At 36.1% G+C, this 71734-nt stretch overlaps 5 protein-coding genes across 6 annotated transcripts in view; 4 read left to right on the forward strand and 1 right to left on the reverse strand.

Moving 5' to 3' along the window:
- The window catches only part of LOC132064026 (uncharacterized), a 5987-nt gene extending 3771 nt beyond the window's left edge, over positions 1-2216 (forward strand). Inside the window, exons 4-7 of the mRNA XM_059456882.1 lie at positions 1-406; positions 904-981; positions 1376-1486; positions 1644-2216. The exon at positions 1-406 is cut by the window's left edge and continues 260 nt beyond it. Of these exons, the coding sequence (XP_059312865.1) occupies positions 1-406; positions 904-981; positions 1376-1486; positions 1644-1898 (850 nt within the window). The 3' untranslated portion in view covers positions 1899-2216. The remainder of the gene's footprint in view (positions 407-903; positions 982-1375; positions 1487-1643) is intronic.
- A 2490-nt stretch (positions 2217-4706) lies between these two features.
- On the forward strand, positions 4707-16372 carry LOC132064027 (uncharacterized). Of its 2 annotated transcripts, none has more exons than XM_059456883.1 (13): positions 4707-5022; positions 6328-6512; positions 6588-6691; positions 7333-7413; positions 8870-8973; positions 9091-9177; positions 10072-10274; positions 12418-12619; positions 12825-12875; positions 12946-13044; positions 13132-13191; positions 13506-13630; positions 14703-16372. In XM_059456883.1, exons 1-13 carry the CDS (start codon positions 4729-4731, stop codon positions 15889-15891), a joined length of 2784 nt encoding a protein of 927 aa, XP_059312866.1. In that variant the 5' UTR covers positions 4707-4728; the 3' UTR covers positions 15892-16372. The 2 variants fall into 2 exon arrangements, with proteins under 2 accessions (XP_059312866.1, XP_059312867.1); XM_059456884.1 differs by having other exon boundaries at positions 13509-13630.
- A 15517-nt stretch (positions 16373-31889) lies between these two features.
- Positions 31890-33189, forward strand: LOC132064029 (protein LITTLE ZIPPER 2-like). The gene is made up of 2 exons (XM_059456885.1): positions 31890-32343; positions 32756-33189. The coding sequence occupies exons 1-2, from the start codon at positions 32234-32236 to the stop codon at positions 32961-32963; spliced, it is 318 nt and encodes a 105-aa protein (XP_059312868.1). The 5' UTR covers positions 31890-32233; the 3' UTR covers positions 32964-33189.
- A 2856-nt stretch (positions 33190-36045) lies between these two features.
- On the forward strand, positions 36046-47522 carry LOC132064030 (kinesin-like protein KIN-UB). Its single transcript, XM_059456886.1, has 19 exons — positions 36046-36274; positions 37732-37832; positions 37933-38055; positions 38712-38897; positions 39046-39267; positions 39510-39666; positions 41071-41220; positions 41534-41622; positions 41707-41910; positions 43321-43443; positions 44203-44313; positions 44409-44543; positions 44773-44908; positions 44997-45089; positions 45471-45596; positions 45729-45854; positions 46348-46491; positions 46821-46949; positions 47045-47522. The coding sequence occupies exons 1-19, from the start codon at positions 36148-36150 to the stop codon at positions 47203-47205; spliced, it is 2643 nt and encodes an 880-aa protein (XP_059312869.1). The 5' UTR covers positions 36046-36147; the 3' UTR covers positions 47206-47522.
- A 9030-nt stretch (positions 47523-56552) lies between these two features.
- LOC132064031 (AT-hook motif nuclear-localized protein 22-like) lies at positions 56553-57959 on the reverse strand. Its single transcript, XM_059456888.1, has 2 exons — positions 57409-57959; positions 56553-57323 (listed from the first exon to the last, which is right to left on the reverse strand). Exons 1-2 carry the CDS (start codon positions 57879-57881, stop codon positions 56870-56872), a joined length of 927 nt encoding a protein of 308 aa, XP_059312871.1. The 5' UTR covers positions 57882-57959; the 3' UTR covers positions 56553-56869.
- Between the last annotated feature and the right edge of the window lie 13775 nt (positions 57960-71734).

The raw sequence follows: 71734 nt of genomic DNA on the forward strand, positions 1-71734 counted from the left end.
TGCAAGTGGTTTGAGCAGCAAGTGTGATATGTCCATGGAGGTTTTGAAGGAAAATTTGGAGACTAAGGAAATTACCAAAGAATGTTCTATTGTTATGCCATCTCCCAATGCGATCATATCAAGTGAGAGTGAGAGTGATAATGACACCGTTGGTACATCCACTCCTTTACATGAAGCAGCAAAGTGTGGGGATTGTGAAAAGGTTTTTGAACTTCTAGAACAGGGTATGGATCCTTGTCTCAAGGACGAGAGAGGAAAAACTCCATATATGCTTGCAAGTGAAAAAGAAGTGAGAAACACTTTTAGGCGCTTCATGGCATCAAACCTTGACAAGTGGGATTGGCATGCTGCTAAGGTTCCTAGCGCATTGACTAAAGAAATGGAGGAAACACAAGCTGCCAAACAGGTAACTTCTTTATTATTTTAGGGGTGTGATATTGACAGTGTAGTTTACTGCCGAGGTTCGTATATTTTGGATCTGGTCAAAAGATTCTAAGAGTTTCTTCATATCAGGCATATCGCAAATGCAGATGAATCCAAGTATACTTGATTGTTCTAAATATTTTCCCATTCACTGTCATTGTTCTAGTGTAAATCTTCTTCTTGTAATATGCCTGTACTTTACAAGTATGAGCAGTGTGAATGTGGGAGTTACATTAAATCCTTCCTAGGAGAATATATTTTATCCATGATCCAAGACAAATTGATTGCCGTATTCTGTCTGCTAGCTATTACATCATAAGGTACTGGACAAGTATGCTAATTGAATTAATTTACCTTTGGCATGTGTTATTTCTCAATTTCAGCGGTTAAATATGTTTTTTTGATAAGCCAATCAGTGAAAATGTGTTTTATGCTGCATTCTATAGCTAGCTGATATGACAATTGTATTTCCGTCCCCAGGCTGAAAAAGACGCAAAGAAGAAAGCTAGGGCAAAAGAGTTGAAGAAATTGCGGAAAGCAAGGCAAAAAAAGGCTGAGGTGCATGCTAATCTATTTTTTATGCTGATTTTTTCCATATCCTGTCTTAGCACTCTCTTGCAAAAATAATTGTTGACTCATCTTCTTGCATGGCATGGATTAAGGAGCAAAGGTTCTAGAGTTTTACTTCTTTTTTTTTTTTTTGGTTGTACTTGTCCTTCAATCAATCACCAACTTTGCATTTTCCTTGTCTTTTCTCCCTCTGACAAGAAGAAGAGTTTTGGACTATTGATAGGCAGCTTACCTATCCCCAAAAGAAAAAAAAAAAAAAAAAAAGTTTTGGACTATTGGTAGGCAGCTTAGAAGCTCATTTGCCTCTTGAACACCCACACATGGGCTAATTTGTTCATCCTCCTATTATCTCTCTCTCGGCGTTGTGACATCATTTTTGCAGGCTGAGGCTGCTCAAGTCCAGACTGCTCCATCTAAATCTGAGAGAGGAACGGGTGCTTCAGCTCTTAAAGGAAAATCTCAGTCTACTCTTTCAGCAAAAATATCTAAAGAGGTCTCGGAACATATTACTGCTGTATCTCTTTTATGCACTTGTACCTATCACTGCTCGAATTGGAATATTTAGGAAGTGCTGCTCAATGTTGCGGACAAAGCTTTGTAGTTTCTAATCTCTTTTATGGTGTCTGATATGTTTTCTCTTTGCCAATCAGGAGGAACTGAATAGGGCTCATGATGCTGAAAGGGAAAAAAGAGCAGCTGCGGCTGAGAGAAGATTAGCTGCTGCCGCAGCCCTCAAAGCTCAAGGTACCGGCTCAGTTTCCGCTCCGGGTGGCTCAGGAACTGACATTCTATGTTCTTGCTGTAACGGGTCATTGGCTGGCAAGGTTCCCTTTCACAGATATAATTACAAGTATTGCAGCAGTGCATGCATGCACGTGCATAAAGAGGTCCTTGAGGACGGATAAGGGAAATTTCCATGTTGAAGTTGTTCATAACTCGAGCTCCATCTATACCGTCCACTTTGCTTTCTAACCATATGACAGGGTGCGGAGGGGGGTGGGAGGTGGTGAGAGAATGGTCTTTTGGTATGATCCTTCGGAGGAAACACACGGCTATCACCTCAGAGAAAACAACTGCAACATCCATGTTATTATTATTACTAGTATTATTTATTATTTTTTTGGGGAAGAGGTCCTGAATGAGAAATGAAGGATTTGGTGAGAATTTTGCAACTGTGTAATATTAGGGAGGAGATCAATAACTGAGTCACTACTTCCAAATAATCATTTTGAGTTCTTAATGTATAAGACAAATTGGGTATTGGAATAAAAACTATAACTCTCAAATTACAGCAGGAGTATGTTACAAATAAAATTTGTTTTGTTGACTTGCGGATAATTATACATGACATAGAAATAGGGCTAGAGCTTGTTTGGATGGGCTTAAAAAAAGCAGCTTATAAGCTGCATTTTTTAAGCTAAGCTTATATATAGCTTTTCTTGAAAATATCATAATAGTTCATAAACTCGCATGTAAGAACCCATGGAATGTAAAGTATTGGTTTTCATGGATTAATGAACAGATTCTCAATAATTATAATGATGTATCAAGAACACAATGAAGAATTTATAACAATTTTCATACATATTATAATCGTGGGACATGGGCTCAGGGTTATCATGATCATGGTTAAAAATCTTAGTTTTTATAAAGCTTCATACTTTATGGAATAAGAAGCGTGGGAAAGAACAATGATGTTTCCACACGTAGATAGAAACTCCACATACCTTAATCGCTCCAAAACTTGAATTAAAGACTCGACCTTTGAAGAAGAACTCCAAAAGCTAGAATCTTGATCTTTATGTGGGTTTTCTTGAAATTCTTGATTAGTAATCATGGGTACATGTTAGAATTAATTTGGAATGACTTAGGATGGCTTACTTTAGAGTATCTTGAGTTTGGGAGAGAAGAATTTCGTCCTTAGGGTTTGGGAGAATGAAAAATAGGAACAAAATAAGATCATACCCATTTTAAACCAGTTTTTTGCCAAAAACGGGCAATGTACGTCTTATTAGATATACGGTCCGTGCTTGAAAGTACGTCCAACACTCCTTGGGCGTACATTAGGTGAAATTTTCAGTAAAGATTCAGCTCTGTCACCCTTCAGTAAAATGACCATAACTCTTTGTACGGATGTCCGTTTGACCTCCATAATATACCTTTGGAAAGGTATTTCAAATATCTACAACTTCCAAGAAGGAAGTTTTCTCAAATTGCTAACTCAAATGCTCGAAAACTGGCCATAAATGAAGATTCAGCTCTGCCACCCTTCAGTAAAATGGCCATAACTCTTTGTACGGATGTCCGTTTGACCTCCATAATATACCATTGGAAAGGTATTTCAAATATCTAAAACTTATAAGAGGAGGTTTTCTCAAATTACTAACGTAAATGCTCAAAAACTGGCCATGAACGAAGACTGTCTCAGATTTAGACGGATTTAGAAGGCCTTAAGGACTTCACTTTTTGGTTTGACTTCAAAACAACTATCTATCGCCCGAAATCATCCCAAAGGGATTCATATAACTAACATGTCATTTTAATACCCTTATTACCCATTAGGACCTAACTTGAACTTACGGGATGTTACCGATATGGTTTAGTATGAGGGTACGAGGTGTTACAGTTCAGGTACCCAACCAACTGAGCTACTAGATCCCTACGTTGAATCTTATATGGATACGGATGATGTGAAGTTTTTCACTTCCACAAAACATAAGGGCTCAAATAAGAACATTTTGCAAATTAAGTGCCCAATTAATTAAAGGGAAAAGGACACTACCTAGCCATTAGGAATTTGTTAGGCCCATGTTTGGGCTTAATGCCGCGATTTGAACTTTCGGACCAAACTATTCTCAGGCGCTAGCCTAGTAGCCCATTCACTAAAAAAAAAAAAAACATAAGACTTTTTGTGGCGACTAGATCAAAAAGTCGCCATTAAAGGTTCACTACAAAAAGTCGCCATTACAGGTAAAAAAAAAAAAATTCATATTGAACCTTCAAAAAATAACCCAAAACATGTATAATATATGCATAATTATTGAGTATACGTTGATTAAGCCTTCAAGAAATATCCCAAAACACGAGTAATGTGTGTATAATTAGTAAGTATACATTGATTATACGTTCATTAAACCAAAAATATACAACAATGATACATTCTCTAAGCACATATGGTAGGGATACATATTCTATACAAAGAATGATACAGTTTTTATACATATGATCGATTTTCTATACAATAATGATACAATTTCTATACGTATGTTGAAATCAGTTGAAAAAGGCTAAAAGTAGAATTATTATAAAAAGGCTAAAAAATGTCCTTTAAGCTTGTTGAGCCATTTAGTTGTTAATAGTTTGGGTCGGATTTCTCATGAGTCAATTTGAAATGCATATGAGCCCAATTTTTTGTGGACCGAATGAATTCAGCTAATAAATGGGCGGGTCAATGATCGCGCTAAACTTGAAGAGGTTGGGCGGGTCAATGGTCGCACTAAACTTGAAGAGGTTAGGCGGGTTATGTTTTCATGAGCTAATTTTGCCACCGAAATAAGAAGTAGTACAAAATAACAGAAGACAAAAAGTTTGGGGGGCCTAAATAAGAAAAGAAACAAAAAGCTCAGTCAGCTTCTCGTGGAAGCTAGAGGAGCAATAAAAGCCAATACAATTAGGGTTTTCAAAATCCCCGCCTTTTTTTTTTTTTTCACATTCACGAAAATCAGTGAATGAATAATGGGGAAAGAAGACGATAATCCGTCAACTCCATTGGCTTCAAAACCAAACTCAAACCCTAGTAGTAATAAAGACCAGTCTCCAGCCTCAGAGTCATGTTCTTCACTTCCACAACACTGTAACGGCAATGCTAATAACAACAACAATTCTACATTGGTGAGAAATCCGCAAAGCCCTGAAGAATTTATACTATCAGTGGCTTCAAAAATAGCGTCTCAGGCATTGCAGTACTCTGATCCTGATGTTTGGGGCGTCTTAACTGCTATTTCCGATAAAGCCCGCAAGCGTCTTCAGGTCTATTATCTTTTCCCCCAGTTATCAATTTTGCTTCTTTCTTCTTCTTCTTTTTGTACTCCTGTACGTTTTGCTTCCCAAGATTCAAACTCTGACCAATGTTCTTAGATGTAGCTTTCTTTAGATTAAAAGTTTAGTCAAATTGACTCTCGAAAAAGCGAAAAGTATCACATTAATTGGGACAAAGGGACGAGGAGTTTTTTGGTCTGTTGAGATATTTGCATGTCATTTACTCCCTAGTTTCACTTTTACTTGTTTCATTTTGGTTATCGAGAGTCAAACTTTATGGACTTTTGACCAACATTTTAAGATGTACTAATATTATTTCATCATATTAATATGGGAGGAATTACAACTTAGAGTATTTTTTTGTACGGTTTTCGAACATCTAAATTTATAATTAAAAGTATTGAATTAGTTTAATTCAATTTAGCGCCAAAGATTAGTCAAATTGACTCTCGTGAAGCGAAACGTGACAAGTAAAAGTGAATGGAGGGAGTAGAAAATATTGAGAATATACAGTGTTAAGGTATCCCAAATTAGTGATTTGTGGGACAAAGCTGGTTCCTGATGGAAATGGTTCGTTCAGCCGACCAGAATCTGTTGGTTATGGAGGCTGATTTTTGATTTTTTTTTTTTTTCCTTCCTGAATTGTTTGATAGGGAAAGTTGCTGTTCACACGGTAACATCACCTGGTTGTTGATAGGGAAAGTAAAATTTTGTTTTGATCAAGCTAGGGAAAGTAAATTTACTGCGACTTGTGATCTTTGTATTCTGTGAAGGTTTGTACGTTGTAAAAATTGTTGACTTGATGTAGAGCACGAAAATACTGCTCGAGAGATTGGTTTTTATTTTTTTTGATAGGTAAAGTGTAACTTTTATAATACTACCAGCATAAAGGGAATGCTGAGCAAAGGTACAGCCAAAAAGTTGAAGAATTACGAATTGTGTAATGAGCTAATAAAGTCAACAATGGCAGTACAAAAGATCAAATTGAATTGCATTTGACTTCTTCTGTTTCTGGTGCAAACAGTTATACCTAGATAATGTTTCTATCGTAGATATCCTAGGATCTTGTTAGGATGTTGGATCAGTTTTACACTTTCTCTATGATGGAAATATGGTTTTCACTACAACCTATGTACTGATTTAGTCAATACTCACAACTGTTACGGGTTACCTTCTCCAAAAAAAAAAAAAAAAAAACTTGGTCACTTTTAAGTATGGATTTAGCATACGATTCTTTACATTATTGAAGTATTCCTCGTAAACAATTTTATATACTGACTCGTTTCCGTAAAACAGGGAATGAACATGCTTCTCACATCTGAAGAACACCGCATTGGTCGGTTGGTAGATGATGCCCGTTTCCAGATTTTGTCTCCTGCTGTTAGTGCTCATCATTGCAAGATCTACAGGAAGAAGGTTATCAGCGAAGATGTGGAGTGTTCCGCCAACAGTTGCACTGCAGTCTTTCTGAAAGATACAAGGTTGGACATCTTTTGTGGAACTTTTGTGATGCAACTTGACACATGAGTTTACTGATCTATTTTGGTTCTTTTCAGCACAAATGGGACATATCTAAATTGGGAAAAGTTGAACAAAAGTAGCCCAGAAGCCAGATTACGTCATGGTGACATTATCTCAATTGCGTTTGCTCCACAACACGGTAGAGTATCTATTTTTTTTAAGCTCCTTCTTGCTTGCTTCATATGTGTATCATTTTCAAGCAAAAGATGATTAAGAAATTTAGTTTGTTTGGTTTACATTCATCTTCTCCTTTTACATTTGTGTATTCAAATGCTTGGGAGTTTTAATTTCAATTTTAAACATTTATGCAAGGCTTTGATGGATAGAGAAAAGGCTCAGAGGCTTAAATATGCAGCCTGTCAATTGGATACCTCAGATGATCCCTAAACTGAAAAGATTTCTAGAGTCAAAATTCTTCTTCAGTAAGTCTGTAGGTAAAGCAACCACATGAAAAACAAAACTATTGTTTGAGACACACTAAAATTCTCACCCTCCCTCTTGTTGATGTTGGATCTTCAGGTTAAAATGGTCTACTAGGATAACATAATAACCCCCAACCCCACCACTCCCAGGAAATGAATGGGCCAAAGAAAGATTATCTCTTGCTATGTATTTAAGATAGAACTTCGATTTTTTTTAAAAATAAAATATTATTTTTAAGGAATAGAAATATGTCTGTTATGATCAGCTGATGAAGTTTTGTTATATTTTTACAGCATGATATTCTCTAACATGAATATGGGACTTTGTATAATATCATTTTCCTTGTAATGTTTGCAGAACTTTCGTATGCCTTTGTGTTCCGAGAAGTTCTCGTATCTGTTTCTTCAGCTGATGCAGCTGTTCTAAAAAGAAAAGCAGGTAGATTTGCTCTGCCTTCATCAGTGTCGTCGTTTTGGAACATTTAACCTTTCTGGTTCATTATTTCATCTGGTTCGTGATTTCGTTTTAATTGTTTGGTCCTGAAATGGACGTGTGAGAAATGTTGTTAAAGCTCACACTTGAGGCTTTTAAGCCTTGAATCTAGGTATAGCGCAGATTATGCCTTACCTCGCTTAGGCAATGCCTCAGTTCAGGCAACAACACGCTATGATGTACCCCAAGGCGCACATGAGCTCCCCATCAAGTAGGACGGTAGTAAACAATAAACAAATCTGGTATATGGGCATGTTATGATAATTGGTGAGGAAAGTTATGGATGAATATGTTACTCCATCCGTCTCAATTTAAGTGTCTTAGTTTCCTTCTTGGTCTCTCCCAAAAAAGAGTGCCTCTTTCTATATTTAGTAACTTTTCCGATTCCAACATTCTACATGGCAAGTTTAAGACTACAAGATTTAAATGACTACACACATCTTTAATATAAGACCATAAGATTCAAATGTCTCGCTTTGTTTCTTAAATTCCGTGCCCAGTCAAACTAAGACACTTAAAATGGGATGGAGGGATTATGTGATTAGAAGTATGAAATTAGAAATATTGCCTAAGAAAACTAATCACTAAATTGCAAATGAAAAATTTATAAATGCATCTTTGCATCTGAATCAGAAACGTTTATTTTTTGAACTTGACTGACATGGTATATACTTTATATATATTTCATTTACTTGCTCTTTTTAATAATTCCTTATTTTTTATATAATCTTGTTTTCTTTATTAAGAACTTTCATATAATCTTGTTTGTAAGAGCAGCTGTTTTAACTTGCATTGCATGCATTGTATATATATATAGTTAAAGTTTTTCTTCATCTGCACCTTTCTGATCTGAAGTGCGTGCTTCAATTGTTCTTTGCGATTAAAGCCCTAGCATACCGTAGTGCGTTTCTTCGCTTTTCCTTCGCCTTTGGCAACGTCTTTTTGGACTCAATGTATGTTGATCTAGTCATAGGACAAAGAATGTTTATGCACCTATTAGAAAACTGAAGGATGCACATTTATCTAGGTTCAAACTTGTTTAATTTATTTTGAATATGATTCATATTCGTGCCAGTTGCTTATCACCCAGTATTTTTGGAAATATGATCTCTTGACATCTTCCTGAAGATGTCGTGGTTCTTTCATTGAGGCATCGCAAAGGATGCAGAAATAGATGAACAGTCTTTTTCTGAAGTTTTTGTGCAACATCTTTCTAAATTTTCTTGGCTGAATTGTAATGATCAATCATCACATTTGGTGATTTTTTTTTTTTTTTAATAATAAATTCTTTTCTTCTATTATATAAGTATCAACGGGCTGATACCCATCATTATTTGTTTCCAACCTAATGACTGTTACTATGTTTTGCTTACTAACTTGCTTTTTGTCTTTTCTGCTTAAGATGAGTTCGGTTCAGAAAGCAAGAGACTCAAGGGAATTGGAATTGGCACTTCTGAAGGTCCCATTTCTCTGGATGACTTCCGTAGCCTGCAGCGGTCAAACACGGTAGTTTTCCATTCTCATTTATCAAAGAAATTAGCTTTCTTTTGCAGTCTGTCAAGGTCACTTTGTTTCACTCCTATACAACCTTTCTCTGATTTCGGTTGTTCTGTACTCTTGTAGGAACTGCGGAAGCAACTGGAAAGTCATGTTGCAACTATCGATTCCTTGCGCAATGAGAATCGTGCTGGTTTGGACCGTCGTGAGATGGTATTCTTACTCATGCAATTTCAGAGTACATTACCACTTTGAATTGCTTAATTCTGAGCATAGTCAGTGTTACTACTAAACAGCTTGAGATACAGTAGGCGTGTTAACTCAACACCTTCCAACTGTGTAAACACTTTAGATTAAAAAGCTTCTGAAATTTTGTTTCCATGCCAATGTCAATAGCATCATAAGATGTAAAACTAGGATCATTTTTCACATGCCATGACTCTTTTCTTTTTAGAAAAGAGTATGCAATATGCCTAAGAAAAGTCTGACACACCGTGAAGAAAATAATCGCTCAAGATAGAAGCATATACTACGAAATATGTTACAACGTGAAAACATTCTCTCTTCTTAAAAATCTTCTGGCTTTTGTTGCGGCTTCAAACGCATCTTTCATTGTATAACATTTTTGTTTCTAAAGCCTTGCACGTTTTGATTGAAATAACATTTTCGTTTCCAAATACTTTCATCATTTATTAAGTGTTCTTTGATAGGGTAAATTGGTCCGCAGCACCAGAGATTAGAAGTAGGACCAGACAAAATACTGTCTTCTTTTAGACTCTCTCTGTTTTTGAAAGTATAGTCTAACCTACAGAAAAGCTGTATATTCTCTGCTGCAAACTGTTCATTCTGGAGAGCAGTGTGGTGTCTGAAACTTCTGATACTTTCAATACTCCTATTATCTTTCCAAAAATCTGACGGGGTCCTGTACAAGCCAATTCTGATGATTTAAGATGCTAGGTATGATCTGTTTGTGTGAGTGAACAGGAAAATGATCTTTCTTGATTGATTCCTGTTCCTTGTATGGTCATATGGTTTTTTTCCCCCATCACTTATTGGTTGAGATCTTGTTTCTCCACCTGTCTTGATGAGCTTTCCTTTGTCTTGCAGGAAATGAAAGAATTGAGGGAATCTGTTTCTACTTCATACCTTGAACAACTCAAAGATTTGCAGCAGTCTTTGGAAACCAAAGGAAAAGAGTTAGTTGAATCAAATAGAATATGTACAGAGCAGACTCATGCTTTGGAAGACCTTAATGAAAGACTTAGCGCATCTGAGCAATCATGTGTCGAAGCCAATGAAATAATAAGCAGGTAATGGCTCTACTATGCCACTGATAGAATTAAGAGGAATCACGAATGACATTCTGATTTCTCTTTATCTTGTCCACGTCCTGTAGCTTGTTTCCTTATTAAAGAAGGTCAAAAATGGGAGAATACATAAGGAACCCCCTCAAACTAGTCCCTGATTTTCAAAAAGACACTTCAAGTTTGCAGGGGTCCTAACCCCCGCCCCCCCCCGCGAACATCTTTGAACTGGTATTAATGTATTATTACCTCCTTTCTCGGCCAACCCCAGTTGTAACAAAGAATGTGCTTGTCGAGTACCAATCCTGGCTTGCCACGTGTCTATTTCATGTTTTTAATTTATATTTTTTCCTTGTTATTTTTTTATTTCTTTATTTTTTCTCTTTCTGTTTCTTCTAAACCATTTTCCTCCCTGGTGAAACACCATAGCCCATCTTCTGTGAAAATCAAAAGATCTCGCACACCTCTTTTCTTTCTCTTTCTTCTTCATCATTCTCTCAACTCTCCACCCTCTCTCTTATGCCCTTTAACACAGGGAGCTACCATCTCTGCCACCTTCTACTCTCCAATATAAACAACCATCACTGACCACAAGATTACCAATTCGTAACCTCAAAAACCACCAGGGAATCACTGTCTCAATTTCAGCATCATCCTTCATCTTCCACCTTCTCGCTGCCACCGCTCACGCTGCCATACTGCGCCTCTCCTCCATCGTTCACAACCCTCCATTTTCTACCATGCTTGCTGGAAAACGACGAAACAACCAGAAAATAAAAACAAAAAATCAAAGCAGAACAAAATTTTAACAAAAAAGAATGCATACAAAGATAAGAAACGTGGAGATCAGACCTCTTGGTCGAAATGGAATCCCCTCCCATTGTTGTGTGTCAGTGATGGGATCTACGGTGGGTCAGTGAGCACTCATGGCGAGAAGAGAGAGAGTATATACTGATGTTGAAGAAGAAGATGGGTGGTGGCGGGAAAATCGAAGGTAAAGAGAAATGTTATCCATTTTGGAGGGGGAGAGGAATATTCTTAAGGATCTGTGTTTTTGTAGGTGGGAGCAAATTTATTTCCTTGTGTTATCACTAAGACACTCCTTGTGAGATCCGGATCACTGTGGAAATGGTGGTGATGAAGTGGTGGAGGAATTGGAGGAGAAACGTTAATGGAGAAGAAGAAAGGAAAAAGAAAAAAGTAAAATATAAAAAGACTAAAGTGGAAGAATACACATAATAAAAATCTCGTTAAAAAAATAAAAATAAAAAAAATTTAACTTTCTTCGTTCCTCCTCTTAAAAAGAGTGATATGCACTTGCACCCAAGGGTGTGGCCTAGTGGTCAATAAAGTGGGTTGAGAATTCCAGCAGAGACAAAAAACACTAGGTGATTTCTTTCCATCTGTCCTAGCCTTAGTAGACAGAGTTACCTGATACCTGTTGCTGGTGGGAGGTGGCAGGCATCCGGTGGAATTAGTCAAGGTGCGCGCAAGCTGGCCCGGACACCGCGATTATCAAAGAAAAAACGAGTGATGCACTCTCTATGCCATGCGGGCATACTAGGACTCCTGCAATTTCTTTTATTTCTTTGAAAAACAGGGAACTACTTCAGGGGGTAATTATGTATTCTCCCTCAAAAGTCCCAAGCTCATTATTGTTTACCCCCTTGTCCTTGGAGCTCAAAGCAGAAACTAGACCTTAATATCTCTTGTTGGTTCAACTCATCAAAAGCTATAACGAAACAGTCCAGAGGAGACAAAAAAAGAAGCCAAGGAGTCCCTATGTAGTATCACTGAGGACCTCGTTTTTAAAAAAAAATTATGCTGCCTGGGGGATGTACCAGGACTAACTAATAAAAAGCCTAGGACCAAAAGTGATAAATAGGTATCTGTACTCGTAAGAATTGGAAAGCCAGATTCAATCCTGATGGTCAATCAAGCCTTTGGAACCTGTGAAATAAATCGTCACATTTTGAGTTCCTGCTTTCAACGAAAGAGGACATGACGTTTTATGACTATTGCTCATTTTGAGCACAAAGCGGTTTATTCCTATCCTTATGTGGCTTAAATTAAGCCGCTTAATATGGGAACGCTGATGATTATTTTAGGAAAGGTTAGTTAAGGATTTGAAATGATGGTTGCTTTTCAGCCAGAAAGCATCAATTTCGGAACTGAAAGCTTTGCTAGATGAGGAGCGTGAACAGAGGAAAGAAGAACGTGAAAAGGCTGCTTTGGATCTGAAAACCTCTATACAGAGAGTGCAGGCTGAAGCCCAGGAGGAAATGAAACGGCTCTCAGAATCTGCTATTAGACGAGAAAAAGAACAGCAAGAAATTATTAATAAGCTTCAGGTATAAATTAACCTCGACTATGAATTTTGAAACATTTCGTTGCTCTCTCTCTTTCAGTCTCCTTGAGCCGGAGGTCTATCAGAAACAACCTCTCTACCCATCAAAGGGTAGGGGTAAGGTCTGCGTACACTTTACCCTCCCCCAACCCCAGTTGGTGGGATTATACTGGGTATGTTGTTGTTTCTCATTCAGCTCATAATGGCAGGACTCAGAGAAGGAAAGATGTTCGCTGGTGGAAACCTTGAGATCTAAGTTGGTAATATTGCCTAACCTACCTTTTACTTACTGTAAGCCATTCCAGCTCCTAATTCGTTAGCTTGTAACAGGAAGACGCCAGGCAGAAATTGGTTATTTCTGATAACAAAGTTCGTCAGCTTGAAGCTCAAATTCGTGAGGAGCAATTATCTTCTACCAGTCGGAAAAAAGTAAATATTATTGTCAAGATATCAATTCCTCCTTTTTCAGTTCCTTGCTTCAGATGCTGATGTCTTGCATCTTCTAATTATTTGTAGAGAATAGAGGAACTTGAGCATGAGAGGAAAATGTTGAAGGAAGAGCTTGAGAGTGAAAAGGTACGATGACCCAAATGAATTTCTGGCACTAGTTACTGATATCGATCTTGAGATATGTTCCTTCATACCCCACTTGATTGAGCCTCCATTGGCTGTTAGCCTACTTCTCTTTTTATTTTTATTTTTTATGTCTTTTTGTTTGATAATGTGAAGAAACAAAAGTTCACTTGTGCCTTGCTAGAACTGGATCACTATTTGCTTATTAAATTATTAGTACATGTTTGTGTCTATACGTGCAGGAAAGAATGTCAAATATGAACTCTGATCTTTTCTTTCTTTCGCTTTTCTCTGTACCAATTCTTTGCTGTCGGTAGCAGGCAGCTCGGGAAGAGGCGTGGGCCAAGGTTTCTGCCCTTGAACTAGAGATCAGTGCCGCAATGCGTGATCTTGATTTTGAGAGGCGCAGACTGAAAGGTGCTAGAGAAAGAATTATGCTACGGTAAGAACTAAACGTGTATGACTGGTACCTATGTTTGGAAGTTAGGTGAACTGGCATGAATAAATGTGAATATTCTTGCTCCTGGATGTGACATAATTTCTCTTTTCCCTTACCCAGCTTTTGGTTAGTATATGGGTTGAATAGATGCTAAAATAATAAGTTTGACCAATTGATCCGAATTTTATGTGATGCTTTCTCATCATAATTAGACAAGCCTCACTTGATTTTTGAGATTTGGTTATGTCAGTCTCACAATTATCTGTTGATATATGTTTTATTGTCGGATATTTCTATTTTTTTCTTCTGTTGTATTCAAGTACTACTTTTAAGATGTTGAGTATCTAAAGATGATGTTGCTTTGACTGAAGAGAACCAAACCGAATTATGTATACCATAAAAGATCCAGCAAACAAGCTGTAAATACATTCAGTTATTTGACTACCATAAAAGAAACAAAATAATATACAGGATTTGTGTTAGATTATTTTGTTTGACATATTAAAGTCATAAAAGTTAAGCAAGCATAATTCAGGTTGTATTACTGTGAAAGTAAATTAAGGATGTGAAATCACATACATTGCTAAAGGAAACAAAATAAGAAAAATAGGAAATTTGTTTTTCTTATAAATAAGAAATTTTAGTTTTGCTTGAAGGGAAATAAGGAGAATCATGATTTTAACTACTTTATAAAATAACTTGCTGATGGTGTACCCTTTTATTTAATCAATGAAAACATTAGGTCATGATTATGACATATTTAATCAAATAGTTCTTTTCCTGAATGATTATCGGAGGCACTTTTGCGTAGTATGTGAATGCTTGTGATAAATCACTATCTATCAAAAGAAGCTGATATATTGTTAGGGGCGTGGAATATGGTATGTCAGTGATATTGCATGCATCATTTCACCGAGAGCACATGTATCATTTATGCAGGAACAACTGAGCTTTTATAATCCTCTTTATACACTGTTAGAGACGCTCGTGCATGCTTACTACCCTTAGTATTCTGGCATTTGCTTTTCTCCATTTACCTTAAAATGGTGGTTTGTACAATATGATTGTGATGCAGAGAAACACAACTTCGGGCTTTCTATTCCACTACCGAGGAAATCTCAGTTTTGTTTGCAAAGCAACAGGAGCAATTAAAGGCAATGCAAAGGACATTAGAGGATGAAGAGAACACCTCTGTGGATATTGACCTTAATCCATACGATGGGAATGTGAATGGATCCCTAGCAAGAGAGAGAGTAGGCGATGGAAGCCACAATGTTGCTAAGGCGGGCTGCAGTACTTCCAACACGAGGCGCGTCAGGGAATTATTTGAGTTATCAAGTGATGAGGCAAGTGCCACAGAGAAGCATGATTGCAATAACAGAAGTGAAGGAGGGCAAGACACACAAGAGGTGGAATTTGCTGGTGCTGAATGTACAGTGAAGGGTGGATTTGGCTCTGAAGTCGATGGCGTTGAGACAGCACCCTTGGAGGGAGATGCTGTGGGAACTGAGCTAGTACCCGAAAGTGATACTGCTGGTGTAGCAGCCAATATGGAGGGTGACCTAGTTGGAACAGAACACGTGCAAGAGACTGAGAGCTTGGGAATCAATGGTGAAAGGAATATAGATTTAAACTTCTGTGCTTTAGCTGGGAACACAATGCAGCTGGATGATGGAACTACTGGGAAAGAAGCTCAGGAGCAGAACCCTGCAATTGCTCATGAGAGTATGCCTCCTTCCCCAGCAAATAATCTCGCTGATGGTGAAAATGTGATTGAAGATACTGAAGCTGAGGGAACCATTAGGACAGCTGATCTTTTAGCCTCAGAGGTTGCTGGCAGCTGGGCGTGCAGTACCGCTCCTTCTGTCCATGGTGAGAATGATACTCCTATGAGTAAAGACAACGATGCATGCCCTGCAGCTTTACACGATTCAGGCGCTCAAGTGGGTGAAAGTCAATGTGCTACATCTACTTCCAAAGCTTCTTCTAGATGGGATCATGATCGTAAAGCACTAAGTGAGATGATTGGAATTGTTGCTCCTGATTTGAAGGAGCAATTCAGTCATGCAGTTGGTAGTGACTGTGATCAAGGAGGAAATGAGGGAGACGCTTCTGATTCTGCTACAGAAAGTTGCACCGATGATGAGGATAACATAATGAATACTGAAGCTACATCTGATGCAGAGGCAGTTGACAGTGAGAAAGTGAATGAGGATGTGATGGACGAAGATGATGAAGCCACCCAAGAAGATTCTGTTGGATAGCAGGCACACTTATGGATTGAATTGGGTGTTATCTTTGATTTTTTTTAAGGATAAGTTCGGGATTTACAAGTGCAAATGTGACTATGGGTCATGAAGCCACACTCCAAGCTTTCGTAAACAGGAGGGAGGGAGGCTCGTGCTTTGATGTCTGATTTAAACTTGGCATTTCGGACAGCTTGGGTCATGTACAGAAGGTAGCCCGGCAGTGTATGTCTAATTTTTCTGTAAGTTTCAATTCACTTTAGCAGTTTGTAACCAGTTTCACATTTGTATATTTTTAGAAAACTGCCCTAGAACTATAAATCTTGGTTAGGCTTAGGTCAATGTGCATTAGGTGCTGATTGTCTGCTTGGCATCTCTCAAGTAAATTATCAAGAATGTAGACCGTCTTATTCTTTTTCTTCATAGTTTTTTGTATTTATGTTTTATCCAAAGTACACAAGGACTTGCTGGTAATTTATTCACACTTCGGTAACAAGCCTTCAAAGGCGCTGATCTTTAATTTTTTCCCTTCGCTTAAAAAAAGTGGCCGAAAATGTCTCGAGATTCTGGGTTCAAACCCTCACTCAGTAAATTAAAAAAAAAAAAAATTGCAAGACAAGACTTCACGAAAATTTTGCATTAAGGCAAAAGGTTGCAAGACAATTTTTTTGGGGTAATTTGCAAGATTGCCCTTCGTTGGAGGTGGTCTTTAATTTTTGCCCCTCAAATTGGTGGTCTTTAACTTTTGCCTTTTTCTATAAAAAAAATTTGCAAGGCAGAATTTTGCCTTGTGATTTTTTTTTTCTAAGCTGGAGTTTTAACCCGTAATTTTGGGGTATTAGGCGAACGGCAAAAATTAAAGACCACCCCAAATGAAGGGCAATCCGCACAAAAAAAAAAGATTTCTTTTTTTCACTTTGCTGGAATTTTACAAAAGATAGGCCTAACTTTTGCCCAAATAAGCTTAATTTTGCTACGAAATTTTGCCTTTTTCAATTGAGCCGGGGTCGAAACTGTTAGTGTCAAGTTTTTATGATGACAATTTTACTTGTGCAGGTATAATAATCGAATCACACAAGGAATATAAGAGCTCACAAAACAGCCCCAACGAGATGGGCCTACTCAAGTGAAGACCTCCCAACCCTACAATTGGATACTACTATCGTGGTGGCTAACAAGATATTCTCCAGCAGTACTAAATCGTTTCAAGGAAGGAAATGATATCTGCAACATTAAAGAAGGAATATCCCACTGAGTGTAACAATCTTAATCCAGCAGTACTAAATCGTTTCAAGGATGGAAAGGATATCTGTAACATTAAAGAAGGAACGCGGCCTCAACGCACAAGGAAAGTAGCAACAGCTCCAGCTTTATTCTTGGAAATAGGATCACTAATTCCTCTTTCCAAGGATCAAATCCCTTGGGTTGATCTCACTGCGTGAAGAGCCTAAACAGCTATAAACGGGCTGCTTCACAAACACAAAAAACATGCTTAGTCTCATTCTCTCAGTACTCTGCTTTACTTTTCATGAACATTGTATGTCTAGTGATTTATAGTGTAAGAAAAAAAGAAAGGAGATTTATAATATAGCTTGTGAGGCTTTGTATCAAAAAGATTAAGAGTGATTTGAGTGTAGACGTAGGAGCTCCATTCAAACCTCTCTTGTACCAAACCTTTAACAAAAAGCTGCAGAGCTCACCCTTGCAACCCAAGGGGACTGGACTAGGATTCACATTGAATCTGAACCAGTATAAAATACTTTGTGTCATTTATCTTCTGCACCTTACTTTAGCATTCTCTGAGCAAACAGTCGACTACTGATCTAACCTAGTCGACTAACAGATCGAAAAATTTATAATTCACCCCCCTCTTGCACTTTCAATTGGTATCAGAGCAAGGTCTCACTTTCAGTTGCTTAGCCGCACGTGAGAAAAGATCAAATGGTCGGATATCAAATTCACGGAGCAAGATTACAAGATGGGCACTCCACAACAAGACCACCATACTTCAATGGTGAACATTATTGCCATTGGAAGGAAAGGTTCAAAATATTTGTGCAGTCAATAGATTATCAAGCCTGGATTGTGATTAAGAAAGGGCCTAAACCTATTCCAAAAACCAAAGACTGAAAACAAGGAAGACATAGATACTTCGACAATTGATCTGGAATCACATGACATTACCAAAGAACAACAAAAGACACTGCAAATAAATGCCAGGGCAATAGCCTTGCTCTACTGTGCAGTAAGTAGAGAAAAGTATGCAAAAATTTCAAATTGTGACACTGCCAAAGAAATGTGGGATAAACTTGAGGTCACCTATGAAGGAACATCAAAGGTAAGGGAAACAAAAATTGATGCTCTAAGACATGATTATGAAGCCTTTATGATGAAGGACGATGAGAACATTGAATCAATGTTCACAAGAATTCAAGAAGATCATTGGAAAACTTAAATCCCTTGGAGTAACTTACACCAACTCTCAACAAGTTAGAAAGCTTGTTAGAAGTCTACCAAAAACTTGGGAAACCAAAGCAATTGTCCTGGAAGATGGAAATCTGGATAAGTTCACTTATGATGAATTAAGAGGAAATCTGATAGCATTTGAAAAGAATCACATTCAAAGATATCAGAAGGATGAAAAGAAGAAAGTGGTTGCTTTCAAGGCTCAAGTTGAAGAATCTGATGACGACTTTAAAGAAGAAGAAGTTGCCATGATTTCTAGGCATGTGATAGAAGCCATGAGAAGATTAAGAAATAATAGAAAAGGAAGCTCAAACTTTAGAAAAGGTTAGGATTTCACTGGGCAGTCAAAGAATGATGGGAAGTGTTATGAATGTCGAAAATATGGCCATATCGTATCTGAATGTCCTGAGACAAGAAAGAAATCAACTAGAAGTTATCAAAAACAAAGAGCCTTCAGCAGTTGGAGTGAAGATGAAATTTCAGATGAAGAATCTGAAGAAATTGAAAATGTGTGTTTCATGGCTCTCGAAGGAAGCAGTAAAGTAAGTTCCCATCCCTGCTTTAAATGTGCAGAAACACAAGAATTATTAGATCAAACTCTTGTAGACCTGAATAATGTCTTTGATGAATATAGGAAATTAAAGAGAGAAAAAAGAATGGGAATCAAAATTAGAAATCTGCGAAAAAGAAAAAAATTCTTTTCAAAATGAAGTTTACAATGTACAATCTAAAATAGATATTTTACTGAAACCTTCCGGTCACAGTTATGCCAAGTCAAACCAGTCAACTTATATAAATAAGTCTACTGGGAAAAAGGTCTTACCATGACTGATAATTTTAAAGGGAAGACAACTGTTTTTTTAAAGACTGATCAATCAACTAGAACCTCTAAGTCGACTGGAAGGAAGTCTGGAATGCATAGGTCAAACAATCCTTGTAAAGGTGAAGGAAAACTCCTTCAAACATGTTTTTGTTGTGGAAAACTTGGCCATGACTATCATAACTGTAGATTTCATTTTTCAACTGCACCTGGATGGGTATGGATGTCACACCCTAATTTCCGATAGGGTATGATGGGCACCCGACCCTTACCTAGGGCCGAGCGAACCCGCTGACTATCGTAATACTCATAACCATACTGGGCCCACAAAACATAACATACGCACGTAATGAAAAATTTTCAGAAAACAAACATGCCTTTCGTTTTTTTTTTTTCAAATCAAATAAAATCTGCAATCGTATGAAAACTGTAATATAAGGCACAACAAAACTTCGGCTTATATAGCCGCTTGCACAAACACATCGGTGGCGTAATGCATACAAACACCGGCTTAGCCGCTTACAAAATTTTGACAATTCATACACTCGACATCATCCGTTAAAGTCTCTACTAACATCTCAGATACCATACAAGCACTCGGACGCGGCAGCATTCCGGAAGAAATGGAACTCGCCAATCCAATACTAACATCTTCTGCTAGCATCACCTACTCATCGGTGGATTTCACACGTAAAGACATGAAATCTGCGACCCGAAGAAAGGGGTTATACGAAATATGTATACATGTATGTAAAGCATAGCATACATCAAACGAGGTCAACCGAAGTAAGAAATACAAGAAAGTAAGCACAATAACCGAATACTAAAGGCTTATAAAACACAAATCGTATCCGGAATAACGGACCGAGTTCGACATCGCAAATAATCATCATACTCATACCATACACGTCATAACTCGTCATACGAGATAACATTAACCGATGTGGGATTTGCCTAAACCAATGTGGGATTTGCCTAAAACCAACAGGGGATTTGCCTAACACCAATGTGGAATTTTGCCTCATCAGATTTGCCCACCCTTTAAGGTTTGCCCCCACCATCGGCAAATGATCTATCATATCATCACATCATCACATATCATATGCGGTCCATAGTGGGACCCGGCGTCGTAACGTGGTCGCCACCCTATCTCGGCGCCACAACACAGCATAACACCGAAGTTTCAAATCTCCGTATCCCCATCACACATCATAACGCCAAACACGGATAACACCAAATGTACGGAACCCATCACCACTAGCGAGGGCTCGGTGAACCGTAACACAAACAACACACCAGTATATCATAGTGCGCACGATCACATACTCTTCCCGGGATCCGGTGAAAGAGGTAACAACGAACGCACGTAGCAGATCGTAAGTAACCATCGCATATCGACATCATCGCGGACTCTTGTAACGATCAAAACGAACCCTCATTTTGAAACCAAAACCATAATCAAATCAAGTTTTCTTCCAAATCTCACTCGGGATTTTCAAATGAAATTTTGGAAATCATATGCATAAAAATCCTCAGTACAGACTCACAGATAAATAAGTAATCATACTCGGGGGTCGGAAAGATAGTCGTATTAAGCTTTTTTTTCAAAATAAGTCGTCAAAACTATACAAAAGAAAGTCGCGGGACCTACGAACGAGCGTCAACCCAATCCGGGCCCGCCTATGAAAGTTAAGGTCATTACTCGTCATGAAATCATTTGCGAAAATATCAAAGCGATCCGAGCCTTTTCTTGAAAGTTACGGTCATTCGTAGTTTTGGAATCGTTTAGGAACAAAACTCTTTGAAAACAAAACTTTTTTTTTTTACCATGAAAACATGACTCTTTTGCAACCTTAAAAATTTAATCATACAAAAGACATAAGGATCATAATTCGACCATATTAGGCATACGAATATCAAGAAACAAATAAGAATCGTTTGCGAACTCATCAAAGCAATCCGGCTCCGTCCATGAAAGTCAGTGGACATTTTTAGACATAAAATCCTCTCGGAACAAAACCGTTTACACAACATTTCAAACTCACCCATATCAAAGACATACGGACCATATCCTGACCATACAAGGATGTCAACATCAAAAGCAAATATGAATCATAAACATACTCGAAACTTAAGAATGGAGTTTCCCCGAGACACAAACCATGTCATACCTTAATCCCTTCTAAGACATGCCAAAAGAAAAGAAGGGTAAGCTTCACATACCTCACTTGCTTCCTAAGCTAATCCAAACGTAAGTCTCGTCTTCTCAAAATCTACAACAACATCAATAGGCATCGAACATTAGCCATAAGCGTCGGAGAATTCAATTCCAAGCCATTACTTTATTTACGTAAATTTTGGCAACTTATTAAACTAAATTCAACAACCCCGAGATTTCAACCGGGCCAAATTCATCAACAACAATACCAACAAACATTCTAACAACATCAACCATTCAAACATGATTCAATAACATTTCCAACAATCCACAAAAATATTCAAACAATCCAAATAATATGCCATAGAACCCAAAACCTTCCCAACTCAACATGAACAACCATAACATATTTCTTCCTTCCAAATTCATAATTTACACCAACAACAATTCCAACAATACCAACATTAACCATAATATTTCCAATTTCAAAATACTTCATAAACATTCCATATGGTATTTGTCCCATATTTCCATCACGTAGAACCATTTTATAACGATTTTACGATATTCCTTCTCCGTAAATAAACCAATATTAACACAAATAGAAAAGAGATTCATACCTTCCCCTCGATAATAATGCTATATATTTACTCCTCCACCTGAACTTAAGCCACAAAGCCTCACTACGCAGCTTTTGAAGCGCAACTATACGTTATCCGGACCGAATTTGGGAATTATACCACTCTTTCGGGCTAAAAGTTGGTGGTGGAAGGTTGGAATTTTCTAGAATATTTAGAAAGTTTTTGGTCTGATTTTTGGCTGAAAATGAGGGGTTAAGCCCTTTAAAAAGTCCAAGTCACCGTAGCGATGCGCAGTGTACCACCTACCGTAGCTTGATATATGTTCATCTCGGAAATTATTTCGAGACCTAAAACTTTTATATACCGATCTCTTTATTTGCATAACTGGATATGTCCAAAACTCCATACAATCTGTATAACTTATTCAACATCCCAAACTTTTCCTTATTCCCAATTTACCCTTAACATTCCATACCAATGAAAAGATGAATATGCAACTTGTGCATTAAAACAAAAATAAAATCGGAAATTAAAAGTCTTATCCACAACTTGTCGCAATCCAACTTAAAATATTCCAACGTGCAAAATACGGGATATAACAATGGAAACCCAAGAAAAGTAAGTGTTTTGAAACTAACCATCAAGGACCCAAGAACCCTTGGGTACCTAAACAAAAGTAAAAATTTTGTCTTGCAGGAACACCACAAGAAAAGAAAAAAGGGAAAATGGTATCTAGATAGTGCGTGTTCAAGACATATGACAGGCGACAAAAGTCTATTCAAATCAGTCGCCGACTTTGATGGAGGATTAGTAACCTTTGGAGACAACTCAACTGGAACGGTAATCGGCATTGGTACTATTGCATTTGATAATTCTTGTGACATTTCTAATGTTTGGTTGGTAAAGGGACTTAAGTACAACCTTTTAAGTGTAAGTCAGCTGTGTGACTCTGATCTTGAGGTAAGGTTTAGTAAAATAGGTTGTGTCATAGAGGACTCCTCTGGGATAAAAATTCTTCCTGGAAGCAGAAACAAAAATGTGTATACTTTGGACTCTGTCAAAAATCCTACAGGTCATATATGCCTGGCTTCAATGGGAGAAGATCTGTGGATGTGGCACAACAAGCTTCATCCTACCAGTATGCGCTTAATTGAGAAACTGGCAAGACATGATCTTGTAATAGGATTGCCAAAACTCAACTACACCAAAGATCATATATACGATTCGTGTTAAAAAGGTAAACAAACTAGAAACTCTTTCAATTCAAAAGATATTGTGTCTACATCTAAACCTTTTGTACCTACTTCATATGGACCTTGTTGGTCCTACTAGAACTGCTAGCATTGGAGGAAAAAGGTATGCATTTGTTATAATAGATGACTTCTCTCGTTTTACCTGGGTAATATTTCTTGCTCATAAAGATGATACTCTACGAAGATGATACTCTACGAATTTTAAGTTTTTTTGTGAGAAAGTTCAGCGTGAGAAAGGATATTACATCATTTCCATTAGAAGTGATCATGGAGGAGAATTTGAAAACAAGGCTTTTGAAGAATTCTGCAATGACCAAGGGTACACACACAATTTCTCCTCACCTCGATCTCCGCAACAAAATGGTGTGGTTGAACGAAAGAACATAACCTTTCAAGATATGGCAAGAACAATGATCGTAGAAATAAACTTACCACATCACTTTTGGGCTGAAGCAGTAAGTACAGCTTGTCATATTCTAAGACCAATTCTCAAGAAAACTCCTTATCAACTATGGACTGGTACGAAACCAAATGTTAGCTACTTTTATCCTTTTGGATGTAAGTGTTTTGTTCATAATAATGGAAAGGAAAACCTTGGTAAGTTTGATTCTCGCAGTGATGAAGGTATATTTCTTGGTTATTCTCCTACTAGTAGATCCTATAGAATTTTTAACAAACGTACTTTATCTATTGAAGAGTCTATTCATGTTGTATTTGATGATACTAATCACATGGCCGAGACAAGAAAAATTGCAGATGAAGAAGACGGTCAAATATCTACTGCGGTGGTTACAGGACCCATTGAAGAAAAGGCATCTTGTGAGTCGACTTCTGATATACCTCAGTCGACTGATGTTACTATTGGAACAATCCCAAACGAATGGAGAAGCGAACCTGACTATCCAAAGAAATTTGTTATTGGAGACATCAGTGAAGGGATGAAAACTAGAGCATCTAGTAAGAATAATGTAAATCTGGCTCTTATCTCTCAATATGAACCAAAGAAAGTTGGTGACGCCTTAAAAGATGAATACTGGGTAAAAGCTATGGAAGAGGAACTTGATCAGTTTGAAAAGAACAAGGTGTGGAATCTAGTTCCCAAACCTAAAAATGTGTCAATCATTGGCACAAAATGGGTATACAAGAACAAGCTAAATGAGGCCGGATAAGTAGTCAGAAACAAAGCCCGACTTGTTGCTCAAGGATACTCACAACAGGAAGGAAGGAGTTGACTATGATGAAACTTTTGCTCCTGTTGCCAGGTTGGAATCCATTAGAATTCTGCTTGCATATGCCTCTTTTAAAAAATTCAAACTTTTTCAAATGGATGTCAAAAGTGCTTTTCTAAATGGGTTCATTGAAGAAGAAGTGTATGTCAAACAGCCGTCAGGTTTTGAAAATCCAAAATTTCCCTATCACGTTTTTAAATTAACTAAAGCTTTATACGATCTTAAACAAGCTCCTAGGGCATGGTATGATCGTTTAAGCTCATTCTTGGTAAGTCACGATTTTCTCCGAGGAAAGATTGATACACCACTTTTTATTAAACGATCCTCCTTAGGAAATCTCATTATACAAATTTATGTTGATGATATTATTTTTGGAAGCTCTAACCCCCCTATGTGCAAGGAATTCTCTGATCTTATGCAAAGCGAGTTCGAAATGAGTATGATGGGAGAATTAAAATTCTTCTTGCGACTATAAATTCATCAAACTGACGGTGGAATATTTATATGTCAAGCAAAGTATGCCAAGGAACTCGTTCAAAAATTTAGAATGTCTGACTCAAAAGCTATGGGAACTCTAATGAGTCCTACTTGTACTCTTGATAAGGATGAGGCAGGAAAACCTGTTGATGAAACTAAGTATCGCGGTATAATTGGATCGTTGCTTTACCTGACTGCTAGTCGACCAGATATCATGTTTAGTATGTGCAGGTGTGCTAGATTCCAAGCTGCTCCAAAGGAATCTCATCTTACTGCTGTCAAGCGTATTATTAGATACCTTCATGGAACAACTAATTATGGTTTATGGTATCTAACACCAATGATTTTACCCTTGAAGATTTTTCAGATGCAGACTTTGCAGGTGATAAAGATGATAGAAAAAGTACCAGTGGTACTTGCCAGCTTCTAGGAAAATCTCTTATTTCCTGGAATAGCAAAAAACAGGGATCAGTCTCTCTCTACTACTGAGGCTGAATACATTGCTGTTGGTCAATGCTGTACACAGCTAATTTGGATGTCTTATCAACTAAGCGATTATGACTTGTTTTTTAAACCTATAAAAATTTTCTGTGATAATTCGAGTGCTATCTGTCTGTCCAAAAATCCTGTGCATCATTCTAGGGCCAAGCATATAGATATTAAGCATCATTTTATCAAAAATTATGTTGCTCAGGGAGATTTTGAAATAGTTTTTTTTAACACTGAAAACCAGCTTGCTGATATTTTTACTAAACCTCTTCTTGAAGAACGTTTCTGCATGCTAAGAAGATCTTCGGGAATTATTGATAAATCTGTCTAATTTTTACCATGTAGAATTCGTGCCATTATTTTTGGCTATTCAAAATCTTTGCCATAAATTGCATTCCCATCCCAATTATGATCGTCCCATCTTCCCATGTTTAACTTCCTCTTTTTACTTTCCCTATAAAATCCTTTCCCCTTTTCATACATATCCCCATAAAACCTTTCCACCTTTCTTCTCTCCTTCCTCTTTACCCTTCCTCGCCAAACCCTTCTATCTGCATCTCGTCTCTTCAATGGCGAAAAATTCGAAAACCAACCTTCTCTCCACACGCCAAAGCTCCAGGCTCAAGGAAATTGGTAAGAGCCTCTCTCCTGCTCCTCATGACTCTGTCAACTCCGGCGACTCCTCTCTCTCTGACGCCTCCAACTCCGTTCCAATTTGCAATCTTGGAAAGCGAGCCTTTGTTGATGCTGCATGCTCAACCTCCTCAAAGAAACTCAAAACCATCACTGATAAACCCCTTGATCTTCGCAAAATTTTTTGGGATGACCACCATCAAGAACTCTTCGCGTCTCTTGAAGACAAAACCATCGTCTCTTGTAAGATTGTTGATCTTGACCATATGCTTTCTCTGTGTTGTAAGGTAAAACATTTATTTGTCTATCAAGGTTGGGAAATTTTTTTCAAAACCCCTCCTCATGTGTATGAAACCCCTGTTCGTATGTTTTATGCAAATCTTCGGTCCTCTAAAGCTAATGAACTCGAAACCATGGTCCTTGGTACCCACATTGTATTAAATTGCTCTGTCCTTGACTCTATTTTTGGTTGCACCTGTTCTGGTTTTTCCGAACTACCCAAAAATTCCTGGCCTGAATCTCTTGAAGTCTCCTTTGATGATGTTAAGAAAACCCTTTCCAATTCCACCTCTGTTCCTGCTCAAATTGGTCCGTCCAACATCTCTTTTGAGGCTCGTGTGTTGGCTCATATGGTTGCGACTACTATTGTCCCTCGTGCTGGGTCCTACTCTACTATCTCCCAATGTGATGCCATCTTTGCTTTTTGCCTTCTCTCCAAGAAGAAAGTCAATTTGTCCTCCATAGTCATCAATTACATGATTGAGTGTGCTTCAAATCCTTCTAGCCTTCCATATGGTATGCTCATCTCCCGCATACTTGAAGTCCACAAAATTGATTTAGTCGACTATCCCATTACTCTCGTTAAGCAGTGTTACAACTCTAGGGCGTTTGGTAGCATGGGGTATGTCATGAGAAGTGAATCTTGGGTGCTAAAGGATGTCTATGATGCATCTCAACCTGGTCCTTCCACCAAAGTAAAAAAATCAGATCCTTCTGTCGTCTCTGCTGAATGTTATGCAGAACTTCTCTCCAAACTTTCCTCTATGGATGCGAAGATTGAGTCCATCAAAGACTTAATGGCATCCACTTGTTTCAAATAGAGAAGATTCGTGATGCGACTAAGGAAACGGGTGCTGATGTCTTTAAGCTGCGGGTTAAACTGGATGCTGTGATAAAGGAAGCGGTCAAACTGTCCGCCAAGCTTCAAGCCAGTGTTAGCGCCATGCCTGAACGTCTTACTACTCTGTTGACTGAAATGAAGGATGCTATTGTGAATACCTTGGCTTATTTCCTTCGTCGTCCAGTCTTCCGACGCCAAGAGTAGTTCCTTTTCATTTGGTTGTTTTTGGTCTGTTTAAACAATGTTTTTGTGGGACTTAAGTTTGTTTGCGTTTGTGTTGCACTTTGGTTTAATCTTTTTGAGCTGCTTGGTTCAGCATCTTCCAAATGTTATAAGTCTATATATCTGTTTGTTGTTTCTTTGTCTTTCTTTTTGAGTGATGCAAAAGGGGGAGAACTAGACAGTCAACTGTTTAGGGGGAGCCTACAAGGACAAGTCAACTAATCAGGAGGAGCCTCCACCCATTCAGGGGGAGCATCCGTCACAGGGAAGTTGACTACATCTCATTTAAAATTGTCATCCTTAAAAAGGGGGAGATTGTTAGTGTCAAGTTTTTATGATGAAAATTTTACTTGTGCAGGTATAATAATTCAATCACACAAGGAATACAAGAGCCCACAAAACAGCCCCAACGAGATGGGCCTACTCAAGTGAAAACCTCCCAGCCCTACAATTGGATACTACTATCGTGGTGGCTAACAAGATATTCTCCAGCAGTACTAAATCGTTTCAAGGAAGGAAAGGATATCTACAACATTAAAGAAGGAATATCCCACGAAGTGTAACAATCTTGATCCAGCAGTACTAAATCGTTTCAAGGATGGAAAGGATATCTGCAACATTAAAGAAGGAATGCGGCCTCAACGCACAAGGAAAGTAGCAACAACTCCAGCCTTATTCTTGGAAATAGGATCACTAATTCCTCTTTCCAAAGATCAAATCCCTTGGGTTGATCTCTCTGCGTGAAGAGCCTAAACAGCTATAAAAGGGCTGCTTCACAAACACAAGAAACATGCTTAGTCTCATTCTCTCAGTACTCTGCTTTACTTTTCATGAACATTGTATGTCTGAGTGATTTATAGTGTAAGAAAAAAAGAAAGGAGAATTATAATATAGCTTGTTAGGCTTTGTATCAAAAAGATTAAGAGTGATTTGAGTGTAGACGTAGGAGCTCCATTCAAACCTCCATTGTACCAAACCTTTAACAAAAAGCTGCAGAGATCACCCTTGAACCTGGGACTGGACTAGGATTCACATTGAATCGAACCAATATAAAATACTTTGTGTCATTTATCTTCTCGCACCTTACTTTAGAATTCTCTGAGCAAACAGTCGACTACCGATCTAACCTAGTCGACTAACAGATCGAAAAATTTACAATTCACCCCCCCTCTTGCACTTTCAGAAACTAGAACCTCGGGGTATTTTAGGTGAAGGGCAAAAATTAAAGACTAGCAATTTGGGTTGAAATGAATTTTTGGCCTTTTACAATTTTTTTTTAAAAAAATTTCATGACCTTTTTACAAGAGATTATGTGTTTTTACACATAAGAGATATGAAAAAGACATTTTCTTTATTCAAATTGTAAGAGGTCAACGGGTTCTATTTCCTCGCAGTTTGAGGGACAAAAATTAAAGACCACCCTTCCGAATAAGTTTAGTTGCGCAAATTGCCCATTAAACTTCTCTGCCGAGCATTTTAGTTTCTCCCAGACGCGGCAGAAAAAGTTTTGAGTGCCTGAATTTTGACCATCTTCTGTGAAAGCTGGGCATGTGAAATCAAAGGGCATTACTTGAACGCATACTGGAAAGCTGTTGCAAGTTTATGCGAAGAAATTATTTAGAAACTGTTTCACTAGAATTAGGCACATTGGTCATAATGTATGACTACTTAACGGGGAGATTCATGCGAAAAATAGCTTGTTTCTTGTCACTTGAAATTTCGATAAATGAAATATCTCTTCCAAAACTGGTCGATGTATAAAACCTTCGTCCAAAACATAAAACCCTGAGAAATTACGAAATGTTCATGTATTAAAGGAGATACTTAAGTTGAATTTAAATAATGCAAAGTTGTGTATGAAAAAAAAACAGTAGAAGAACATGGCGTGGAAATCTATGTTGACTTTGTTTCAACTAGTTAAATATATTTTAAATAAGCAAGTAAATTTTTAAAGACTAAAACTTAGTATCAACTTCTTAAAACGAGCTGGTCATTCTCTATTTTTGAGTAGATTCAGTTTTTCAACCAAAAAAAAAAAAAAGAAAAGAAAAGGATATTTAGCTGGATGCCTTGACCTAGTTCGAGTATTAAAATAATGCCTTGAATCATCTATGAACTTGGTACACTTGGCACTTGGCACAAATCATGTTTGTAAGGTATAATCAACAATCAAAATAGGTTCATGCATGGATTACTTTAAACTCTTAAAATGAGCGTGTTTTCATATACCTAAATTGTTGCCCAACTATTTTTTTCTGACGGTTCATCATTGTCTTCAAAGGCCATAGTTCATATGGCCTGTTCATTTTTTTCTTGGGTCAACATTCAAATTACGCCACTCAAGAATAAAATTACCAAAGAAAGAGTTAGTAGTCGTAGCAGGAGCAGCAACAGCTAAGTTCATGCTGTTCAATTAGGGGACCATTTGAATTGTCCACACGTAGTAATTGGATAAACACCACAAGTCCACAATCTTCTTCTTCCCCCTATAATCATGAACAAGACTCCAAGAGAGAGAAAGACGTAGGGGTTTAATGATGGTAATGGAGAAGTAGATGAGCTCAACTTTGGCATCTTTTGACTCTCCACCACCTCATTCACATGCACTTGGAACTTGCTTCACGTGTCTTTTTTGTAGACAACAGAATTACAATCCCAGGGCTTTAATTTATTTATCACTAATTTTCTTATCCAAACTTTTTCCTTTTACAGAATTTATCCATTTAAAGTTTTACATATAGTCCAAAGTACCACCAATTTTCTTTTTTCGTCATCATTGATGATGTATCATGTGACATATCTAGCTAATTCTCCATCAAAAGGGTAGCCATTTGATTGCAGTTGAGACCCTACAAAGAAGAAAAAACAAACGAAAACATGAAGAAGATAAAAGGAAAAAAAAAAAAAGAGAGAGAAAAAATCCCCTTCACCCCAAGATAAAAAGTTTCATATATATATATATATATATATATATATATTGGTAATAAGGAAACTATGTCCGCTGTTCTTTGGGTGCGCTCTTGGTAGACCCTGCTCTAGTGTGATAGCCTGCAAACCATACAGGAAGTGTAAACGCAAACTCGTGCGACGAGCTCGACTGACAAATGCATGCAGTATCGATCCCAGGACCCCTACTTGAGAGATCCCCGCTCAATCAACTCGGGTACCACCGGTGTGGCAAAAAGTTTCATATACTTCCTGATATAATTTTTTTTGCTGAAGTTACATATATTAGATGACTATCCCACCTTTCCTACCGAAAATAACTTGAACACTAAAAAGAAAAAGAAAAAAGAGAATTAGCGACGACCATCTTTGTTGCTAAATAACAAAAAATCATCATTAATCCTATTAAATGAGGAATTAGCGACAAATTATCATAAATCATGTTAGCTATGAGTTATTTTGCGACGGATTTCATATATAGCTAATTCTTGTTTCTTTTAGCGATGCAATTAAAATAACTTCCATTATTTCTTACAAACCACGAATTCAAAAAATTAATGGCTAGTATGTGAAAATTATGAAAAAGTTGAAACTTTGAAACTTTGAAAAACAAGGTGAAATTGCTTGGTAATCTTAAGAACAACATAAAATCTGCAACAGTTTCTTGTCTGATTACAAATATAAATCTTTGTTTAGCAAAGTTTTCTCTGCTTCTTTATCTTAATAATAAGCAATATTCAAAGAAAAACTTTGACTACTAAAATGGAATTAAATTCAAAAGGCATTCTTTACCAACTAAATTCAACTTTAATCAAGGCATTCTATTGGCATTATCTTAAAAAGTGCTTTATTATGGGCAAAGAACGAGCCTTCTCGGTATCTTCTTCAATTTAATAATTTTTATTACTTCCTTTTGGACTTTGAATGCCTCGATTAAATAAACAGGTAGAGTCTTTGGCTCGTTCTAACGTTACATCAATTCGTTAAATTTCATCACATAGTCTACAGTCCTGCCTTTTGTTTGGCTAGTAAAACATGAAAATTATGCAATTCTTTAGCTTTTTCCACATTATACTTATTAAAACAATGTAAAATGTAGACTAGATAACGGGTGTAATCATGACATCTAAAGGAGGAATCACCTAAAATTCAAAAAGGTGACCTCCAAGTTGTAGCTAGTAATGCCAAAAGGAAAAGTCATCTGATATTTTAGTTTACTGATTCAATTAATTTTTATTTTTATTTTTGCTCGAAATGTCCACTAATAAAATAAAACGCCTCCTAGCAAAAGGTTTATCAATTCCAGATTTCCAATAGGAAATATTTTATTAGGGGTAAAAGAATCCTAATTATTCTATTTATATCTTTCAGTGATAATAACTAGTGAGGGTTTAAGAGAACAATCTATAAGCTCATGAGAATTCAATAGCTTTTATGTGTGTCTGTATATATATTCCATATAATTTCATTAAATATTTAGTAAATTAAATAAATATTATATATCAACCTGATATTTATAAAGTTTCGTAAATATTAAATTCTGAATCCTTTCGCTTGTAATGCAATTCACGTTTGCTCTTGGACTCTTTTCAAATGTGCCAAGTTAGTCTTGGATTGAGTTATCGAAAAGTCCAAAGCATCATTTGAAGTAATTCTATTTGTATTGCTCTTCCTCTCGTTCTTTATTTTCTTCTTCTTCATGAGATATGGTTTGGCTATAACTTTGTTGGCCTTTTGTAATCATGAGGACCTTGTGTCATCATTGCTGTGGAAAAATATACTCTCTCCCTCTTCCTCTCTTCTTCCCTATAATTAAGTTCTTTCCCCTCCCTATAAGTTAACCATTCCTCTTGCACCTTTTTTCTCTGCTCAAAAACTTGAATACAACCTATAGTCTAATTTTAAGACCCTCTATTTTTTCCTCATCTTTTGGTCTTCCATTTTAATTTTCTTAGTGGAGATCAAAATGTGCCATGAAGCACCAGATTTAGAGTCACTTCAGCCCTCATGCTACACTAATCTCAACAGGCCACATACATCTAAAACAACCAAGATGCATATGCTCAGGCTAAGAAGGTTAGTAACTAGTAAGCCTTTGTAGTTATTTTGCATTTGCAGTATATAGATTTTTTGTATCATCATTAAATTGATTTACAATAACAAGTAATTCTTCGTAGCAAGCATGATATGTTAATCAAAATTGAGTTATAACCTATTATAATCAGTTATAAGTTGGCAAGGGCACTTTTTAATACCAAGCGTGATATGCTAAAATATATTTAACAGCCTGCTATATAAATTATTTAACATCTAAAACTATATACATACAGTAGATATTTTTACATCATCAAGTTGACTTACAATAATGGGTACTCTTCATAACAAACATGATATGTTAAAATAGAGTAATAACATAGCTATAACTAGTTATAAATTGCATTGATAGAATTATTTGGACGTTTGATCATTTCATTTGTAATATGTGTAGGAACGGTGAGAGATTGTCAAACGAAGCAAAAGAAAGGGCAAAGCTGAGGAAGTTGAAGAAAATAATGAAGATGAAGAACTTGAAGCTCTACAAAGAGAACAAAACCATTATTGAAGAGAATGAAAGGCTGCGCAAGAAGGCTCTTCTTCTTCATCAAGAAAACAAAGCCTTGTGCTCTCAGATTATTCAACAAGTTTCAAAACTCTAAATCACAACTAATTAATACTAGTAATTACTATAAGTTAGCATCATATGATAGAGCTAATCAAAGCACTAGCTAAGCTAGAATACACATAATATCTATCGAGTTATTGTAGTCTGGAGTATGATAGACCTATTGGTTATTTGTATTTTATTTTTGTCATCTTGTATTCAATTTCTAATTATCACGTGGTGGAATAATAATTTAAAATGATGATTTGAAGGTTTGTTTAGCTTCGAGGATCCGTGTGAGTTTGTGACATTGGAAAAGGGAATGGAGAAGCAAGTTGTTGAGAAGTCTTCCAGAATAAGCATGGAAAGTGATTTTTGTTTATATTCAGGAAAATTGGTCAACAAATGTGTCCTAAAGGATGAGCGACTAAGTTCTCCATCAATTAAGATGCCATTGTAGCCATAGCTTTCGAGATATAGAATGAGGCTTTTCATAAAGAATAGAAATATACACTAATTAAACTCCTAATGTATTCTGACTTATTTTGTAAATATAAGCATGTATTTTAAAAGAAAATAACTACACCCTTTATACTAAGAAAATCCTACACAAATATTAATTTGAATAATATTTTCATTTTACTAGGGTGTTAAGTGTTTAGTTTAAAAAAACATGAAATATCTGTACCTAATATATCAAAATAGAATTACCCAAAGACTAATTGAAACTACAAGTAAAATGTTCATATATTTGTAGTTTTATGAGAACTAAGAGGATCAACATTTTTGTTGAACTTTTCTACTCAGACCTTTGACTAAAAAAGAATAGATATTTTGTTTAAACGTCTTAAATAGGAAATGACAATATATTACTCCCTCCGTTCATTTTTATTTGTCCACTATACTAAAAAAAAAAATTCACTTTTACTTGTCCACTTTAACTTATCAAGAAAAGACAAACTTTTTTTTTTCTTGTTTTACCCTTAACATTAATTACTCATTTCCAAATTATTCTTCAAGTCCTATGAGACTATCCACCAATTAATATGGACATTATAGTAAAATATATATTTCATTTATTAAATCTTAAGAGGCGTGCAAAGTCAAAAGCAGACAAGTAAAAGTGAACGGAGGGAATACTTAATAATATTGTTAACAACAAGATTCACGTAGAGAAAATAATAGGATTAAAAAATATTGCGACAATTGGAGTACTACTTTACATCAATGATTCTTCTTTCCAAAATAAAATAAAAAATTCAAGGGTCTTTGAACTTAATGAATTTGATCTTGACTTTTATATGAGTTCATGGGCTTGAAGGCTTGAAGCTTGATCTTGACTTGTATTTGAGTTCAAGGGCTTGAAGCTTGTTGTAAAATTTGATGAATTTGATCTTTACTTGTATTCAATTCAAGAACTTGAAGCTTAATCTTGACTTGTATTTGAATTTTAGGGCTAGTTTGAAGCTTGATCTTGAATTGTAATCTTGAACTTGATTATGAAATTGATTTATTCATCACGAACAAGTAACTTTGATGTTGACGCATTGATATTTGATTTTCCTTGGTTTTTATTGTCGAGTATTTGATATTATAAAGAAATACTTGATTGCTTGTAGAGTAATTTGCGGTGCTTTTTATTACCGAGTATTTAAAATTGTAGAGAAATACTTGATAGCTTGTAAAGTAATCTACTGTGTTTGATACATGAGCTTTTCTCTCACTTCTTATTCTGAATCTAGTCTCTTTTCTAAATTATGAGAAACCGTTTAATGAAATTGATCGCAATAACTAATGGTTGCAGACTTGCAATGGTTATATTTAGGAAAGTGGTGTTTAGACAGAATGAAACTGGGTTGTAAAGTTTCCACTTCAAGCCCAGTATCTTTTCACAGTCCGTGAAATACTGGGCTTTTCTTAATCGGTCCCATATAATCAGAGACAACACTTTTCTGAAAATATATACTATTAGTTAGTGGGCTCGACACGATGGCCCGGACAAGTACACGATCGAACCCCACTTAGACTTTCACGCATATCATGGCACTACTTTTAAGGCGGTTATTATTCCACAAAAGCCCAATTTGGTAATTTCACTATGCTCCACGGGTCGGCGCAATTCAAAGTCACACCCACCAGGGCGGTCCCTTAAGAAAACACCGCTGAATTAATATTCGGATCTGGCGATCAACATATTATTTTTGGAATTAATTCAGACAGCATGGGTTATTTTTAATTTCAAAATAAACTCTATGTGTCTAAAAATAAAACTAAAATTATACCAATTCTTAAAAATATATACATAAAATACCTAGTTTTACGGAGAGATGACGCGTTCACGTGACCCAAAATTAGTACATAAAATCGCCCCTGTGAGTAACTGACCTAAAAAGATGCCGAAATATTCGGTTGGTGGAGGATATTACAGCCCCATGCTTATCTACTCAACTGCTTCTTATTCCATCTTGATGCTCTTAGTCCGTTCAGGCTGTGCTCGATCATGATCGATACTCGATTAACTTGATCATCTCCGTGCTCGGTTGAATCAATGTCAATATTTGCCCTCGACCATGTTGAAGTCTCGACTAAAGGACCTTCGGTTGGAACCCGTTCAATCTCATATAACGGTCCAAATCCTTACATGACATAATGAGAAATCGAGAGTAGCTTTGACCTCGATCTCACCCGTATACAATTTTAATATTTAAATTTAAATTAAGTATTTAATTAAATAATATCACATTAAATAAAAAAGAGGAAGTAGTGATAAATCATTGGCATTTTTGTACTTCATCACAAAATCTAAGCACCATTTTTTTTTAATTACATAGGAGGTAGCGGAAGGAGAAATGGGGAAGTGAGAGATTACGTGCAGCGAATTCAAATTCTAAGACAAAATAAAAATTCATGAATAATCAATCGATTGAGGCTACTTTAGATCAGATCAAATCTAGCGCCATACTTGGCAGCTCTTGTTTCTTTTTTTTGGGCTCACTTCTCACTCTTTAGTCAGTACTCAGTCACCTGGTGCTCCCGACAAGCCTCTGTCTTTTTATTTTTGAAAATTTTATTTTAAGTCTCTGTACATTCACCGCAACTTGGACCCACACACCATCTCTCTCTCTCTCTCTATATTCTCACTTCATTTTGAACCCAAAAAAAAAAAAAGGTTCATCATCCTTGCTGTTTTTCTCTCTCTACAAACAAGAAAAAAAAACACCTCTTTTGTGGAGAGAGTGATGGCTTCGGGTGGAAGTTACAGAAACGGTACTCAGAAAGCGGCGAGTAGTCTCCGTACTTCTTCTTCATTCAAATCCAAGCTTCCTCCTTCTAACGGCCGTCGGAGTAGTAGTGCTATTGACGCCGGTAAGTTTCCAAATTTCTACAAGTCTCCGTTAACTAGTTGCTTTCTGGTTGCGGATCGATTTTATCTCTCCAATTGAATTTTTAACTTGTCGATTTTGCTAAATTGATGCTTTTCTGTTTGCGACTGTGTGTGTGTGTGTGTGTCAGACGTTGCGCTTTTTAGTGTTAATTCGACGATGTGGATACATTTTGCTAGTTGATAGCTGATATTGGCGCTTGATTTAAATGCTGCATTGTATTTTATTTTTGTTTTGTAGTTGTGAATTTTAGAAGTGACATTTTGTTTTAAACAGGTGCTTCAAGCCTTTAAACTTTTACTTTCACTTAATCAGTGTCGAAATGTGCACATATTTATGTATGATTTTTGATTATATATTCATAGGAATGGCTTGTATTAAAGTAACTCCAGTAATTATGGCTTTGATGCTAGGCGAAGTTTCTCTGATATAGAAATGAGTTGTCATCATTGTAGTAGCTATCTGGTTGAGGATCAAGTTTATTTTTGTAATTGGATTTTTGAGTTTTGGAATCTATGGAGTTAATTCTGCTATTAATGTGCTAGAGATTGTGTTCTTTAGTGGTTTAGGTTTGTTTTAATTGGAGGATGTGATGTTATGTACTGATTTTGTTAGTTGATACCGGAGCTCGATTTAAATTGGTTAATTCGAAAGTTCAACAGGTGAACTATTTTTTCCCCCAAATATTACCAATTAGGTGGACAGGTACTTCAAGCCTCCAAACTTTTCTGTGCACCTAATCAATGTCTAAGTTTGCTTAGGTTTGTGTGAGTATTTTTCACTAGACATGCCTAGTAATGTATACTGTGGCAGATTAGCTCGTACTGTGGAAGTTCATTCCTTTCCTTTTTTTTTTTTTGGGATGAAAAACAAAGTCCATTTCTTTAATAGAATTCAACACTTTCCTTATTAAAAAAGCTTTTTTTTTTTGGATAAAGTAAACTCTAAGGAACAGGTTCATAAATTTAAGTAGGGTGAGAATCAGAAGGAGATCTAATTATCTGGGAAATAGGAAGTACTTGTATTAGCGGAACATAATCTATTATGCCCTTCATTCTTATTTATGAAATATGTTTAACTAGCACAGAGAAAAGCATTGGTCGTTGTATGCTGATTGTGTACTGCTTGAAATGTTTCTGTAATAAATTAATCATCCATACTAAAAAGAGTATGAAACTAAGGTTTGTTTTGGTTGAAATTTGAAGTCGGTCAGACATATATTACATAATAAACAAATGTACAGATCTGGGTTATTTATTGGAATGATATCACATCAAGATATATGTCATATGCGGTACTTAGTGATTTCTCTCGTTGCTGCTAAGAGTATTTTATTTTATGCTCTTTCTGCTGCCTTAAGCTGCACAGCTCAGATTCTTCGTCATTCTCTTGCTTCACTATATGTGAATATGAACTATTTCTTTTGATTGTTCTAAATAGTGTATGGAAGAGTTAGAGTTTCTGTCAGATTACGTCCTCGAAATGCCGAGGAAATGGCAGCAGATGCAGATTTTGCTGATTGTGTAGAGCAGCAGCCGGAGGTTGTCATTTTTTACATTTTTCATTTTCCTGAGAAGTTTTTTGTTTTTGTTTTTGGGAATAGCTTGAGTATGATGCAATTTTATTCATTTGGCCTTCCAGCTCAAAAGGTTGAAACTTCGGAAAAACAATTGGGATTCAGATACTTACGAGTTTGATGAGGTGTTCACCGAGTTTGCATCCCAAAAGCGTGTGTATGAAGTTGTTGCAAAACCTGTTGTTGAGGTTTGTTGATTTCTTTTGTATTGTTTAGTTACCTTGACGAATTTGGAACTACTTACACCCTGGGAAGAAACCATTGATGCAAAATAACTAGCCCAACATAAATCTTTTCGTTCCTAGGGGTTAGTTGTGGATGATATTTTGTTATTTGACAAGAAGGAAGTTATTAATTAATGGAGGGCTGAGGGAATGAGTCATTTCCCCTTAACGAGGTGATAGCTCAGTGGGACCCTGATTAAAAGACAACATTTGACCCTTTCAGTATCCATTTGTTCCATCTTTGACAAACCATGTTTCTATCCTAAACTGCAAGGCATTAGGTGGACTTACCACAATAACTTCTTGTTCCTGCAGCTATTCTTCTCATTAAATGGAACATATTATTTAATTTTATGACAATTTTGATGATTGTGGTGAACAATACATGTTATGTTTCATAAATTATTTCATGAAAGATGTGAAAATTCATACAAGAAATATTCAGAGCACGTATTGATGTATTCATTGATATAATAAAAAATGATTTGTTACCTACAAACAGTTGGATGGAATCATTAAGGACACCTTGAGAATGTAATTTTTATGGTATTCCTATGCTATATCTTTCTGAGATAATGCTTTATGAACAAACTTTCTTTTATTTTTGCCCATTTTACTAGAGTGTCTTGGACGGTTACAATGGAACAGTGATGGCTTATGGTCAGACTGGGACAGGGAAGACTTATACCCTTGGACGATTAGGTGACGAAGATGTCTCTGCTCGTGGTATCATGGTTCGTTCAATGGAAGACATATTAGCTAATATTTGCCTGGAGACCGACTCAGTTTCAGTCTCATACTTACAGGTGGGAATGTGCTTATTAAACCTATCAGCAAATACATTGTCATTGTGCATCTTTGGGCTTGCTTGCAGACTATTGCTCTCTTGACCACAATCACTTTGCAACCAAAAGATTTGCCAAGTTTTATCTAAATATCCTGGTTTGCGTGCAGCTTTATATGGAAACAATTCAGGACCTCCTAAATCCTGCTAATGACAACATCCCCATAGTTGAAGACCAAAAAACTGGTGATGTGTCTTTACCAGGGGCAACTGTAGTGGAGGTCCGGGACCAGCAAAGTTTTCTTGAACTGCTACGGGTCGGGGAAGCTCATAGATATGCTGCTAACACAAAGCTGAATACTGAATCTTCCCGAAGTCATGCTATTCTCTTGGTAAATCAGGAATTCTATATTTCATCTTTCCACCCCTTGGGGTGCGGTGCTTCCCGGATCCTGCTAATGCGGGATGCTTTATGCACCGGGCTGCCCTTTTATATTTCATCTTTCCAGTTAAATGCATTGTTTATCAATATCAATCAATCAATCAACAGTCCTCAAAAAAACTATAAATCTGTGTAGAAGATATCAATATAAACATGTTCCATTTGGAATTTGTGTTTTTAATATTGTTGTAGGTACAAATTAAGAGGTCAGTTCCTGGAAGAGAAGCTGATTTTTCTGCTGAAACAGATCACTCATCTCACTTGTCAACCAATTATAAGCCACCTATGTTGAGAAAAGGCAAACTAGTTCTTGTAGATCTTGCTGGTTCTGAGCGTGTAAACAAGTCAGGTATACTCAACACCAGGATTCCTAAATTGCGTAGCAAATATTAGTTATGTTTGAGATTTTCCTCTTTAATCTCTTCCCTAATTTAAGAACATTTCGGTGTATGTGCTTTTAATATATTCTTTATTTTAGGCTTAATGCATATGCAGCCCCCTATACTTGCCCCTTTTTTCCATTTTGGCACCTCAATTAAGTGTTGTTCCCATTGAACCCTTGAACTTGGCCTCAAGTGTATCAATCAAACACAATCCAACTTACATAACATATATGGTGAGTTTCATTTTCTTTAGCCTTGCACGTAAACGTCAATCGCATCCTACGTGGAAAATTCAACCAATTAAAACTCCCCATACATTTTAATTATACACATCATTAAAATATGTGTATAACGGCCTTTTTTCAAGAACCAAGCAATTCAGCCAACTAGGCATTGAAGACCAGCCTTTTGAGATTGATTTTGAAGTTTTTTTGGGATTCTGGAATAACATAATAGTATCTGGTGTTGCTTAATATTTTTGGCTTCTTATTATCCAGTTTTGGCTTCTTATTTTTCAGTTTTCAGTTTTCGGTTTTAGTTTCCAATTTTGATTTCTTATTTTCCATTTTTGTTATTTGATTGGTTTAAGTGGTGCTTCTTCACTTGTATAACACAGTAGCACACTTCTTCCTATCTGATGTGTATAATTAAAATGGATGTGGTGTTTTAATTGGTTGAGTTTTCCACGTAAGATGCGATTGACATTCATACGCAAGGCTAAAGAAAATGAAACTCACCATATTTGTTACTATGTAAGTTGGATTGTGTTTGATAGACACACTTGAGGCCAAGTTCAGGGGTTCAATAGGAATAACACTTAGTTGAGGTGCCAAAATGAAAAAAAGGTACAAGTTTAGGGGGCTGCATATGCATTAAGCCTTATTTTTATCTTAGTTATATACTCTTTTCTATACAACAACAACATACCCAGTGTAATCCCACAAGTGAGGTCTTGGGAGGGTAGGATTTACGCAGACCTTACCCCTACCTTTGAGAGGTAGAGAGGCAAAGAAGATCGAATACTCATAGACCATAGTTTGTTAAAGCAACATCGAGATAGCATCTTGATCTAATTGTAGGTATTGCAGTGTGTGTTAGTGGCCAGTCTGTAGGAGTATATGGTTGAACAGAAGAAAATGTGGAGTGAAATATTGTTGTAATAGAACAGAAGAAAATATGCACTTTGTATACATAAAAATATAAGAATGGGTGAAATGAAAAGGAAGGAACAAGTTATTTGCCAAAAGGAAAAGAAGAAAAGATTTTTATTGCCGGAGGCATGTTGATGTAGCAACTCTTCTGGTTGTTGCTGTAACTTGTCCTTTTGATTTGTAAACAGACTACATATCCTTTCCTTTCATCTCCTGTAGGAAGCGAAGGGCACATGTTGGAGGAAGCAAAGTCCATCAATCTTTCATTAAGTGCCCTAGGGAAGTGCATAAATGCCTTGGCAGAAAATAGTGCTCACGTACCTGTCCGAGATTCGAAGCTTACGCGGTTGCTGAAGGATTCATTTGGAGGTGGGCTTTTTTTCTTGTGTCTCTGCATAACATGGTAAAGTTTAGAGGTATCTGATATCAACAGATGTCTACCGAGTGTACTGCATTTACAAATGGGCTATACCGGTGTCTAGAGTTGTGAAGATTCTGGTTTGGCTTTTTCTTACCCAAGGACACCACATTTAATTGAGATATGCTCTTTTAACTGTTTCAAGAGCTAGGAGGCGATATTTTTTCTTACTTATCCACAACCCCAAAAAAAGGAGTTAGGACTCAATATCTTAGTTCTTAAAGAAGTTCCAATCATGTTGGTTTACTTCCTGTGATTTTGCAGGAACATCGAGAACTTCACTAGTTATCACCATTGGGCCATCACCTAGACATAGAGCAGAAACAGCAAGTACCATATTGTTTGGACAGAGAGTGAGTTCTCCATTTGGAACGATTTATGTGGATAGGTTATGCTACTGCGTATGTGTGCCAAGATAGTTTTATCCTTTCGTGCAGGCTATGAAGGTGGAAAACATGTTGAAGATTAAGGAAGAATTCGATTACAAAAGTTTATCAAAAAGGCTGGAGGTGCAAGTAGACAAACTTATTGCTGAAAATGAACGACAGCAGAAAGCTTTTGAGGCTGAGGTTGAACGAATTAGATTAGAAGCACAAAAGCATGTCATAGAAACAGAAAGGAACTATGCTGAAGCCCTGAAGGTAGTTTATGTTACTTATTTCTCTTGGCTTTTGAGAGTCTTTTTCTGTAATTACTAATTAGACTGGGAGTTGATTCAGATCAAGAACTTCACTGTCTTAATTTGATGGGAAAAGGGGTAAATATACCCCTCAACTTTGTGATTTAGAGCATATATACCCCTCGTTATAAAAAAGTGGTGCATATATACCCCCGCCGTTACATAAATGGTGCATATTTACCCTTTTCGTTAACAAACCTATATTGATTGAATTAAAAATATTTATCTGTTTTTAAAAAAAAATATGAAATTACCCTTTTGCCATTTAAAAGATCAGTTGATCCATTATCTTTTACCGACTGGGGAAATACCCAATCGCTAGCGTTCTTACGGCCGTGGAGGCGATGAAACAAGGGACTTCTAATAATTGAATGTCAATGTTATGAAACTGTCTGGAAATGAAGTACTGATTTTGGGGGCAAGTGCAGAAAAATTTCAGTTAACAGATCTTCACTGCTGGCGATTGGGCAGATTCTAGTGAAGGGGCTTCCATTTCAGTTGAGATTTTGCCGGAGATTGACATCTGTGATTTTGATTGCCTTTCGAAACTCCGGCAGTGGATTAAGGTGATTTTGATTATACTATCAAATTTATCGAAGTAGGAGGAGTCGATTGGGTATTTCCCCAGTTGGTTCGGGTCGGGAGGGTAAAAATTGATGGGTCAACCAATTTTTTAAAGGGCAAAAGGTAATTTTTAATTTTAAAAACCAGATAAATATTTTTTATTCAATAAATATAGGTGTGTTAACGAAAAGGGTAAATATGCACCATTTGTGTAACGGCGAGACTATATATAGTCGAGGGGTATATTTGCCCCTTGTCCCTAGTTTGATTATCTGTCCCTAGTATTGCTACCAATAGTTAAAGTTAAAGGGCAGCCTGGTGCACTAAAGCTCCCGCTATGCGCGGGGTCCGGGGAAGGGCCGGACCACAAGGGTCTTTTGTACGCAGCCTTACCTTGCATTTCTGCACGAGGCTGTTTCCACGGCTCGAACCCGTGACCTCTGGTCACATGGCAGCAACTTTACCAATTACGCCAAGGCTCCCCTTCACCAATAGTTAAAGTTAAAAGAAGGAAAAACTTATACTCCTGTTTTATTATATGTAAATTTATCAGGGCTCTTTTGCAGTTAGTTGCGCTCAGATAAAATAGTTTTTCCTTTCTTAAATGTATCTCTTTTAGTTTGTCTTTCGATTTCGGAAAGTATATATCAATTGACTATCCGTCAATCCGAAACTAGTTAGGGTAAGCTCTATCATCATAATTTAAGAATTGAGTTATAAGTTGATGGAATTTTACTAGGATTCAATATTGTTCCTACTGGAATTATGTTTCAACTATTGTGGAATAACACTTCTGCTTTACTTGCAGGACGAGAAAATGAAATGTCAGGTGGAATATATGGAATCAATTAAGAAGCTGGAGGAGAAGTGGGGCCTTAATCAACAAAAGCCCACAAACAACGTCAGAACTGGTGGGGCATGTATCACAGAGGTTGTAACTCCGCTTTTGTCCCTTTTTTTTTTTTTTTTTTTTTTTAATGCTGCTGTTCTGTTGTTGATGAAGACTGTCCTTAACGTTTCCTGTAGCAAAGAGTCGGTTTCTGGAAAAGGAAATACCATAATTGAAACAAGTAGGATCTAATTCCATAGTTGAAACAGGTCAAGTATTAAGGTTGTACTTTGTAAAGAGTCAGTTTCTTAAAATGGAAATACTATAGTTGGAACACGTAGCATTCAACACTTTAGTTGAGACAAGTAGCATGTTACATGCCTTTGTCTCCATAGTGACATCTTTGAAGCTAGACTTATATCTACAAGGTAAAAACAGAGGGAGGGAGGGAGGGAGGGGGAGAGAAAGAGAGGCACTGGGTAAATATTGAGGTTCAGAGATTTATATATCAGTACAGTAAGAGAACTTCTAGAACTAAGAACCTTATTTATTGAATATCGGAATGAGACTGGTCTAAATGAGAGCGAATTGGATAGTGAGGGTTCATATTGCCGACTCCGACTAGCTTAGGATTGAGACTTAGTTGTTGTTGTCGGAGATCCTTTTTCGTGCTTCTAATGAGTCTGCAAGTTCAATGTGGGTGCTGCCTGATATTATAATAGAACCTTGGCGTCTCCTCTATAAGTCTCTTTATAAGCATGTATTTCAAGGCATAAATTGGGTTTTACTTCTAGGGAGAGAACAAGTAGTGCTTGTTGATTCTTTATTTCTTTCCAGATGTTTAAATTGCTTCTTGTGCAGGAAGCTTCTGAACTTAAGATGTTGCTTCAAAAAGAGATGCAAACAAGAAAGGCAGCAGAAGAAGAAATCAACAAACTCAAAGATCAACTGCACAAGTTTACAAAACCAGGGGTATGCTCTTCATCGATTATTCATTTTTCAAATAGAATTGCTTGAATTCCATTGGGATTGAGCTGATGAATATGACTGATTAATGTGCACTGTAGTCAGCAGGTGGAAATTCTGATATTCTAAACCTCCAAAGCATGCTGGAAGAAGAGATTCGTCAGAAGAAGAGACTGGAAGAAGAAGTGATTGTCTTACGTAGTCAATTTTCTCAGCTAACTATGGAAGCTGGTCAAGTACGGTCTTTAACTTGCCTATAAGCTTGATTAAACCTTTGCTTTCTGTTCTACTTACTGCTAGTATCTTGTTCTGTTTGCCGTGCGCAATTGACAAGTTCTATGGTTTGTGAGAATTTATGATTTGATGGATACGTTTATGTCCCCCCTTTGCGTCTCTGTTTTTCTATTTCCTCTCTTTTCCTTGATAAATGTTTCAGTAAGTTTAACTTTAATTGCCTGTATACAGAGAACAAGCTATCTGGATAGAAGCAGAAATGGCACTGGGCTTCCTGGCCTAGATTCATTGTCTCCTCTTAGAAATCTGCATTGCAAAGATGCGACTAATGGAGAGAGATCTTCAATCACCAATCTGCACGAACAAGGTCCCAATATATTCTTCAGAGTATGTCCTTTTTAAGTTGCAAAGCCACTCAACAAAATTTTCTCATCACTTCTTCATGGGCATTATAGTTGGATTACACAAGATTTTGTCGCTGCTGGAGTCTGAAGATGCTACCGTGCGGATTCATGCGGTGAAAGTCGTAGCTAATCTAGCAGCTGAAGGTAATATAGTCTCCACCCAATCTTCCCAAGTGCAGAAAGTAAAGTCTGGGGATGGCATATTTTTCACTTGCCACTTTTCGTGATTTATTGGAGAAAAAGTGGATCACTTATTTTTTGGTTCTTCATACTAATTCCGTAAATTGCTCCAACTACTTGGTTGTTGGGTGTTTCCATACGTTATCCTTGAAAGTTACATCTTGGTTCTTGGTGGCTTCAGTAGGTCGTACAGTGTACATAACATTTTTTGTATTCTTGTTGCTCACAACCTTTGCCTCTTCGATGGAACCAAGGATAAAAAGGATAGGGTTCCATGGGTGGTATACTGCTGTTTGTGATAGTGGTCTGATACATTTTTAATCCTGCCTCAAATATACCCTGCAGAAGCGAATCAGGAAAAGATAGTTGAAGCTGGTGGTCTTAATTCATTACTGATGCTTCTTAGTAATTCAGAGGATGAAACCATTCGCAGAATAGCAGCTGGTGCAATTGCAAATCTTGCAATGAGTGGTGATTCTCAATCTATAGCTCTCTTTTTCTTTTTCTCTTTATTTCCCCTGCAGAGGATGCTTTACGTCCTTGTCGAGGCCCTTTGTCTCCTAAGAACTACTATGTTTTGAGGATTATTTGCTGTCTTTGCAGAAGCCAACCAGGAACTTATAATGATTCAAGGCGGGATTGCGCTATTGGCGGTGACAGCTGCTGATGCTGAGGATCCTCAAACATTACGCATGGTGGCCGGAGCCATTGCTAATCTATGTGGTAACGGTAAGCTCATTCACTTTTTCTGTAGGAGTAGCCCCTCTGCTTGCCCCACCCATCAGCCTTTCAGGTCATTGTTGGAATAGCTCCGTCAATTTTTGTTCTTGTAGTTGGGTCCAACAAAGTCTTTTGGCATGTTGTTGATTGAATCAAGAAGCATCCATTTCTTCAGATCCTGAAGAGAGATCATCCTATTTTGGTAGGGCAATTTGCAGTAGTAGTAATGGAAGTGAAAACATGGTCATTTTATAGAGTTTTCTTGCATTCTTGCTACTATTTTCGCTGTGTTCACGACAACAATGAGGCCCTACTGATTTAAAGGATTCCTCGAAGCTGCTATTTATCCTTGTATTCAGTGAATTTAGCTTCACTATGGTCCCGTCACTTCCTGGAAAGATTCCATCCAAGTTTTACTTTGTGTTGTATCTAAGCCTGCTCCTCCTTCCATCAATTAATATCAGTCCTTGAATCTTGATCATGGTATATATTTCTATTCCAGATAAACTACAGACAAGGTTGAGGTCTGAAGGTGGAATCAAGGCACTGTTAGGGATGGTGAGATCTAGACATCCAGATGTTTTGTCGCAAGTTGCACGGGGAATAGCAAATTTTGCGAAGTGCGAGTCCAGAGCTTCAGCTCAAGGTAATGCCTGACATGTCAAATCTTGTTTATCAGATTTGTTGAAAATTGTTTTTGTTACTGCAGATAAGAATAATAAGTAATTTAGTTGCAGGAGGAGTTTTTGTTTAAATTTGAATTCCAATTTAGTTAGATAAAGTTTAGTTGAGGTAATTTGGGATTTTGAATTTTATTCTGCAGATTTTCTGTTATCAGGTTGGCTATTTAAAGTCCTCCTATGCTTAATAAAATAATTGAGAGACATTTTCAATCAATACTTCCAACCTTTTTGCTGCCCCATCTTTTAAAAAACCAAGATTACCATGATTCTTAAGGTTGATCTGCTACTACAGGTCAGAAAGCTGGACGTTCTTCTCTGATAGAAGATGGTGCACTTACATGGATTGTTCAAAATTCCAATAATGAAGCCTCAATGATCAGGCGTCATGTTGAACTGGCTCTCTGCCATTTGGCACAACATGGTAAGCAATCCTATCCCACCGAAGAGTTTTAGGATACATCCATTGCGTTTCTCTCAAACTATGCTTTTAAGTTTCACCTGTTCTCTTATCCTCAGAGGTGAATGCAAAAGACATGATCAGTGGGGGAGCCCTTTGGGAGCTAATTCGTATCTCACGAGATTGCTCTCGAGAAGACATAAGGTCTCTTGCACGCCGAACTCTGACTTCAAGTCCGACTTTCCAAGCTGAAATGCGACGCTTGAGGATAGAGTTGTAGGCACCTTATTGGTTTCACTCCAGTGTTGCACATGCATAATGTACATGAACAAGTTCCTGAATAGAAATTGCACACAATTTTGTATCGAGGGAGTGCATCAAGCAAAGTCCTCTAGAAGAAAAGTATCTAAATTAGATAGTTTCTACTATGTAGCAGCCTATAACGTGCTATTAAGGTTCAGTGAGAAACTTACATTCTTTAATTTTTCTTTGGATTCTGGGTAAGAATCATCCCTAAAACGGTTGCTTCAGCTTCAATGTTGTAATTTGTCAGCCTGTAATTATAATATCTAACTAATGAAATTTTTTTATTCTTCATTTGTGGAAGACTTGATTTCTGATTGATATAATGAAACTACTATAGTTGTTTCAATCAACTAGTAAAGTGTTTCTATGCACCTCTTTTGTGTCTTCTAATAATTGTTGAAAACTGTTGCGATATTATCTTATCTTTGTAGAAATGGAATTAAAAAAAATCTTATTTGTCTTTAAAACTTGCCAAGTGAGGGTTTAGGCATGAAGTTGGCGATAAAATAGAGGGTAAAGCCGGGAATTTGGCTCCAATTACTGCTCAACATTTAGTTACTACTCGAGACTGACTCCAACTTATCTCTGTCTTTTTCCTTTTCTAGTTCTAATTACACATTGAATCTCTTCTTACTTTTCAATAAGTTTTTATCCTTTTTAAAAAAAAATTAATTTGCAAGCTATTCTTTATGTTTCTATACTTATTTAGTTGAATGCTGGGACTTGGTGTATATTTTAATGGTATTCATAAATGGACTCTGTTTTTTGCATGATGGGTTTTGTTGTATGAGATTTAACATCTACCCAAAGTACTTTTTTTTTTTATGTTGCGCGGATTGTCCTTCAAAGGCATTGGTCGTTAATTTTTGCCCTTCGCCTAAAAACTCATGGGTTCCGTGTTTGAACCCTCGTTCAGTAAAAAATTAAAAAAAAAAAATCACAAGATAGAGTTTTGGATCCAAACTCTGCCTTAAGTTAGAGTTTTGCAGGCAAATTCTGCCTCGCGATTTTTTTTTTTTTTAAATTTTTGGCTGGCGGAAGTCGAACCCGAAACCCATGAATTTTTAAGCGAAGGGTAAAAATTAAAGACCACTCCTGAATAAGGCAATCGTGCAAATTGCCCCCGAAAGTAAGACATGGTTGTGATTCTTCTCGTTGACATTCACATTATATGGAAGAGAAAAATAAAAGAAGAGTCATACCCACCAAATTCGTGTATCTTTCGACTTGCATTTTTGGTGAGGTCAATCGTGTTCTGTTAATTGACTCCTCAGGAGAATAGGATGTACGCAAATTTTAATTTAGTCGCGTTAGTTGCGAATGCATTGGATCAAGTACTAATATTTCACTAGATCAAGATTGATAGAATTGAATGGAACTGGAGACACCGAGACCAAGTAGCGATTTAGACCACTTTGTTGGAAAGAAACAAGCAATAACCAAATTGCACCACGAGATAACAGCGGAAGAAATACCCAAGTCAAAACTTTTCACACTATTTGAACCAGAAGACAATAAATACTAGCACAAATGGAAATTCGAGGCGTGACTATACCAACAATAAAATAAAGCGAAAGCGCAAAAATAAATCGACATCAAATTTATGTGGTAAAACCCCCTTCAAGGTGAAGATGAAACATCCACGGGACCTCCGGCCCACAAAAGCTTCACTTTAACCGACAAGAATTACAACAATGTTCTCCAAATGGCTACAACAACAAAGCCAAGCACGGAACAACAATACATAAAAGATAGTACCAAAACTAGTGAAGAAATGAGAGAAATTACCCCAAAAAATGAGCTACTGTTCGTACTCGAAAAATGGAGCTATAGACCATAAAATCCGATCTCCACCGTTGAAATCGAAGAACTAGATGTTGAGAACCCCCAGTTCAAATATCAGCACGATCCAACGGCTAACGAATCGGAAAACGCAATTTAAAGTGGACTGCTGTAGCAGAAAATTTCTGGACGAAAATCTGCTTTCTCTCTCACGTTTTTCTCTCTATATGGCTGCTGTAAATTCACTCTTGTGTTCTGAAAATTAGACCTAAATTGATCCTATATATAGAGGAATTTTTGGGCAAAAGTGGCCTAGTCCAAATTGGATTGGATTTTATTAATCCAATTCCACATATGAAGAGAAAACCCAAAAACCTAACCTCTCTTGAGCAAAGCCAAGTTCCTCCATAAATCTCTTCATCTAGAGCAACTCTTTACAAGCTTCAACGACAGCAATAAGCTCAGCTTCTGTAGTAGATAGAGCAACACATTTTTGCAACCTAGATTACCAAGACACAGCTCCCCCTGCATAAGTAATCAAGTAGCCCGAAGTAGACTTATAAGTATCAACATCATCGGCCATATCTGAATCAGTGTAACCACAAAGAATAGGCTTTCCGTCCCAAAACATAAACTCGGACTAGAAGTGCCACAAAGATATCTCTATAATCCACTTCACAAACATTCCAATGCTCTTTCCCGGATTAGAAAGAAACGGGCCGACAACACCAACGTATGATGAGCAATATCAGCTCTTGTACAAATCATCGCATACATCAGACTGCCAATGGCTGAAGCATAAGGAACTTTCTTCATATCTTCCTTCTCACCATCACTGGAAGGACACTGCTTCGTGCTCAATTTGAAGTGCATAACTAAAGGTGTTTTGACAACCTTAGCTTTATCCATGTTGAATCTGCAAAGTACTTTCTGAATGTACTTCTCTTGTGATAAATACAACTTCTTGGTCTTTCTGTCACGAACAATCTGCTTGCCAAGAATCTGCCTTGCTGGTCCTAAGTCTTTCATAGCAAAACACTTATTTAACTCTTGCTTCAACTTCTGAATTCTACAAGCATTCTGACCAACAACAAGCATGTCATCAACATAAAGCAATAAATGATAAAGTCACCATCAGAGAATTTTTGCACAAAAACACAATAATCTGAAGAAGTATTCTTGAAGCCCTGTTGACTCATAAAAGAACCAAACTTCCCGTACACATCGCACCGGGAGCTTGTTTTAAACCATACAAGCTCTTCTTCAATTTGTAAACATAATTCTCTTTACCCTTGACTTCAAAACCTTCGTCCGCTCCGTATAAATTTCTTCATCTAAGTCACCATGAGAAAAGCAGCTTTAATATCCATTTGCTCAACCTCTAAATCTAGACTTGCAGCCAAGCCCAGAACAACCCGAATGGATGACATCTTCACAACTGGAGAAAAGATTTCATCAAAATCAACTCCCTTCTTCTGATTAAAGCCCTGGACAACCAATCTAGCTTTGTATCGTGGAATTGGATTACCGTCTTCATGTTTCACCCTAAAAACCCACCTATTTTTCAGAGCTTTTCTATCTTTAGGAAGCTTAACCAGATCAAATGTATGATTATCATGCAAGGATTTAATCTCGTCTTGCATAGCATCGAACCACCTTTCTTTTTCTTCACTATCCATGGCCTCATCAAAACTTTCAAGTTCTCCCCCATCAGTCAAGAGTACAAACTCATTGGGAGAATAACAAGATGGAGGTACTTTCTCTCTAATAGATCTTCCGAGAGAACTCTACGAGCATCAATAAGCGGTGGTTGTCGTCAACCACATCATCTTCCACCTGAGCATCAACAACATCAAGGCTTGGTCATTCGAACATGATCACTATCTTTTTTATCAACTTGATCATCATTATTTTGAATATTTTCTTCAAGTACAATAGTCACGAGAACCGGATCAACATCAACTAAGCTCTCTTTGAGAATCAACCTTCTCGCTTTGTCAAAATCGTCAATTGTCTGGTCTTCAAAGAACACAACATCACGGCTTCTAACAAGTTTCTTCTTAACTGGATCATAGACCCGATAGCCAAATTCTTCTTGACCAAAACCAATGAAGATACACTGCCTAGTTTTAACTTCCAGCTTTGACCTCTCATCCTTAGGAACATGCACAAAGGCCTTACACTCGAAGACTCTCAGATGAGCATAAGAGACATCCTTACCAAACCAAACTCTGTCAGGGACATCACCATCCAAAGCAACGTTAGGAGATAAATTGATAACATAAGCGGCAGATTATGCTTCGCCGCAAATGAATGCTGGCGACTTAGCATCTGAAAGCAAACATCTAACCCTCTCAACTAGAGTTCTGTTCATCCTCTCTGCTAAACCATTTAATTGAGGAGTCTTTGGAGGAGTTTTCTGATGCCGCATACCGTGCTGTCTACAATGATTATCAAAAGGACCAATGTATTCACCACCATTGTCTAAGCGGATGCATTTTAGTTTGTTCCCTGTCTGTCTCTCAACCAAGGCCTGAAAAATATTGAACACATCAAGTACTTGATCCTTAGACTTTAAAGGAAATACGTAGAGTTTGCGAGAATAATCATCAATAAAAGTCACAAAGTAAAGTGCACCACCATGAGAGCTTACTTTAAAAGGACCACATAAATCAAAATGAACCAACTCCAGCAAATCAAGCTTTCATGAAGGTGAATGACTCTTAAAAGAAACTCTTTTCTGTGTCCCGGCTAAGCAATGAACACATCTCTTTAACTTTGCTTGTTTCACTCCAAAAAGCAAATTTTTCTTAGCCAAGGTATCAATCCCCTTCTAGCTCATATGACTCAGCCTTCTATGCCATAACTCTGATGAAGTATCATTCTCCACCAAATTTACCGAGTCACCACAAAATCGAGCCCGAAATAAGTACAAGTCGATATCTTGTTACTCGAGCCACAATCATTGAACCTCTAAGAAGCTTCCACTGGCCACCACCAACGGTTTGATCATAACCCTCATTATCAAGCTTTCCTACAGAAATTAAATTCAGATGAACATCTAGAGCATGCTTGACATTGTTAAGAACCAACCTCGAACCATTCTTACTTTTCAAGCAAACTGTGCCAATAACAAATACCTCAACCTCACTATCATTGTCCATTCGTAACATTCCAAAATTACTCGGAGTATAAGAAGAAAATAATTCCTTCTTTGGCATGACATGAGAAGTGGCACCTGAATCCACAAACCAGGTAAACTCATCACAAACAAGATCGATATCATTTTTACCACAAGCAACAAGAAGATCATTTTTCACCTACAATAGCAACACATTGTTCATTATGTCCATCTTTCTTTTGCTTTTTCTGGTCTCTCTTAAACTTGTAGCAATATTTCTTGATGTGCCCTTTCAAGTGATAATAGTCACATATGAGATTCTTGTACCTGGAGGATCTTGACTTGCTTCTACTTTTACCTCTATCATTTTGACCTCGAAAACTGCTTCTCCCTCTGTCTTTAATAACCAAAACATCGGAGTGCGAAGCTGAAGAAGACGAAGCTTGAGATCTTCTTCTCATCTCTTCATTCAAAACACCACTCGTAGCATATTCCATAGTTACACCATCACTGGGAACAGAATTAGTCAAAGAAACTCTAAGGGTTACCCAAGAGTCTGGCAAAGTATTAAGAAGCCAAAGTCCTTGTATTTCTTCATCAAACTTGACACCCATTTCAGATAGATGATCAAGGACACCCTGACAATCATTTATATGATCAGAACTAGGACTGCCCTCTTTGTATATAATATTCATCAACTGTTTCAGTAGGAACAACTTATTATTGCCAGTCTTCGAAGCATAAAGTGTCTCGAGCTTTTCCCACAAGCTTTTAGCATTTGTCTCATTCACAATATGATTTCAAACATTAGCTTCAACCCATTGCCTAATATAGCCACAAACCTGTAAGTGCTCAAATTCCCAATCCTCATCTTCAATAGACTCGGGTTTCTTAGAAGCAAACACAAGTAAATTCAATTTCTTGACAAATAGAAGATCTTTCATCTTGCTTTTCCAAATATGGTAATTACTGCCATTTAAACAAACCATCTTGCTCATATTTGCCTCCATCATTAAAATAGACAATCAACACAACCAAATACAACCACAAGCTCTGATACCACTTTGTTGGGAAGAAACAAGCAATAACCAAATTGCACGACGAGGTAACAGCGGAAGAAATACCCAAGTCAAAACTTCCCACACTATTTGAACCAAGAGAAGACAATAAATACTAGCACAAATGGAAATTCGGGCAGCAGCTATACCAACAATAAAATAGCAAAGCAAGCAAAAATAAATCGAATGCAAGAGACACCAAATTTACGTGATAAAACCCCTTCAAGGTGAAGAGGAAACATCCACGGGACCTCCGGCCCACAAAAGCTCTACTTTAACCAACAAGAGTTACAACAATGTTCTCCAAATGGCTACAACAACAAAGCGAAGCACGGAGCAACGATACATGAAAGATAGCACCAAAACTAGTGAAGAAAGGAGAGAAATCACCCCAAAAAATGAGCTACTGTTCGTACTCGAAAACTGGATCTACAGACCACAAAATCCTATCTCCACCGTTGAAATCGAAGAACCAGATGTTGAGAACCCCCAGTTCAAATTTCAGCACGATCCAACGGTTAAGAAATTGGCAAAACGCAATTTAAAGTGGACTGCTGTAGCAGAAAATTTCTGGACGAAAATCTGCTTTCTCTCTCACGTTTTTCTCTCTATATGGCTGCTATGAATTCACTCTTGTGTTTTGAAAATAAGACCTAAATTGATCCTATATATAGAGAGGAATTTTTGGGCAAAAGTGGCCTAGTCCAAATTGGATTGAGTTTTATTAATCCAATTCCACATAGGAAGGGAAAACCCAAAAACGTAACAGTTTTGTCACTGCATATTTATTTAGTCACTTAGTTGCCTATGCCTCACACTCAGTTCCAAACATTCGTTATACTGATCGATCCATATATGAAAGAATGAACATTAATTTTCCTCCCTTTTCTTGATCTTTTTGAGCATGTTGTCTAACCTCCTTACTTTGTAAAAAGAATGAACATTTTCAACTAGAAAAAAAATATCATTTTCAGTATTCGCGAGTTTTGATAGCACTTTGTCTGCCAAACTTCTTATTTTCATTTGAAAAAATGTGCCATGAAAATTGTGCTTTTTTGCTCGAAATATTACAACCTTTTCCGAGACTGTATAAAGAGCATATGAATACCTCGGGTGTTTAACTGTGTCACTGACTGTATTAACGAAATTTTATGCAATCATCACATCATATAAATAAAGAATTTGAATTTTATGCACCGATAGTATAAGTTCTTTTTATACCCTCGCCACAACTGTAGCAAATTAAATTTATAGTACCATCCTCATCAGGTCATCAATTGCTATAAGATTTACTTGTAATTAACTTATAAGTAACCTGATTGTGTAGATAATTTATCCACCATCATTGCATACAACTAAAAACTCAAAAGATAATTACAAGTAGCTTTAGTGATGTAAAATAAGACAGGTAACTTACAACATGTTAAAAACTCACATTACGCACTAGCTACTCGTGTCAGCGTGAGGAATTTTTTCACTATCAGGTTCACTCAAAGAATAATCTTGAAAATAAATTAGGTCACCTACTACAATAGGCAAAGATAACATCATCGTATAAATTTCTTCAATATATATATATAACTTAAAACTCTTTATGTTAACCGTTCTAGAACCCTAAGGCTTTCTGCCTCTTGAAAAGAAGAAATTATGGTGGATTTGATTGATTATTGAATCCTTTTAAGGTTGAACTTAGTATGCACAAAGAATGAGCCGAATGCAGTGAACAGCACTTTAAATTTAAGGCCATTCCTGCAGTCACCTTATATATACGTCTCCTCTTTCCTCCCAATACCTACTCATTTACTTCTAGCTCGGCAACTACTTTATTTTTGAAAGATTTAATTCGGATGACTCAAAGATCACTCTCAAGTTAATATCTTCATTGGAAGCTTATGAGAATAATGAAAATGATATCTTGAAGGAAAAAAACAAAAAGCAAACGATAAAAGACTGAAATGAAAAGTAGTCTTAGCTCCAAAATGTGGAGAGTATAATGTATATGTAGTCCCTGTATAATATGTATACATAACAGTGTATAATAAGTGTATAATCTATGTTATCGGTTAGAAAAAGTAAACGATGAACCTAGCCGACTATTTTCGTAAAGATCCCAAAGCTAACTCGTAGGTTGAGAATTACCCAATATTATATATATATAGACTCCTTCCCATCTCTAACTAGTTGATGTCAAAACTCAACACCCCGCACACGCTCAGGCCTGAGAACGGGAGCGTGAATAATAAAATATGGGTCCAACATCGAATAAACCAAGAACCAGGATGAGCTTAGCTCTCAGCCTTTTAGCCCTGATCAATGTGGGCTTGTACCACTTTTTGCGGACTAGTTAAGGGTTAATTCATATAACAGAACCTATCTTTGACAACGTGATAAGGAATGAATCTTGAGCTTAACTCAACTCTAAAAACCAACTATTGGGATGAGGATTGTCCTATAAAGAGTCATTCTAAATAGTTGAGGTAGAAACTCAGCAATATAAAGCATTACTATAGATAACATTAGGCATCAATATAGGCATTATTTTAGAACCCACTCTTATTTTTTAGAACTCATGTACAATCAATTGTGGTGAAATCAGAAATTTTATTAAGAATATTTAGAATTAAAAATATGAATAAAAAGTAGTACTACAATATATTTCTCGTATATGACCACCTTTCTTCTGCTATAACTTTAATTCTGCGTATAAGGTCTAAATTCTGAATCTATCACCGAACTGAACAGGAGGAATGGGGGTTGAGGCCTGAGTTATAAAGCAAGAGCAGAAGTTGTGGGTAATACCTTAGTATGGAAGTGAAAGTGTTAGTTGCCTCGAAAAGGAGCTAAGTTCAGAGAAGTGCACGTGTAACCCCCCACTACGCAATGTTCATGTCTGCCTCTCACTTCATAGTATTAACCCTAAATATAGTATACTTATAAAAGTTCAGTCAAAAGAACAATCACTCAAAGAATACTAAATGCCCATACCTCTCTGCATGTTCTCATTCTTTGTCCCTCCAGTACTATCTTTCTACACCTCTCTCTTTTTTTCTACATCACTGCGACAACTGATATTATAATGGCGCCGCTTCTGCTAATAATGATGCTACTTCCCCCATAAAGTTCCTCCATAATTATCATCACTGTCCTCGCGGTGTCAACTTGAGTAGAAGAAAATATGATATACAAAATATATAGTAACGATTTAAAGAACTATCGAAACTTCGAACCTGAACTATTTTTTTTGTAACTAAAATATAGTAAAAATCTAAAAAGACTGTAAAATGGAGAGGCTTTTTGCTTCTGCAGGAAGTAAAAGATTGATTATTATCTAAGATAACTTGAGGAAAAATTCATGCCCCCTTCTGTTAACAACTTTTTGCTACCATTCACATCAAATAAAGAAAAACCCACAAATGATTCTTGAAATTTTACATCCCTCACTAATCAAAATGTAAGTTCATGACTAAGAAACAGATCAAATAACTCCACAAACTCGACTAGCACTTTAAAGAAGTAAAGGTGATCAATGATGGAGAAGAAGTTGTAGTAGAAGTACTACTGTACTATAATATTGGAATTCGGAAACCATGTCCAAGATTAATAAAATGCAAAGAGAAAAAAAAAAAAAAAAAAAAAAACAAGGACAACTAGTTTTTTGAAGTTTCCCAAATTTTTTATCAATAAGGAGGACGACCTCCTGTTCCCCAATAAGCATCAGTTGGTAATTGACATGAATTTAGTAGATTTGGAGGCAACCCTTGAAGTAAATTAGCATTTGGATCAGTACCACCCATAATTTGCTGTGCAGCTTGATGTTGTTGATTAGTACTTACTATCCCACTTGTTGGTAAAGCCCCACTTCCTTGCTGCCCCACCGGGGATTCTTCATCTTCAAGTGGAAGCCTTTCATATGCTGCATTTCCAAACGAAGCCGCCATAATCACCACCGGGCCCGAAGCATTCAAGGGCCCGACAACGCTACCACCTACTACTTGGCCTTGTCCTCCGGCCAAGTATATCGTCAACCCTGATGCGGCTGGTGGTGCTGGCGGTGGTAAGTATGAACCAGAAAGCGATAAGATTTCGAATCTTCCATGTAGAGTTACCACCGCGCCTGGAGACGCTGGTTGTCTGGCAGTTAAAAATTAAAGTGAGAATACATATTACAGGACTACTGAATTTGACGCAAATAGTTTGTGGGGATAAAATATTTTACCTAATTGTAACGTTTGTAACAGTTCCACTACCACTTAATATGCAAACACCGCGTTGTCTTCTGGTGGCGAAAGTGGAGATACTGTCTTGTATATCACAGCCACTGGCGATTTCCATAACGTGAGATCTAAGAGCGTTAGCGCTATCACGAGTGATTATGATGGGTGGTTTTGGTTTGTTCTTAGAACCAGCTGGTCTTCCTCGTGGTCTTCTGTTTACTTCTCCACCACCTTCTCCTCCCGTATTTCCTTTGCTGTCCATAGAGCCTGATTCAGGATTTAAACTAAAGGTATCTTCGCGATCCCTTTTCTGGTTTCGGTGTCCGCTTTGTTGTTCGTCTTCAGCTTTCGTTTGTACTTGTTGTTGTTGTATGTGATGGAACTGGTGGTGGGGATTATTATTCTGTTGTAACTGAAGATCTCTAGTGTGAAAAGGAGGTGGTAAAGGACGGCCATGAGCTGCTAACTGATCCATCTTTTCTGGAAGCTTGTTCTTGAAGTAGAGCTGAGTAGTATATATTTTCTTGGGAACTTGCAAATTCTAGCTGAACTGAGAAGATTGTTCTAATTAACCTTCACCAGAAAAGAGTTGGAAAGGGAAAGTGAAGTGACCTAAGAAGATTTCAGCTGAAAGAGATGAATCAACCATATTTGTATAGTAGTATAAGTTGATATGTAACAAGTGAGTTGTACAATTCTTGGTTTGATCTTCCTTCTCTTTTGGTGAGGGTTTGGAGAAAATGAAGAGAGAGGATGAGTTGGAGGAATTTGATGCTTATGTTTGATGATAGGATTGTGAAGGGGGGTTTGGGGTTAATAGCAAAGCTAAGTAGTAATTGGGTTAGGGTTAGATGAGGGGTAAGGGGGTGTGGTGTATAGTTGGATGGATGATGGGTTCAGTTTTGGTAAGACAGACAGCGTGCGTATGGGCGGTGGAAACATGGGACCCACATCTCCTCCTTCTTTCTCTCTCTTTTGTCTCTCTAATCTAACCCCACTCTTTAACAAAAACTCCTGTGAGGGTCCCTTCCTTGCTTTGGGTGGCTGGGGAGAGCTTTCATCAATCTATTAACAACATGTTGTAAAATGGCTTTCGCCTTGTAAAGGCATACATTGCATGTCGACACAAAGTTGATTACCAATACTCCATCCGTCCGATTTTACAGGAGTGTGTTTGACTATGCATGAAGTTTAAGGACCTTTTGGTCATGAGAATTATTTCATTTTATTTGAAAATCAGTGTTTGGCCATTTGGAATTTAAAAAACACCTAAAACTTTGTTTTCACTTTCAATACATTTAAACAATCAAATATTCTTTGCAAGAACTATAACTAAACACAACTCCATCTTCAACTCCAACTTCAAAATTCCAAATAAAGTGAAAAATGTTTGATTTTCATGGCCGTTGCCTACTAAAAAATAAGGGAAAACTTTTGAAACTTATGGTCTAAAACAAACTATAGAAATTTTGTGTGGCTAGAAATCATTTCATTAAGAATAAAAGGGTAAATTTAATTATTACTAAATATAGAAAGGTCACATTCTTTTTTTTACTGACTAAAAAGGAAAGAGTGATAATTTGGGCGGAGAGAGTAACTTTTAAATGCTAATATTAGTGTTATAAATAAGTAGGTACATATTTAAATAAAAGATTATTGATAATACGTAATTGATGTGTTTGATAAAAAAAAAGTTATGATAAATTGTCCTTTTGATATAATTTCTTTTATTTTTACATTAATATTTAAAAATTTAAAAATATCTTTGTAAGGAAAAAGATAAACGATGGATATAGAGCCTGTTTGGATGGGCTTATGCCTATAAGCTGTTTGCAGCTTATAAGCTAAAAAAAATAAGTTGGGGTAGTCTAACTTATTTTTTTTGGCTTATAAGTCGTTTTCAAATTTATAAGTTGAACGCTTTAGATAAGCTTAGCCATATGGGCCCAATTATTTTTTTTGGGCTTATTTTAAGACAAATGACTTTGTTCTGGCCATGGTAAACACTCAAAAAAAAAGCGAAAACGTTTATAAGCAACTTATAAGCCAATCCAAACGGGCTCATAAAATGGAAAGTAGTTAATTAGGAATTTTATTTTGAAAAAGATAGTTTGAGAATTAAAAGTATATACTAAGGATAAAGTAGTAAAAATTTTGGTTAAATACATGATTATAAGCTGAAAAGCATAAATTGAGAGTGATCATCTTGTAATTTTTGATTGATTATGAGTTATAAGCACTTTGAATGTTATCATAAGACGTAAATAAACCCAAAAAATGCTTATCAATAAATTTAGCACTTACCCAAACACCCTCATATTCTTACCTTAGCTACACATTTTATTTATCTTTAATGACATGGCTAGTGCAAACATGAATGTTCAGTCACCTTAGAAGTGAGAGTATTGATACTTGGTGGTGGTGTTGGGTGGGGTAGTTGAGAAGCGTTACTAAAGAATTGGACCCGGAATTCACGTAGAGAGTAGGTGCCATAACAAGGGAAGAAGAGAAAAAGAATCAAAACTCGTAGTTTAATGCAAAGGAAAATAACTAGAGAGGTCTTTTTTTTTTTGGGCAAAGGTGATAAAGACAGGCAGGACAAACACAAGAGTGTGTGCGTGTGTATTTGGCTGCTCCCCCAGAAGACACGGTCTGATCATCTTGGATGGCTTTATTGTTTTTGGGGAATTGCTTCTTTCCCTCATCAATTCCTCCAACACCCCACTTTTCCTTGTTTTTTTTTTCTTCTTATTTTGGGTCTATATATCCCTAGATCCGGATGTCAAATCATTTACTACTCCACCACCTCGTTTTATTTTACATAACGGCTTTGACTCTATATCATTTAAAAAAAAAAAAAAAAAAGATGAAGAACGGAAAGAAATGGAAGAAGAGGAAAAAAAAAATAGGTTTAAAACTTCCCATTGAAAAAGTTGTGATTTGGATAATCTTTTAATAGTTATAATAATGAAAATAATAACTAAGTCTCAATCTCAAACAAATTATGATCATAGATCATATTTCTTTTGAGCTCAACTCATGTCAATACCATAACCAGTGGAGAATCCAGGATTTTAACTCAGGGGGTTCCAAAAAAATAACAAAAGCTAAATATAAAAAATAATGTTGTTGATAGGAATTGAACCTATAACACTAGAAACAATTTTGAACACCCTGGATCGCTTGAGCTAACCTTTTACATTTATTTAGGGTGTTCAAAAGCTAATATATATACATAAACACAAAAAATCTACTCTATATATACACTGTAAATTTTTGCCAAGAGTGTTCGGGTGACCACCCTCCGTTGGCTCTGCATCCACCCCGGACCATAACCATTAAAAAGAGAAGTGAAAATATATAAATAACAAAAGTTCTCTATAATTTACTATGCATATCTACAATAATGTCAAAATACTCCTAGAAAATCAATAGGTTCAAAATCAACATAATAAAAAAGACTAAAACCTATTTCAAGCTAGTATATATCACCTATGTTAATGTTTTTCCTTAATTTTGCCCTATTTTTAGCTAAATCTGCATTCCAATAACTTGTAGGCCTTTCAGATCAACGCCTTCCGTGTGATCTTAAATTTATCTCATTCCTTTTTAATATCTTCCCTCGCCATATATAATTTCATTCCATTGAATTGGTGCATCGCAGGTCATAACTAAATAATCACAAGCATCCTTCTCTCATTTTAGAAGATTGGAACACTTATTTTTTCCGTAACAGCTGAACATGTTACGTGACCTATTCGGAGGATCTTAACAATGAAAGTTGTGCGTGTCAAGGTGTCTATGCAAATTAAGATGGCTAAAAAAAATCATTCAAGTCAAGCGGGAGAAAAGTTTGTACAGTACTAGTATTCATTAAGCCTTCTTTCCAACAAGATAATACTCCCACTGTCCCAATTTATGCCGTATGCGACATTTTTTAACCGCATAAAAAAATGTAAATGCCATCTTTTTATAATTAGGAATAACTTAACTTGAAAATTTCGTTTACCCTTAATAAAATGATTTATAGCCACACAAATGTTTAAGGTTTGTTTAGATCACAAATTTTAAAATTCTTCCTTTCTTCTTAAACTTTGTCCCAAATCAAACGATGCTATATAAATTGGAATGGAGGGAATAAGAATTATTCTAAAGTTTATTCTATACAAGCATAACTACTATGCGCCGTCAAATAAAACCGTAGTTTTTACTCAAGCAACATCCAAATAGAGCCCCACCCTAAAAATAATTATTATTAACATTGGCCAAACACTTTTTTATAGGCTAAAATCTAACTATTATATTTGTTAGAGTTAAACACGGGTCAGACACGGCATATAGCTATCGCAACTCCTATCTTTGTATTCTGCTTGAAAATGAAATGCTTCTTCATAAAAGATGCATTAATCCTTCGTAAACAATATTTTCTTTAAAAGAAGGAAATTTTAAAATCTTCAAATTAAGTCAAGATTAGTCAATATATAACCAAATGAATAGATAAATAAATAAAAGAGTGAGTAATTAAATGCACCTGCGAAGCTTAAAACGTCGCAAAATGGACTATGCGTTACTCATCGTATGCGGCTATCTATTGCAACTTGGTATGCTATTAAGGTAATTAATTAGTAAAATATTTTGATTTGCGGTAATATCATCTTTGATTCTACGGTTATTGATCCTGTATATGAATAATTTATAACTACCAATGGTACATGGTCATTTCTAAAGTTTAAAGGGCGGTAGCTTTATCCTTCTAAAATTGATTCTTTTTCTTTATAACATTTGAAGAATCTAACCAGCTCAAGTTGAATAATCACATCACAACAAATATAAACTAAAGTGTGTGAACTACATAATAACAATATATGCCAACTAAGCTGGATATATTGTCACAAGTTGAATGATGATAGTAGTATATATTTCGGCCTTCTAGTGACAGGGAGTGGCCATATTTTCAATGCAAAAAGAGAGGAGTTTGAGGAGAGAAATTAATTGGTCAAAGAGAATTAGTGAGTGAGTATGCTGCTATTGGAAATAGAAACAAACAAGAGTGGGCGTGATTGAGAAGGTTAGTGGGTTGCACTGACAACTGACACATAAAGTATTTTGCCACCATGAGCACCCTGCTACTTGTGCAATTTGTTCTATCACAACAAATATATAGACAATGCGGATTTATACCATTATCAATGAAATTTAACTTGTGATAGGTCAGTTATTATTTTTTATCAAATGATTAATTATATTTATTAAATATATTTTTAAGTGACCTTGGCCGGACGAAGACTGGCCTTTGAATTAATGCAAGGATTATCGTGTAATTACTGATTTACTTCTACATCATGAATGCATAACATGATAAGAACATAAACTCTTATTTTTATTTTTATTTTTCTTCGAAAGAAGTCTTGACATAATAACTAGAGTTTGCTTCATGTGACCAGACGGCCATTTATAGATTCAAGTCATAAGAACAATACATTGAAAACAATACAAAGCAAATGATTGACAGCATATGATAGACCTAATGTTATTCGACCTATGCCGAAATTATGAGTATTGGGAGAGTTTAGTGCACAAACAACTCTGTCTTGATTTTTCTTTATTATGAGTATATGTATGTATGTTTGAAGCTAGATATTGGTCACTGAAGCACGTTTTAGGGAAGTTAATGAAGTTGCCCTGTTAAGTGATCAAATCGCAATACAGTATCTATTTAATTAGGGGTAGTTTAATCAAATTATCTATTTTTGCGTAGAAGTTAATATTTTCTTAAGGGGTATGGAAATCACTAAATGGACACTCTTTGAATCGGAGGGAGTACCTTATATTGTGAAACTTTATTTTGTGTCACACACGACGAACTCAAGTTATGTAACCCTTTTTTTGCCTTTCATAAATTAGTAGACCCATCTTACAGTTTTGGATCCACAAACTTTGAATACATCAATTTATGAAACAAAAAGTCTCACGCCACTTTGAGTAAATTGTGTGAGTCACAAAGTAAAAAAGTTTCACCTATTCGCTATTCTGAAAGAGACAAAACCGATATTACGTTGTCCAAACTGGTATCTCCATGGAATGAGTCTTAATAGTATTTGGGGTCGTTTTATTCAGAGACTAAATTATCCTGGAATTATAGTATAATTGTTGAATTAATTTATCCCATTCACAGACTCCACTTTGTGAGATTATACTGGGTATGTTGTTGAACTAATTTATCCCACATCCAAGATAGTATAATCCCAAATTTGATGGGGTAAGGGACGATATCCAGAATTAAGTTTGAGATTAAATACTGTGATTGACGGTCAACCAAACACAGTATAAATTTTATCTCAAACTTAATCCTGAATATCTCATATACCAAACCACCCCTTTACAGTGTTGATAAAATCCCTTCGTTACCAAACAAAAAAATTGAATGAATAATTAAATCAGTCAAAAACAGTGAAAATGGTCGCACCTATTAGCAAAAGTTGTACTCCACTGTTAACCGATTAATATTTTATAGGGTTCATACTGATGACTTTCTTCAATGTGTGCAGTGTGAGTGTATTTTCATCTTTCAATATCCACCCACAGCAATTACAATTCTTGACAGCTTATTGGTTCTTCAGTGATTATTACTCCTCTCTTCCTGCCAAAACCCCGCACGCCCTCCCTCTAACTCGTGCACTTCCACTTCCTTTCCATCTATTTTTTTCTTTTCTTTTTCTTTTTAACTCTTTTTTGTCCAAACACGCATTGCATCACTTACTCTCTTCCCTCATTTAAAGTTTTAAGTCACACATATTAAAAAATATATATATATTACTCCCTCCGGTTCAAAATAAGTGTCTACTTAGCATTTGACACACCCCTTAAAAAAATATTAACTCCTAGATTTAAATAGGTATTTTGACTAAACTGCACTTAATTAAAATTTGCATGTTTTGGGATCTGGTCGCTTAACACTTAATAAGGATAAATCTGAAAAAATAAAGTTAATTCTTTCTTGATTAGGACATTTATTTTGAACCAAAATAAAAAAGGCTTAAGTGGACACTATTCATAAATTGGAGGTGTACTTTTTCGTAATCGTGCTATTTTAATTTTAAAGACTTCAATTAATTTCACGGAGTACCTGTTTCCTCCTAAGCATCAAGAGTATATACTTGAGCAAATTACATTTAATAGATTCCTTAAATGAGTTATTTCTTAGTATGTGCCTCTCTTAGTGTAGTAAAGGTGGAATTGAGGGGAAAAATTAATGCATTTTTATTTTCTAATTATTAAAATATTATTTTTACTAACAGATGAAAACAACCGATGAAAGTAGTTTGAGATAAGGCTTGAACATAGGCAGATCCAGCACTCATTATTTAGTCATTGAGTGTGAAGTGTAATGACATCAATATTTCTTTATACAAAGTATATTTCTGTCACGTATAACGACAATAAGTCAATTTATATATGAGTCCTGTGGAGGTGCCTCGTTCTCTCAATTTTATCTAAATAAAATCGAATCCAATGTCATTGCTATCAAAGCTTCCTTAGCAACATTTTCAAAAGAATGAGTGTCGATCTCAAAATATTAGTCTATTGATTGTATACAATACAAGTATCATTCAATTTAAGCATATACTAAGAAGCCTCACCGCAGCAATTCGGTATAGTCAACGGTGTAATCAGTGCACCTATATACCAGACCATACTGCTCACTCGGGCAAATTAACTATGCTTATCAATAACGAAAATTTTCAAATACTTTGAGGTTGCAAAGCAATTCTAACCTCAAATTAAATAGTTTAACCTTAGCAAGTAAAATTTAATGTGAAAAAAAGTACAACTTAACCGAGACGAATCCTATTGAGCTAACATTTTAGAGTTGTCTACCTTACTAACTAGCTATAACATCTATGTCAGGAAGGTGGCTGCTTGTTCTATGAGCTCATAGTGACAAATTCCCTCTGTATTATTAAGTCCTGTTAATTTAAGATGCATGGTCCTTGCTGCTAATAATAATAACATAATATTGTTATTAAATTATTAATCTGGTTAGAATAATGGTTGACAATTGGATAATGAAGAATCTACATAATAATGTGGGGTCCTTTCCCAGTACAACCGGCCCGCCTTCTTCTCTAATCTCTTAGCACAGGAAAATAAATTAAAATTTAGAAGGGGGAAATTTAAATACCGAAATTTTACAAATAAAAAGAAAATGAAATACAAATCAAATAATACAGCAAAACCATCATTTTCAAGGGCAGTCAACGATTCTCCCACCACCTTTCCAGGAACTGAAATTAATGCCATCCTGTTACCTGTGTACGTTTTCTTTAACAATATATTATCCACTATTTTTTCTTCCCTTATTTTAGTAGAAGGAACTACATATCTGGCCAATGGTTTCCCAAATGATTGGTATTTCTGTTATTCTTTTTTTGTAATCTAGTTTTTACCTTTGCATAAGTACTCCAATTGGTAATGGAAATTTCTTCATTCCAATCAAAGTCTTTAGAAGCTTGGCCAAACAGGCGAATCTGAAAATATGCATGTCATCATTTCATGGATTTCAAGTACTAAAATGTTGATTTTTTGGTTATATATAGGCTTCTTGAATACCAACCTTGGCATTTTAATAAGTTCTTGGGCTATGAGTCGTAGTTTCATAGGAATGTACCAAAAACAAATAGTTCCATAGGAAATACTTCAAATATAAGGAACCACTTCAGTCATTCGTTAGTCCTACACTAGGACATTCTGTTCCATGTTATCGGTGGGGTTAGTAAAATCCAGTGTTTTTAGGGTCAAATGGGTTCATGTATAGGTATAGAAAATAACTACAGATATAGTTATATATATATTGTTTCTCATTCAGTTTCGGTATTCGCATTGAAGTCCGACTAAATTCGGATTCCGTATAGGGCCAATTCAAGAGAAGTGCTCTCTACTAAGGATGTTTTCATACTCGAATCGAGATTTCTAATTAAGGGAGGAGCAGCCCCTTAAGATATATATTTCAAAACTTACCCTCTCAATTTAGAATATAACCATAACATCGTTTAAATTATGAATTCGCCTGCATATTATCCCATTCGAAATAAAACAAGGAGACGTTTTGAATGCTTAGTGAACAAAGTAAGCACCATTCTTCCATGTTAATCTGACTAGAGAAAAAAATTGAGGCTCTAAATCAAGATGCTATAAAAGAAATTATGACCAGTAGATTTATTTTTTGGGTCAATCCTAGCCTTCGAAGCTAAGGAATGATGAGCCCATTTATCTGTCCTTCTCCACTTAAATACTAAACTTAGTTCATGAGGATGAAACAATTTTAACTGTCACAAATAACCAAAAAGGCAAAAAGAGAAAAGAAGTGGTTTTTAATTGTTGTTTCACTTGTAACATATTAATTTGTCCATTAATCTCCCATTTAATGCTTACAAAACAAAAAAAGAAAACCCAAAAAAAAAATCAACAAAAACAAGATATTTCATTTTACAATATTTAAACAAGCAGGAAGAAAGTGATAAATATTCTATATGTGTAAAGCAGTTAATTTCACATAGGAGCATAATGTAAAGGAAGTGCAATTCTCCGTGATAAAATGAGAGGTCACAAGCATCAGCAAGACAAATCAGTTTCCAAAGATGTACCAACCATATTGTCTTGTGTTTAGAATCTAGGAAAGTGGGGTCTTCAAAGAAGACATGGTGTTCTTCTTCCCCTAACTTGGAAAAACATAGGAAATTGTTGCAAAGATTGGACAACCACGATGATGAAGATGTTAATAATTGTGTCCTAATTAATTTAATGCTTTTCTTAATCAACTACTCATTGTCTTATTAAACAAATGAACCCCCATTACCTTCCAATTAGACAAGCTAATGTTGCGGCAGAAACATGATCATGGACCACTATGATTAGCTCCAAAATAAATTAAAGACAGCATTATCTTTTTCCTTCATGTGAAGAGCACATAATTAGGGTTTTTGGCTTTCGGAATCTTTTGACTCACAAATGTTCTGCATGTTCTCACCTTTCTGGGGACTCGCTTTTCTTATAGTGGATTCTTATCCCATGTTTATTGCACTTGATCTAGATGCACCAATTACCTTTCCCTTGGATTATATGCACGGAGTTGAATTTTGTTTCAAAAGTATATATTTACAACATCTAGTTCATATTATTTGTATCTTAAGGTTTTACGCGCTCCTAAAAAAAATAATTTAATAGCTTTGATCATAAGATTATCTTTAGAAAAAATAGAGAGTCATTTATTTTGATGGAATTCATAGGAAATAGGCTTGTCAAAAATGTCATCGACGGACTTCTCCAGTGATCTCATACTTCTTATGGCATCACGACGAGAACGTCTGTTGAAAATTCACGATATAGTGCAAAACAACTAATATTTGGATTACAAAGAGTATTTACTTACATTAAGTCCGCAATATATGATACTTCACACCGATTTAAATTTCAGAATCCGCCTCTTCATCTAATTAGAAGCAACATACGCTTAATAATATTGCACTGCATCTTTAAACAGTAATCCCTTGGTCGAATTGATTATAGTTGCACTGCCCTAATCAACTCTTCACTTTTCATTTCAACAAAAAGAACGGAAAGGAAAAAGAGATGTAAACTTACTTGTCGTATACTAATTTGTCGTCATTGCTTCCTGTAGCTCTCAAGTTGAGATTAATTAAAAGCAAGTGGCAACTTTAATTGGAATATTTAAAGTCCTAAACAGCCGACCAGTTAAGGGTTATCCATGTGAAGGATGAGAGCGATCGTTTTGGATTCGACTCTCCTTAGTCATGCCCACCTGCTACCCTTTGTTACTCATCAACTTCTTTATTAATCAATTAATTAATTAATTATAATATGTTTGCTAATGTCCATTATTTTGGCTTTAGCATTATGTCAACCCTCTCTTTTCACATCAATTTGATTGACATTATTGATCATATATATCTTGTTTTCATGTAGGAACAAAAATTCTTGCCATTTAGCCAAGTAATGGTGTTGGTCTCGTTGATGTTAACAAGTCTTAGTACATATTATTTAAGCCCCTCTCACTTGACTGGATGGTTAAATTGAGAAAAAAAATCTCTTTTATCTTTAATTAACAATCGAAGATGCAGTAAGATGATTTTTAATTTCTTTTACGGTTATTCAGAAATTTAATTTAGAAAATTTAGAACTTTTTAGTATGGAGCTTTTTACCCCCTAAATGTATGCCGTCTGAATCTGAATTAATCGGGTTGATGGGTCCTGAACCGAATTATTAAACTGAAAAAAGTCTCTTTCACCTTTCATTAAAAAAAGTACTGATTTTTTGTTGAGTCAATCGTCATGAGAACTAAGTTTCGAACATCGTGGAAAGCTAACTAATCATCATACCAATCAGGGAGCGACTATGAGGAGATGCCAATTTCTTTTAATCCCACTAATTAGGTATTACCATACCATTTGAGACTCTATTCAATAGAATTATCAAGTATGAAATCTGAACTGCTTGAAGATAATTCATTCAAGCCTTTTCAAATTTCTACACTTTAAATTAAATGCCATGCTTTTCATTTGAAATAAGGTCAAATAGAATGTTTCTTGATCTTGACAAGTGTTTTTTAACCATATATTTCTGAAAATTGCAACTTAATAGTATTTGAGGTAGTAGAATTTCTGAAATGCAAAAAGCTTAGCATCTTATAAATTACACTTTTTCTTTTTGAAACTGAATAAATTAGTTCAGAATCTAATTCCAAAATTTAATTAGATCTAATCCATCCCACGCCCGTAACTCCTTCTACTCGCAAACCAATAAGGAAATGAGTGTGTCTCGACTTTCTACTACTCAATCTTTCACTCGTCCTTTAATGATTTCTAATCTTCCTTTCCATTATGATGTGGAATTTTTCTAAGGTAAGTTTCATAATAAAATTCCTTGTTGGTTCAGCCGCTAGTCCTTGGACCGTTACACTTGTTATTTAATTTAGGAAATTAATGTCCTTGTTGAAGTTTGTCCCACCTCATACGTACAGGTTATAATATTATTTATAACAGCTCAAGTTCAACTATTAAGGTATTGTCGATCTGCTAGCGTAATTTTTTGGGTCTCATGACTTTGTTCCCTTGGGCATTAACCCATAAAGTACCTCGATTGTTGAATCCTGCACTTGCTTTTCATGAACGACCCTAGCAAACCTCTTATGAGTTCAACCGCCAGCGATTCGTGGATTGTTACTTCATAAAGTTCATGCTAACGCTAGCTCTTAATTATAAACGTATGGAGGTTTTGATTCAACGTTTATATTTCCTTTCTACTTCCCTTCGTCTTTAACCTGAGATAAAGTAGAAATTAAATACTCACTCCCTCCCAACCGGCTAACTGAAAATTCTATCGGCTCATGTTTGAAAGTGGAACTCAAAAAAGTTGGGAGATCAAGGTAGAATAAATGAGATTTTTTAAGTTACTATATTACTAGGAAATGATTCTAGCAGGATTCATTATCCACCTAGTAAGTTCATCAGGGCGCTAAATAATTGTATCCTATAATTATTGTTTTTAAGCTAATTAAATAACGCAGAAATTAAAAACATGAACTATTATAGTCTATAGTCGACTTTCCTATTTAGTTAACCTGAGTTTAAACCAAATAGATACAGGTTCTATGCTCCTGCTAACTTGGAATAGCTAACTTATTATTATATGTAGGAGCCTCCAGCAGCAAAGTGATCAAAATTAAAAGTCATTAATATATAGTAACTTTAAACACAATAATTAAAATCAAAGGTTAGGAATTCCTTTTAGATAGTAATTATAACTAGTAATACTAATCTATTTTATATTTCAAAACATATGATAACATACACAGATGCTTGTTTTAAAGTGTAGACGATCTGTCTGTAATGATAACTTCATTGAAGTGTTATTGAAAAGCTTTCTAAACATTCTGAAAAGTCATCAACTTATTAAATAAGTAATTAGAGGGCACTCTTGATATCCATTTAAATATTATCTTCTTCTAATAAAGGATAAATCGAGTTCACGGCATGATCAGCAAAAGGACTTAGAGAGCAAGAAATCAGAAACTGTGTAGTTTAACTAGAACAATATGATTGCCATGAACATGACTATACCTAAATTGCTGAAAAAACAATCCGATAAACAAATTAAATGTCTTTTTCATATTCACTGTATCCAGACAATAATTAAAGTTGGACTTTTGTACAAGAGAACATGTAATTAGCTACGGAATTTGTCGGTAATTTCTAGTTAATCCGTCGCTAAATAGCTACTCGCTAATTATCTGTAGCTAAATGAGATTAGCATGAGATTTTTGCTGTTAAGATAAGAAATTTTGTCCGTCGCTAATTCCTTGTTTTCTAGTAAAAATCATTTACTAATTATTACTTTTTGTATGCACGCGATAAGTCAGCAAACTAAGCAGGCACGGACAATAAATGGCCAAACGCAAAAAATAATTTGTAGTAAAATTCTTGAAGTTAAAAAGGCCTATCCAAGTGAGTACTTTTTTTTACTTTAAACAACAGACCTCTTGTATGAGTGACAAGTTATTAGGGGGAACACCTTGCAGTTTACTAATAAACGAATGTGTACTTAATTAATTCGAATTTTATTTCATTGAAAAAGAAATGTTGGGATTGGTAGATATATCATGTCCGTCCAAGAGCAGCACATAAAATAGATGAAGAAAAAAAGTGAAGGGAAGAAAAAGAAAAGATAAAATTAGGACATGTTGCAACATGCCTATGTAACGACCAACCTAGATCATATATTTAACTGAATTAAATTTTATACTGTTAATCCTGACTTTCATGCCTAGGAACTGTACTTTTATCTTGAAAAATAATACTCTCAGAATAGATTTTTTTTTATACAACTAGAATGTACATGAGGATGTTGGAAAAGTGATGATTAAATAAGTTATCATTGCAATAAATAACAACTATAGGAAGACAGCACTATATTCAATATGGCCTGTTTCATTGAATATAAACTTAATATAGGGACCTAAATCTGATCAACAATACCCATAATTGGAAATCCAACAGACCCCTCTTTATATTTTTTATGTTTATTATTAATATTATTACCATTTAGGCTGTAGATATTCTGATTAGGTTTAGACAATAAAATCTTTGTTCTATGAAATCAAGATCCTGCTTAACCCAAACCTTTATACAATTAGGATTTTGCAATATCCAGAATAAGATTTTAAATATGAACTTTTGTTGTGCCATTATCTTTAGTACTTTGTAGTTTGTACTCAGCTATTTTGAAATACATTAGAATAGTAATCTAGTTCC

The sequence above is a fragment of the Lycium ferocissimum genome, chromosome 7 (genome assembly GCF_029784015.1).
Source record: "Lycium ferocissimum isolate CSIRO_LF1 chromosome 7, AGI_CSIRO_Lferr_CH_V1, whole genome shotgun sequence".
Lineage (NCBI taxonomy): Eukaryota > Viridiplantae > Streptophyta > Magnoliopsida > Solanales > Solanaceae > Lycium > Lycium ferocissimum.

Bases quoted from the DNA above. Each gene is read 5' to 3' on its own strand.
- LOC132064027 (XM_059456883.1), top strand. From the start codon at position 4,729: ATGGGGAAAGAAGACGATAATCCGTCAACTCCATTGGCTTCAAAACCA. The intron at 12,620-12,824 runs GTATAAATTAAC...TCATAATGGCAG, and splicing joins AAATTATTAATAAGCTTCAG to GACTCAGAGAAGGAAAGATG. The intron at 13,045-13,131 runs GTAAATATTATT...AATTATTTGTAG, and splicing joins CTTCTACCAGTCGGAAAAAA to AGAATAGAGGAACTTGAGCA.
- LOC132064029 (XM_059456885.1), top strand. From the start codon at position 32,234: ATGTGCCATGAAGCACCAGATTTAGAGTCACTTCAGCCCTCATGCTAC. The intron at 32,344-32,755 runs GTTAGTAACTAG...TAATATGTGTAG, and splicing joins CATATGCTCAGGCTAAGAAG to GAACGGTGAGAGATTGTCAA.
- LOC132064030 (XM_059456886.1), top strand. From the start codon at position 36,148: ATGGCTTCGGGTGGAAGTTACAGAAACGGTACTCAGAAAGCGGCGAGT. The intron at 39,667-41,070 runs GTATACTCAACA...CATCTCCTGTAG, and splicing joins TGAGCGTGTAAACAAGTCAG to GAAGCGAAGGGCACATGTTG. The intron at 41,623-41,706 runs GTGAGTTCTCCA...CCTTTCGTGCAG, and splicing joins CCATATTGTTTGGACAGAGA to GCTATGAAGGTGGAAAACAT.
- LOC132064031 (XM_059456888.1), bottom strand. From the start codon at position 57,881: ATGGATCAGTTAGCAGCTCATGGCCGTCCTTTACCACCTCCTTTTCAC. The intron at 57,324-57,408 runs GTAAAATATTTT...TTTAACTGCCAG, and splicing joins GTTACAAACGTTACAATTAG to ACAACCAGCGTCTCCAGGCG.